The sequence below is a fragment of the Alnus glutinosa genome, chromosome 2 (assembly GCF_958979055.1).
Source record: "Alnus glutinosa chromosome 2, dhAlnGlut1.1, whole genome shotgun sequence".
Lineage (NCBI taxonomy): Eukaryota > Viridiplantae > Streptophyta > Magnoliopsida > Fagales > Betulaceae > Alnus > Alnus glutinosa.
The window spans coordinates 5962665-6034753 of NC_084887.1; the positions used below are offsets into that span (position 1 = coordinate 5962665).

At 37.4% G+C, this 72089-nt stretch overlaps 4 protein-coding genes across 6 annotated transcripts; 1 reads left to right on the forward strand and 3 right to left on the reverse strand.

Moving 5' to 3' along the window:
* Positions 1 to 19402: 19402 nt before the first annotated feature.
* Positions 19403 to 23402, reverse strand: LOC133861730 (G-type lectin S-receptor-like serine/threonine-protein kinase At4g03230). 2 transcript variants are annotated; one of them, XM_062297526.1, is made up of 7 exons: positions 22149 to 23401; positions 21283 to 21447; positions 20848 to 21059; positions 20553 to 20763; positions 20203 to 20440; positions 19958 to 20108; positions 19403 to 19873 (listed from the first exon to the last, which is right to left on the reverse strand). In XM_062297526.1, the coding sequence occupies exons 1-7, from the start codon at positions 23260 to 23262 to the stop codon at positions 19571 to 19573; spliced, it is 2394 nt and encodes a 797-aa protein (XP_062153510.1). In that variant the 5' UTR covers positions 23263 to 23401; the 3' UTR covers positions 19403 to 19570. The 2 variants fall into 2 exon arrangements, with proteins under 2 accessions (XP_062153510.1, XP_062153511.1); XM_062297527.1 differs by having other exon boundaries at positions 19659 to 19800; positions 22149 to 23402.
* A 3128-nt stretch (positions 23403 to 26530) lies between these two features.
* LOC133860232 (probable beta-D-xylosidase 7) lies at positions 26531 to 27278 on the forward strand. Its single transcript, XM_062295874.1, has 3 exons — positions 26531 to 26630; positions 26721 to 26909; positions 26990 to 27278. Exons 1-3 carry the CDS (start codon positions 26531 to 26533, stop codon positions 27190 to 27192), a joined length of 492 nt encoding a protein of 163 aa, XP_062151858.1. The 3' UTR covers positions 27193 to 27278.
* A 7777-nt stretch (positions 27279 to 35055) lies between these two features.
* On the reverse strand, positions 35056 to 43518 carry LOC133860756 (G-type lectin S-receptor-like serine/threonine-protein kinase At4g03230). The gene is made up of 8 exons (XM_062296363.1): positions 42131 to 43518; positions 41210 to 41686; positions 37345 to 37503; positions 37045 to 37256; positions 36746 to 36956; positions 36379 to 36616; positions 36101 to 36251; positions 35056 to 35489 (listed from the first exon to the last, which is right to left on the reverse strand). Exons 1-8 carry the CDS (start codon positions 43437 to 43439, stop codon positions 35187 to 35189), a joined length of 3060 nt encoding a protein of 1019 aa, XP_062152347.1. The 5' UTR covers positions 43440 to 43518; the 3' UTR covers positions 35056 to 35186.
* Positions 43519 to 56369: 12851 nt separating this feature from the next.
* LOC133860755 (G-type lectin S-receptor-like serine/threonine-protein kinase At4g03230) lies at positions 56370 to 61377 on the reverse strand. 2 transcript variants are annotated; one of them, XM_062296361.1, is made up of 8 exons: positions 59954 to 61377; positions 58991 to 59503; positions 58442 to 58600; positions 58142 to 58353; positions 57843 to 58053; positions 57478 to 57715; positions 57200 to 57350; positions 56370 to 56865 (listed from the first exon to the last, which is right to left on the reverse strand). In XM_062296361.1, the coding sequence occupies exons 1-8, from the start codon at positions 61233 to 61235 to the stop codon at positions 56563 to 56565; spliced, it is 3069 nt and encodes a 1022-aa protein (XP_062152345.1). In that variant the 5' UTR covers positions 61236 to 61377; the 3' UTR covers positions 56370 to 56562. The 2 variants fall into 2 exon arrangements, with proteins under 2 accessions (XP_062152345.1, XP_062152346.1); XM_062296362.1 differs by lacking the exons at positions 57200 to 57350; positions 57478 to 57715; positions 57843 to 58053.
* Positions 61378 to 72089: the final 10712 nt, after the last annotated feature.

Consider the following 72089-nt stretch of genomic DNA (forward strand, 5'->3'; position numbering starts at 1 on the left):
CTTGGCATTTACAAATACTTAAAAAAAAAAAATTGTTATATAGTTCTACTCCCTTACTTTGTTCACTCAAAGTTTTTTAACCTTGGTAAACATGTCAAGGGAAGTTTACTATTCAAAGTTCTTAAACCACAAAAATTGTCTTCATCAATTTTACCTTGTAGTAACATAAACCATTATTTACAAAACATCAATTACGCATATTACAAAACACACATAATTGTTCGAATGTTTTATAAAAAATAGAAATCATAACTGTTTGAAACATTTAAACTATTACAAAAGAAAGTGTCTACGAATAACAATAATAGTTTTTAAGAAAAACTATTACAAAGCATAAAAAAACTCCTTACTACCTTGGCTTGATTGATAATTTTTTACTCATAAATGAAGTGTTCAATAAAAAATATATGCATATCTCACTACCCCATATAATAGTATCAACAACCAATAACCAACCAACAACCATATCCAAACACTCCAAATAATTTTTGCACAACCTTATCACTCAATGCAAGCCGCCCGCTTGCTACAATTTACAGTACTTTCACCAATAAGTAAATGACAATAGGATTGAAATAACTTACCATTGATCACTTGAGCCTTTTAGCACCGCAATTTCTAGCTCGACCATCTTTCTCTCTTGGCATCTACAAACACTTAAAAAAAAAAAATTGTTATATAGTTCTACTCCCTTGCTTTGTTCACTCAAAGTTTTTTAACCTTGGTAAACATGTCAAGGGAAGTTCACTATTCAAAGTTCTTAAAACCACAAAAATTCTCTTCATCAATTTTATCTTGTAGTAACACAAACCATCATTTACAAAACATCAATTACGCATATTACAAAACACACATAATTGTTCGAATGTTTTATAAAAAATTGAAATCATAACTGTTTGAAACATTTAAACTATTAGAATAGAAAGTGTCTACGAATAACAATAATAGTTTTTAAGAAAAACTATTACAAAGCATAAAAAAACTCCTTACTACCTTGGCTTGATTGATAATTTTTTACTCATAAATGAAGTGTTCAATAAAAAATATATGCATATCTCACTACCCCATATAACAGTATCAACAACCAACAACCATATCCAAACACTCCAAATAATTTTTGAACAACCTTATCACTCCATGTAAGCCGCCAGCTTGCTACAATTTACAGTACTTTCACCAATAAGTAAATGACAATAGGATTGAAATAACTTACCATTGATCACTTGAGCCTTTTAGCACCGCAATTTCTAGCTCGACCATCTTTCTGTCTTGGCATCTACAAACACTTAAAAAATAAAATTTGTTATATAGTTCTACTCCCTTGCTTTGTTCACTCAAAGTTTTTTAACCTTGGTAAATATGTCAAGGGAAGTTTACTATTCAAAGTTCTTAAAACCAAAAACATTGTCTTTATCAATTTTACCTTATAGTAACACAAACCATCATTTACAAAACATCAATTACGCATATTACAAAAGACACATAATTGTTCGAATGTTTTATAAAAAATAGAAATCATAACTGTTTGAAACATTTAAACTATTACAAAAGAAAGTGTCTACGAATAACAATAATAGTTTTTACGAAAAACTATTACAAAGCATCAAAAAACTCCTTACTGCTTTGGCTTGATTGACCTTAAGTAGATCTCCCTCCATGCCTGATAAGAGTAGAATTCAAATCATTATCAATAATCTTTCTAATAATTACATATCAGATGCGTGTGTATGAAAAAAATGCCATTGAAAAAGTTCTCTAACCCTTGAAATTGTGATAGTAGTTTCTGCATCTCTGCCTGCATCTCTGCACGCATCCTTTCCTGCAATGTGGCCATCTGCTCCTGCGATGCAGCCAACTCTGCACGCATCCATTCCTGCGATGCGGCCATCTGCTCCTGCGATGCGGCCATCTGCTCCTATGATACAGCCATCTGCTCACGCAGGGACTGATAAGATGTCTCGAGCTCTTCCCGTTGCTTCCTGCATTCCTCGTGAACATCAATTTGGCTTGCGGATGTTGCTCGAGAAGATTTTGGCCGAATAGGTTTGACACCTAACCCCATCCCTCGAACATGCCCCGAGCGTGAAACCCCGAGCACTTCCGTGAATGCCTCTTCTTCTGTGCAATCTGTGCTGTCTGAGTGAACTCTTGCTTCCATTTCATTCTGCATAAGCAAAATGAACATTAACTAAATCACTCACACAAACTAAATATTTACATTTGTTGCAAGTAATCGTTTTATAAACTTACATATAAGCTCTCAACAACTTCGTTAACAAAAAACCTGTCCTTCTTTTTGTGCGTATCGCCATAAAATTCGAGAGGTTTGGGCCTGACACCAGTTATTTTTGTCGGCACATAAAATAAATAATTAATGGTAATAAACTAAAATTACTTTGATAAGAAATATGCTTTAAAGTCCTTACCTTCTTGTGAATAACGTTGATGAAGGAGCAGGATCCAGCAGTGTGATTTGTTTTCAATTGGCTTCTATTGGCCGCATTCCGAGCACACTTCTCCTAATAGTGTTCAACCAAAAATCAGAGTCGTCATTATATTACTTGCAGTTATAAACAAACACTATAAATCCTAATTAACCAATGACTTTAAGAATATATATTTACCTTCCATTCTTTCGTTTCAAATGAGTCACAGATCAAAGACCATTGTTCCCGACTAAGATGAGTAGGAACAGTAGCCCTCGCCTTGGCTCTTGCATCAGTCACCGCAGCCGGATCTTCGACATTAATGTCTTTGAAATGAGGCTTGTATTTATGCAAGTGCAGGTTGGAGCGAGTCCTTGAATAGCCTATACTTAGACCAAATTCTAAGCCTTCCACGTGTACTATATTATCATCATCCAACCTAAAGTAACTCTGCGAAATAGTAATTACGCAAACAATAATGGTCAAAACTTTGTGACATTATTTCTACCAATTGGCGTAATACACACAAACAATGGTCTAAACTTTGTATCTTCACATGGTTTTTTAATATTGGCACCATCTCACTTGGGACCTCAGTCCAAGAATCGTGATGCAAGTCGCAATGATCGCTTAGGACCTCACCAATCAACCTCGGGAAAAAACCGGCATTATCGCCGGATGGATATCGCTCCTGACCCTCGAACTCAATATCAATGGGACCATTCTTCGTTAGTTCCTTCAGCCTTTTATTTTTGTTCTTTCCTCTTCCGCGCCTAATAGATGTGGTAGCTGTTACTCGAAACATAAAAATAGTCAGCATTAATGAATTCAACAACAAAAAAAAAATCTTTAATTTCTTTCTAAAAAAAAAAAAAAACTAATGACCATATGTTTACTTACATCCCACCGATGAGTGTGCGGCATCAGACTGTGATGTAAGTGGAGCATATGGCTGCTCCTCGACATAATGGCCCTCCATCGGCGAAGTACGTGCGGCATCTGGCTGCTCCTCGACATGCTGGCCCTCCACCGGTGAAGTAAGTGCGACATCTAGCTGCTCCTCGAGATGATGGTTGTCCACCTGCATTGGGAGGTCCTCCACATGGCCCCTGCCTAGGCCCCGACCACGATTTTGCTTAGTAGATGTTTTTGGTACTCGTTTTCCTTTATTCATGTCTAATTTTCTTGATTGACCTGTACCAAAAAAAAAAAACAAAAACAACAAAATGATCAGTCATACTAGTTGGCAATATGTTTTTTTCAAAAAGAAAATAAAATAAGGAAAGAGAAGTATTTGAATTGACACAGATGATTAACTATTCTACACCTTTACATTAAGGAAATCAAAGTGTAAATACAACTGCATTTGTTTGTAAAATTTAAAAGCATCCAACATTGGCATGTAAATTTCATTCAATCTTTTTTAGTTATTCTATATTTCCATTGGCATTTAATAGAAGTATTTTACACCTTAATGATAAGAAAAGAGAAGTGTAATACATTATATTAACACATGTCATCATCATGTTCTGCATCACTGTCGCTTGAAGATGAATCTTCGTAATCAGAGTCGTCTACATGTTCAGAGTCTGTATCATTGTTGCTAGATAACTCCTCCTCCTCTTCTGAGTTTGTGTCGTATTCTTCAATCAGCGGGTTATTGCCAACGAACAACTTTGGATCAAGGTGCACATATAATTCATCAATAGGTATTGTTGGATCATCTCTACATAATATAGTGGAGTCTTCAACAATGGCAATATTGCCCCCATCACATACACGCTACTGGTATACATCAACGTTCATACCTTGGTCATCATCTCTCTCCACTATTGCTGGAACCTCGTATATGTTTCTATTGGTCAACTTCTGCACCACTTTCCAACTATCACCTAATTTGGGATCATTCAGGTAAAACACTTGCGCAGCTTGAGTTGCTAAAATGAACGGGTCAGACTCGTACCATTTACGAGAAGTATTCACAATCGTAAAGCCGTTGTCCATTTTCATTCCCCTCGTACTCCCAATGTCCCACCAATCACACTCAAACAGGAACACCCGATTTGTGCCAGGATAACGTAACTCAAAAATGTTCCTCAGCTCACCATAGAACTCAATGATCGATTTGTTGTGCTCACCTCGAACAACAACTCCATTGTTCTGGGTAGTACGATTTTGTGCACATTCTTTTGTGTGGAACCTAACCCCATTCACAATACAACCTCTATAAGATCTAACTTGACGCTCAGGCCTGCATGCTAGATCCTATAATGGTTTTAAGACATTTCCTGCATTGCACGCACCACGGTATATATTATCTCTAAACCAACGCTCGAAATTAGCCTCATGCTTCTTCTGAATGTCATGGCAGCCATCTTGTTCAATCAACTGATAGTGTTCACTGCATATATATCCAAAATAAAATGTTAGCCATCATCTTGTGACGTGAGTAAACTTAAAGTAATGATAAGAAATCTCTATCACTACACTTACTCCAAGTATGAATCGGTGTCCTTACAATTGCTCTTCCCGTTGATTCTCATCAAGTGTTACCAATTTTGCTGCACCCAACGGTCGGACTCGTTGACTGAACAAAATCAGCACTTCTCTCGGCACGATTCCATCTTGTCTCAATATCACGAAGATACATTGAGCAAAAGGTCAAACACTCATTAGCGACGTAGCACTCGGCAATTGAACCCTCAGGTCGCGCTTTGTTCCGCACATACCTCTTATATCTACCAAGTGTCCTTTCAATTGGATACATCTAACGGTATTGCACTGGTCCCGCAAGCTCAGCCTCTCGAGGTAAATGAATTGCTACATGGACCATAATATCAAAAAACGCAGGTGGAAATATTTGTTCCAACTTGCACAAGATTATGACAATGTTGTCCTTCATTTGCTTCAAGACATCTACTTTCAATGTCCGTGCACACAACTGCTTAAAAAAAGTACTCAACTCAATAAACGTTGTTTGTATTTCAGGCTTTACATACCCACAGATTGCAACAGGAAGTAAGCGTTGTAAGAAGACATGAGAATCGTGACTTTTCATTCCCGAAAGCTTGCCGGGCAGCTTATTCGCACACCAACCGATGTTAGATGCATACCCGTCTGGAAACTTAACTCCCTTCAACCAATCACACAACCTTTTCTTTTGATCTCTTGTCAAAGTATACTTTGCAAGTGGCATTTTCGCCTTTGCACCATTTCCCTGCAAATGCAATTCCTTATGAATACCCATCTCATGCAAATCTAATCGTGACTTGTATGTGTCCTTTGTCTTCCCCTCAATATTCATCAATGTACCTAATACACTGTCGCATATGTTCTTCTCGATATGCATTACATCTAAATTGTGTCTTAGTTTTAATGTTGACCAATAAGGTAACTCAAAGAAAATACTCTTCTTCGTCCAATTCAACTCATCATTTGGGCGCTTTCTCTTTGTCCCACTTCCTTTTCCAAGCTTCACACCTGTAACGCGATCGAGTTGTCGCAACAGCTCATCTTTTGACAATTCTTTAGGTGCTAATCTATACTCCTCAGTACCATCGAACAATTCTCCTTTTCGGCGCCATATTTGACCCCTAGGAAGCCACCTACGATGACCCATGTAACACGTCTTATTCCCATACTTCAATCTCTTGAATGTTGTATTCTTGTTACACACTGGACATGCAAGCCTTTCCTTGGTAAACCACCCAGACAAGTTTCCATACGCAGGAAAGTCATTTATTGTCCACAATAATGCTGCATGTAATTTAAATGTCTCTTTCGTCGATGCATCGTAAGTGCTTATGCCTTCATCCCACAATTCATGCAAATCATCAATCAACGGCCGCAAATAAACATCAATCTCGTTTCTGGGGGCCATGGGTCCAGGGATAAGTAATGCCAATATCAAATTTGGAGCCTTCATACACATCCACAGAGGTAAATTGTACGGTGCTAATACTACTGGCCATATACTGTATGATGTACTCATATTACCAAATGGGTTGAAACCATCACTTGCTAAACCAAGTCGCACGTTGCGGGAATCACTAGCAAACCAGTCATGTTCCTTATCAAACTCTTTCCATGCAATGGAATCGGCCGGGTGTCTGAGAGTGTTGCCGTCATCTTCTCGTCCATCTTTGTGCCACCTCATTTGTTTGGCTATATCTTTTGATGTGAACAACCGTTGCAACCTCGGTTTTATTGGAAAATACCGCAAGACTTTTTGAGGAATTTTCTTACCACTACCTTTGACAATACTCCATCTTGAAGTGTTGCATTTTGGGCATTTATCTTTATCAGCATGCTCCTTCCAGAATAGTACACAGTCATTCTTGCATGCATGTATCAACTCATAACCAATACCCAAGTCTCGGGTCCACCGTGTTGCTTCTCTGTATGATTGTGGCAAGGTCTCTCCATCTGGAAGGGCCCCCTTTATCAAATCAATCATCATATCGAATGCCTTGTTAGTCATGTTGCAAATCGCCTTTATATGAAGCATCTTCAAAATGAAAGAGATTTTTGAAATTTTCTTATAGCCTGGATAAAGTTCTCTCAGGCCATCTACACATAGTCGGTCAAAAGATGTTCTCGGTAATTGATCGTCGGTTGTGGAACCTTGAGCAGCAGAGGACTCGCCTATGTTAGCATCGTAGAATGTCCCCATACGCACATCACCTAACAATTCTTCAACCTCATCAATCTCATCTATCGTTTCATTCACACCCATAGATTGCGAGTTGCCAATAACATTTACCCTACACGGATCTTCTTCCCCGTGGAATATCCATCGAGTGTAGTTAGTGTCAATTCCATGTACATACAAGTGATGCTCTACCAAGTCAATATGATGAAAATTTTTGTTTCCACATTTACGACATGGACACTTTGTCTCACCATCTACTCCCACACAATTACCCGCCATTCTTATGAATTCTTCAACACCAGCCTGATATCTATCCAAACATCTAGTAGGTTCTTGCATCCAACTCCGATCCATCTTGATGTCTCTATAACTATTTACTCTTTGCCTACATTAACACCCAAGTCACAAGAATACCAACAAGAAATGGTTTAGGAGAATGAAAAAGAGAGAGAGAATGACAACTTATGTCAATATCATTAAAGAGATAATGAAAATGAGTGACAACATTACTATTTGGTCATCTCGACAACGTTCATAGCCCCTAGACTACAAATATACCCCAACACATCACAAGCTAATATACCACGAGAAAGTTGTTTCCATAAATACTATTATACATTCCCAAATAACTTAGAAACAATTGATGATTTCATTAAAAAAAAAAAAAAGGAGGGAAGTAGACAACAAAGCATAAATCATAGTCTATGCTGTTATATATTAGATAACTACAAGCATAATAGAATAGCTACCACGCGCACTCAATAGAAAGAGAAATTAAGAATTACTACTCCATATTGTAAATAAAAAAAATAAAAATAAACAATAATAAGAATAATAATAAAAAAAGAAATAAAAAAATGGACTTGGATCCAGACCAACCAACTTTTTACCATTTAAATCAGCCAATTAATTCCATATAGAATAGTGATTATAATATATAGCAGTTATATTCAAATCAACACTTAGATTTTTTTTTAAACAAGCACTCAGTATCATTTTTAAGCATTACTCACCACATATTTATCCATCTTATTTTTATTTAATTACTTGTTAAAAAGATCCTATAAATAACAGAGAGGCAAACGTTGAACCTAAAAAGATGGTCCTTAATGATTTGATATACCAAATCACGTGTTATATGTTCTCTTAAAGTTATATAGTTATTTTGTAGTTGTTGTCCAAATATTGAAACTTTTGGTCCTCTAGTCCTTAAAGTTCCTATATATGTATAATCATCTCTATTGGTTGTGGTTATATATGTGACACTATCATTTTAGCTATTAAAATGCAAAGTGCCACATGACAATCCACGTGGTACTTATTACACTTATAAGCTAATGTGATAGTTCACGTGAGAGGAAAGTTTATTTTGCTAAAAAGGGTATGCAGTATACCACAGTGCCGAATTATTAACAGATTACACAGTGAGAGAACTTCCCGATGCCAATATGGTAAAGTCTCACCTTGATACACATTTGCTGAAAAGCTTTTGGGCTTACAATTATGACAATTTTTTTCCTTTTAAATTATTATTATCTGCAGAAACCAAAAGATTTATGGTCTAACCATTCTAAGGTAGTTTACCCAAAGCCTCATAGGAAGGACAGTCCCTCTTGGAGAGGTATCCAAAAGGTATTGTTCTTATTATAAATATGTATATAAATGGCAAAAATCTATCTTATTTTATTTTATTTTTCAATGTAGTTCAGCATTCAGTGACCAAACTAGTGGGGAGAGGGGGGGGGGGGGGGGGGGGGGGGGGGGAGCAATTATTAGAGAAGAGGGACTTATCAAAAAAAGCCATTAGATTAACATAATGGGGATTTTATGGCTAATTGTGTGGGATACATGCATTGTTTAGTATGTCAGTTTCCCCCAAACAATTAAACAATGCATGTATCCCACACAATTAGCCATAAAATCCCCATTATGTTTATCTAATGGCTTTTTTTGATAAGGCAATAAAAATTGAGGGATGATTATACATATAATCATCCCAGTTCAATTAAAAATTGTTTTTTATAGGTTTATGGTACTGGTGTTTTAATAGTTTGCACTTGAAAGCAAGCACCTTGATACAGCTGTTAACAAGAATTGAGGGACTTTTTTTTTTCTTTTTTTTTTTTTTTTTTTTTTTTTTTTTTTTTCTGGAGGCCTTTTATGTTTCTAATAAAGTTAGCAGATTTCACTCGATAGCAAGCAACTTGATACAGCTAGCATTAACGAAAACTAAGGCTTTTTTTTTTTTTGTTTCTAACAAAACTATATCGAGGTCTCAATATTTCAGTTTGTTTCGTGAATGCCATAATACAGCGCTAAAACAATCTCATGAACCTGAAGTTCGAAATGTATTGAACCGTGGTGCTTCAACATTTACACTTGCTTACCTTAATTTTCTGATCACTGTTGTGAGTGTCAACAAGCTACGGTTGATGTGACTGCCTTCCTTCAATCTTGTACCGTCCGCATTTGTTTGGGAGGCACGTTCACTTCCAGCAAGGTCCACAAGATTCTGCAAAGTTCCAGAACTCCAATCAACATAATTTAACAATTCTTTACTCTCAAGAAGCCAAAAGAGGGGGAAACAGATACCATACCAAACTTGCTATGAAAGATTTCACACGGCCTGAACTTTCCCGTAGGCTACTCTTTATGGTCTGAAACTAAAAAAGTGAAAATTTCAGCTTTATGCATGAATATGTAACCAATAAATGTATACATCATTAAAAACAAGTACAAGAAGATGATGGATTATATCGGAAACCTAAGAAAGTGAGAAGGATATATCTACACTTGCTAGTTAAAGACATATCTATTAAAGCACACATTGAAGCCGGTGATCCCATGATTCATGGGAAATCTTCTAACAGCAAGATTGATCCCACGATATATGGAAACCTCCTAAACAGCTAGATAGACTTGCAATTTAAATGTATTATGTTTGAATAGAAGATAGACTTGTTGATAAAATAGTTTGTAACTGAAAGTCTTATAAATATACAGGAGCCCACACGTTCAAAGGTGTGGAAGCCAACATCATTTCTCCCCAAAACCACACCTCCTCAGCATATGCAACAAAAAACTCCAATTCACATGATCCTAAGCCTTTTCAATATCCAATTACAAAGCAAACCTAGCTCCCAAGATTTGAACATGCTATCAAGGCATTCATTAGCAAAGAGAACGAAATCTAGATTTTGCCTTCCTCCATTGAATGCATTCTAAGAGTTGCAACTAATCTTCTCCAGAACCATTTTCAACCTGTTGGCAAGTACTTTGACAACAATTTTGTAAACTCTACCCACTAGACTAATAGGGTGAAAATCCTTAATATCAATAGCCCCTGATTTTTTTGAAATGAGAGGGGTGAAAGTTGCATTAAGACTTCTTTCAAACTTGCCCCTAGCATGGAAATCATGAAAAATATTCATTATATCATATTCTAAACATCTCCACAAGCTTTGAAGAACACCATAGAAAAACTGTCACTGCCTGAGACCTTATTACTGTTCAAGGCTTTTACCACCTCAAAAACCTCACCTTCCTCAAATGCTCTCTCCAACCAATTAGCCTCAACCTCACTAATGGATTCAAAAGAAAGGTCATCCAACATAGAATGCCAACTAAACTGTTCAGTATACAAACCAGTTCTTTTGGCAGCCCCATATCTTTCTTTGTACCATTTTAATCTTCACTGAGTGCCTTGAATTTGGAAACCAGTTCTTTTGAGTAATTATGCCAATAGGAAGAAAATCTAAGATTCTATAATAGGATATTCTGTCCTAATACCAAAATAATATAGGACAGATTAGGGAAAATCTGTCTATGTGTGGAGCTCATGTACAACATCATATTGAGATACATCTTACATGATTTTGAAGGTAAACTCATTAAGTCTTGGGTTAAAATAGTCTTTACTGTAGTCGTTGCTTTGGTTATGAGTATTTTTATAAGCTCCTGCAGATATGAAACTTAAAAAAATTATCCTAAATTCTAAACCCTAGACCCCTAATGATTCTCTTAACTCTAAGCTGACCACAATCACAGAGACAAATTCCCCAAATCTGCCATACATTACGTCTCTTCTAAGTATATTATAAGTATACAATTTTTATATCCATCCTATAAACCTTAGAGCAAGGATATGTAGAAAATAGAAAGAACGGAAAAGCATCCATCAAATTTCAGAATTAATTTATTACATTACATCATGAGAAAACATCAGGAAATTGTTGGACAAAAATATGTGGAAAAATGTAGAATTAATACCTTTGCAAAATACTTTCCTGGATGGTGAGCACATTGTAAGATAGTCAAAAGGGCGTACCCAAAGTGCCCAGATGTTTCTTTTTTCACTGCCTGCAATAAGTCAAGTTTGCTTGAGAAATGGATCAAAGGATGTCGAAGGGAAGATGGCTAAACAATGCACTATAGGCATACCTTTTTCAACGTGTTTCCATAAATATCATGGTTGTGAAATTATTTGTTTCTTTAATATCATCCTAGAACAGGACAGAAGAATGCATAACAACCTAGTCTATCTTGATCAAAATTAGAAAAATAAAAGAAGCCTCGTACAGTAAGAAAAGGCTAATTCTAATTCAAATAAACTCACGGGCCAAAACTCCAAGCTGGACACAAATGGAAACCCACAATGATCCAATTCAATTTCAGCACAAACCCAAATCACCCAATGGAGAGAAATTTCTCTAATCCCTAAATGGTAAGAAATTAAAGTAAGAAAAATAAAATCTTTACCCAAAAACTTAAATTGATGATACCAGTGCAGCTGAAGTGCAAATCTTAGACAAATGCGTTGGCTGGAGGCTGCCGGAGAAGCGGTCGACGGAGCTAGCTGGAAACGGCGCCAGAGATCGGAGGTGAGGGGTAGTATGGCAGTTGAGGGGAAAAGAGAGAGCGTGAGAGAGAGACTCGACAGGGACGTGAGGACGAGAGAGAGAGAGAGAGAGAGAGAGAGAGAGAGAGAGAGAGAGAGAGAGAGAGAGAGAGAGAGAGAGAGAGAGAGAGAGAGGTGAGAGTGGATGAGAGATAGAGCTTGAGAGAGGCTTCTAAAAATGTTGAAGAAAGGGGAGAAGATGGAAGTGAAGAAACTGGCCTGGAAGAATTTCGTCCCAAAAAATCCCATAGCGCCAAGACCACCCACCTAAATTTTGGCATCAAAACGCTGTGTTTTACATATTAGTGGCCACTTTTTTATATGGCCGCTAATAATATTTTTACTTTTTTATTTTTTTTTTATTTTTTTATGTTTTCAAAATCTTCAGTTTTTTTTTTTAAAAAAAAACCTTTTTTTTTTTTTTGTTTTTCTTTAATTTTTTTTAATTTGTTTGTATCAAATATATATATATATATTTTTTCGAAAAATTGGTTTTTTTTTTAAAAAAAAAAAAAGTTAATTTTTGGTTTTTCTTTCAACAAAAAAAAAAATCATTCTTTTTTTCGTTTTTTTAAAAAAAAATTTAATAGAAAACTATTTTCTCTTTTTTATTTTTCGTCTAATTTTTTCTTAAAAAAATTATTTTCATAACTAATACACTATGGTCGATCAAATGGTTTATCAATCAAATTAATCGATCAAACCTTCATTGTGTGAAGTCTAATCAGTCGAACTCCATCACGATTGATCAAATGATCTATTGATCCTATTGGTCTATAAAGATAGATCGAATGATCTATCGGTCCTATTGATCGATCACGATCGATCGGATGATCTATCGGTCCTATTGATCGATCACGAAAAAAGTGGCCACATATTATTTTGAAAACATAAAAATAACTAAATATTATTAGAGGCCACATAAGTGGCCGCTAATAATGGATTATTAGCGGCCACTTTTTTGGCCGCTAATAGTTTTATTATTAGTGGCCACTTTTTGGCCGCTAATAGTTTCCCAAAATTTCCCTCAACTCCCCGCCAAGTTATTAGCGGCCACTTAATTGTGGCCGCTAATAATTTACAAAAAACGGCGACTATTAGTGGCCAATTGTGTTTGGCCGCTAATAGTGTATTATTAGCGGCCACCTTTAAATGTAGCCGCTAATAATATGATCATTAGCGGCCACTATGCGTTGGCCGCTAATAATGTGGCCGCTAATGATCAAATTTCTTGTAGTGTCCAATGTGTAAAATGAGTACTTATAACAGATTTTGCCACGCGGACAGTGAGATTAATACCACTGTTTGTGTACTACTCTTGAAGATTAATTAGATCCGAAGTCCAAATCCTGCAGGTGTCGGTTCCAGTAGTAGTATCACTTCTTAGGTTGCTGTTTTGAGCTACCTCATATGAATAAGTCTGGCTCTGGCTGTTGTCAAGGCACTCCTCTCTGCATTCTGTTTCATTTTTTTTCCTTGAAATTATAGTCTGACTTGCCCACTTTCATCATCTTTAAGCTCAAGAACATGTCACTCTTGTCAGATGATGTCAAATTTGTGATTCACCCACCAAAAAAATCTCTAGAATCCCAATGCTCCGGTTAACTAGGCTGGAACTCGGGCAAACATTTGCATACCAACCTATTGGCTCCGTTTGGCAAAGGAAGAGTGGAATGAATCGTGCTGTGTCAGTCTGAGCAGTGAGCTAGGTCTATTCAAGAAAACCAACTCCAACTTTGAATTTAATAATTTCCAATTTTGCCCATAAAAAAGACGGCCACTTTTGTCCTTCCCTCTCTCGCAGCTCTCTCCCTCCATCTTTTTCCTTCATCAGAACTGTCTCTCTCTTCCACGGACTGGTCCGCCTCAGCAGACTTGGAATTGATTATCCTTATTATTTCCAGACTTGCACATAAAAAATGTCCAGTTTAATCTTCGCTCTCTCTCTCTCTCTCTCTCTCTCTCTCTCTCTCTCTCTCTCTCTCTCTCTCTCTCTCTCTCTCTCTCTCTCTCGCTTCTTAGGCACAGCTAACACATTGCACGGACAGCACGGTTCAAAGCAACGGAATCCTCTCTATAGTGTATTCACTGCATCTCTCGCAGGTCTCAGGTTAGTCGACTCTCCCTCTCTCTTTTCGTAATTTTCGCCACAGTAGCACTCTCTCTCTCTCCCACAAGGCCCTGTCTGAAATGGCAGGTAAATCTTGCACCATTCCAACGCAGATCGATTCTCTCAGATCATAGTCGCTCTCAGATCCACTCTTACAAATGCCCTCACCTGTCGCCTCCCGCCTATTAGAAGCCCGTACACTGGAGATTCGGCTGAAGAGTTGGAATGCCTAGGAACTTCCTTCTAAGAGGCATACTTTCAGCAAAAAAATGGGTATCCGGTGCCTATTGGTGGTGGGAATGGGTGAAAAGTGTGCTTAATTTTGTTAGTTGCTGATGAAGATTTTCCAACTGGTCAAAATTCCTAGATTTGTAATGATTGATGTATTTTACTTTAACGCTTCCAGCCTCTTTACTGCTACGTCCACGTCCTGAAAGAAGCAAGCAGAATCTAATCAATCGCTTATTTTACTTTAAATTACCGGTGGCAGGAGGTGGCGCACGACCACCTCCATTGGTTGGGGATTGCCTGGCCAACCCCGAAGGAGTGATTGCCGGTGGGTAGCCACCCCTGCAGTATTAAAAACAAATATTTTTATTTTATTTATTTATATTTTTATATTGTAATGAATTCATGTCGACTTCCTATTAAGTATGACATGACTGATTAACGGAATCTGATAACTTGGTGAATGAAAAACGTGTGCAGGGACTGATTTGTAATTATAGTTTACCACAAAAACTATCTATGAACTTTTTGAACCACATGAACTAATTTATAATTTAGGCCAACCCCAGAGATCAATGGTGCAATTATCGGAGGGTTGGAGGAACTCCCCCTGCTCATTCATCTTAATAGCAGTGCCTTGGCCTTCCTTCTTCTAATGGAAATGAGCGACATATGTCAGTTATAGTTTGGGGTGATGGGGGGTTGAGAAGTTATTTAAATTTTTTAAAAGACGTGCTAACATTAACTTCATATACACCGTTAGATATATCAAAAATCTTGACCTTTCATTTGTTAGGAAACTCAACTAAAAGGATGTGAACTACAAGAAAGCCCATGAAGAAAGTGTGGCCCATGGAAAAAAGACTCGTTGAAATACAAATTATAATTCTACAAAAACAACCATCATTGAGAGTGGAGTCCACGAAAAAGGCCTCGTTTATAATTCTCGCCTTGGGCCCCAAAATATATCGAGCCGGCCTTGGTCTTAGGTATAGTTTCTAGCAGGAAGTAAGATGCGATCATCGATTAATATATCTAAGATCCTTTTCCCCTTTTACTTTCTCCACCATTTTGTTTCTATATCAAATCACCGGCAACTTCAAAGATCAATATAAACAATCAAGTAAATATCCAGGATGCACAACAAAGAACTATAAACAAATGTGCCAAAAGAAATGCTGACAGATTGAAAAAATTATAAAAACAAAATACTCTTCTCAATAGGGATCGGAAAGTAAAACTCACACAAAGCAAGTACTTTGTCCTCAAATAAACAAACTAAAAAACATTAGCAAGTACAAATTAAAGGACATCAACAAAGCAATTGGCACATTACACTTGGGCATCAAAAACCACAGCAACAAATTCAGCAAAACAAGACTAACCCATCCGCCAACCCTTCCAAAGACCACAAGAACCAGATTCAGCATCAAATCCAATTCATATTCACCTAAACTCAATCTTCCCATGGAACAACAACACCCACTATTAAAAATAGAGTAAGAAACATCCAAGTCAAATGGCTCGACGGTGGCGGGCTCGCGTGGTTGATTTCAAGGTGGGGTTGAGGGAGGAGATGGAGAGAGGGAGGGAAAGATTTGGGGAGAAAATGTCTAGGGAAGAAAATGGCTCGGTTCTTTGGATTTCAACGCTGTTTTTCAATTTTTTTTTTTTTTTAAATAAGGGTTGACGTGGCGTGGTACCACGTCAGCAGTGATGGATGAATGCTAGATGAATAGAATTACTCATCTAGGACACATTGTGTACTCTTGTGCTATAGATGTCTTGGCATCTCGAGGTTTATGGTGAAGGTCCTTTCTAAGATCTCCAACGGGGAGTTAAATTTTTTAAAATAGTCAAATTTGATTATTTTTCCCCCTTTTTTTTTTTTTTTTTTTCTAACAGTAAATAATGAATAGGCGACATTTGCCTATTCACTGTTCATATGTTAAGATTTCTTTAATTAATATTTTCTCTCTCCCTCTCCTTCCCTGTCTGTCGCTCTCTTTCTTCAGTACACGCACTCTCTTCCTTCTCTATTTCTTTCCCAATCTCCCGAACCTTCCTCCCCTCCTCTCTTTTCTTCTTAGAGCATTTGTAATGAGCTCCTCAAATAAGCTTTTTCCTCAAATTCTGCCGAGTTTCCTCAAAATTACCTCCGCAGCAAACTCCTCAGTGCTACAGTAGATTTGGTGATTGTCATATCTGCTCATCTGGTCTGGGGAGCCAAGCTTCGCTCGTCTCTTCATATTTTCTATTTCTTTATTCATTCTTCCCGCGATCTTGATCTCCTGAACGCATCTCTTCCTTCTCCTTTTCCTCTTTATTTCCAGTTCTTCCTCCTCCTTTTCTTATTCTTCTTTCCTGTTCTTTTGTTCTTCTCGCCGAGTCCAGATACACAGAGAGAGTAGAGAGACCGAGAGTGAAAGATGAGATCGAGAGAGAGATCAAAGATGAGAAGAGAGATTGAAGAGAGAGAGATCAAGAGACTGAGGAGATCGGGAGAGGGAGTCGCAGATGGAGTCGGACCCGGAACCCAGGGGACCCGATCCTCTATAGGCTGTGGCTAGAACCGAAATTCAGCGAGGCATGGAGAGGTCTGGCGAGCCGTGAAACCAAAGGAGGCCGATCCTCCATGGGTCACCAGAGGCACGATTTTCCGGCGGTTCTAGTGGCAATTCTGGCGAACCCGTGACCCAGTGACCCGTTGACCCGAGACCCAGCAACTTTCAATGGCAAATTTCCTGTGAGCCAACAGCTGAATAACCCTATGATTTAGTTTAATTTGTCAGTTTATTATTGCTGTGGGTTACTCATGATTGGATTATTGTGGGTTGATGTTGATGGATTTTTGTGTTGTTTGGATGTTGTTGGCTGAATGAGTGTTTGGATTATTGTTGATTTTTAGTTGATAAATTGTGTTCTTGTTCGGCCATGTACTCTGTGATTTGGTTTGTTGGGCTGAATTGTTGTTAGAAGCCCTCCATTTTTCTGTTGAAACGATTTCCTATGTTTTGGATTGTCCCCTGTTTTGGTGTTGCTTGTGTACCCGGTTGTGTTTCCTATTTTAGTAGTATGCCTGTTTCGTTTGTTTTGGAATTGGGTGGATTCAATTGATGGTGTGTATTGTTATGGGTAATTACCATGGATGCGGTTCAAGGATTGAAACTGCATATTTGACATTTGCGTTGGTCCATCTCACATTGAATAATGTTGGAAGGTTGGTGAGTGCCTCCATTCAATTCCATTTAAGGTGTTGGTCCATCTGATATTGAATAACGTTGGAAGGTCTTGGTTTTTTACGCATCAATGCTCATTAAGAGCAAAATATTGTTGCAGCATCCAACTACTTCCATTAAGGGGTTGGTTTACATCTGATATTGAACAAAAATTCTGCAGTATCAGTTTTGTACGCATCAATGCTCATTAAGAGCGATTTGTTATAGATGATGTTCATTAATTGGTGGCTTCCATTATCATTCATTCACAAGCTAGATGGGCGTTAGAGTTGTATGAGCATGAGATTTCTAATAAATTTTGGTTTCATGTGTAAGTTAAAAGTAGTTGAAGGTGGTTGTTTTAAAACTAATAAAAAATAGTATTTATTTGAAGTAGAGAATATTTAGGGAGTTTTATATTTGATGCCTTTAAAAAGTGGATCTCCAAAATAACAAAAGAGTATTTTTTCCCCAAAATTTGAGGAAACTTTGAGGAGCTCATTACAAATGCTCTTATATTCTTGGTCTTTCTTTCTCGTCCGAGCCACAGAGAGGGCGAGAGACCGGGAGAGAAACAGGGAGATTCAGGGGACAGAGAGATCAAGAGAGAAACAGTGAGACCCATGAGAGATTTTGAGAGATTGGAGGACTGGGTTGTCGCCGGTAGTGAACCCGTGAACCCAAATGGGCAGAAACCATGAGAGAGGCCAGATTTTCCGATGGGTTTCTGGTGTTCGGTGAATGGGTTATTGAAGAGGCGTTTTCCGGTGGACCTTAAGCGAACGATGAAAAGAGAGGGATTTTTCTCTCACTTTCTCGGCTCTGAACTGTGAGAGAAGGGAAAGGAAGTCGACTATAAAACCGGAGAGTGAGGGGGAGACTGGAGAGTGAGAGAGAAGTGAAAAAAATAAAATAAAAGAAAATGGTTAAAAAATAATATTTTAACAAAATAGAGGGTAAGCTGTTAGAGTTTATATCGAAAGGTTGATAATTAAAAAAATAAAAATAAAAAATTGAATAGTTAAAATAAAAATTATTGCCGGAGATGCTCCAACACATTCCAGTCTTCCCTAGTTTGACATATAAGCAGCACAAATATGGGTTAAAACTCCTAATGATGAAAACTGTCCGATTCGTAAATTGGCATGAGCTGGAGAATGTTTGACGTACCTGTAGCCTGCAGGTAGAATTTGAGTGGAGACTGGAGAGTGTCTTTCAGTAATTGGAAGTGCTTTTACCTATGTCAATGGCCGCTCAAATATTGGCCCATAACAAAGTAACTTTCTTGCTCAATTTGTATTGAGGTAAAGTATATATTTTTTTTTGCTTGTAGTATAATATTTTTAACGAAATAATTTTCAGAAAAAAACAATCTTTTTAAAAGAAATTTTCAGCATTTGACTCGTACGAAAATATTACCAACAACGAAAAACTACTGAAGACGAGATTCCAGCGATGGTGGCTAAAATTCGATAGCACTGTCTAGATTTTGGCCAATTCAAATGGCCAGTTTCATCGCAATCTGGCGGTGGTTGCCGGATTTCGGCGACAGAGGCTAGGCCAAAATCCAGCTAGTACAACCGAATTCCAGCAACCGGATCCCAAAATCTGGGGACCTTCGGTTGTAGATTCGGGCTGTCAAAAACTCCAATGCTCGACAGTGGTGAATTCTCATAAATGTGCATGCAAAAATGAAGAGTTTTAATTCAGAAAACGATTTACAGTTTTTAAAACTATGAATCATTTCCAAAAATAGAAGATGCGTTTTCGGTCAAACTTAAAATGATTTTTACTAACCATCATTTTCGATTGCACCAAACACCAAAAAATACATAAAATATTTTACGCCAAACAAACAAAGCATAAGCAAAGGAATGATGAACCCAACGATCCAAAATATGAGATTTTTCAGGTAAGCACCGTATCTACGAGGAGCTTTACTCTACTAGAATTGATATCAAATGTTTGGTCCACTAGAATTTTTGCAAGTCTGATAGATGACAGACTCGTGATAACTTCCATTGTCATAAGCTGGCATTATCATGTTTCTTCTACAGTACTACTTGTTACTTCCGTATATGTATCAGGTTTGCTAGAAGAAGTAGCTTTGCTAGAAAGGCCTCTCCATGAAACAAATGCCGGCTGTTTTGGAGTTGGAATTGTTGCAACTTCACTGTCAAGCATGGTAATAACATTTGACATGGTGGGTCGGTCTTTTGGGTCTTCTTGTACGCATAAGAGTCCAACATTCACGCACTTCACAAACTGATCTGCATTGCAAATTTCAGGTAGAGTCGGGTCCATTAAATCCAACACCTTCATTTCACCCCATAATCTCCATGCCTATGACATTTTAAAATCAGAGTTTTATATGCAGTATAAAATAACCAAGGAAATTAATGATTGCAAGAAATTAAACACACTTACATAGCCTATAAGGCTCATGGCTAGTTCTGACTCATAAAATCCTGTATTCTTTTTTCCGCTAATAATCTCAAGTAGAACTACACCAAAGCTAAAAACATCGGATTTAATTGAGAAAAGTCCATCTAATGCATACTCCGGAGACATATAACCACTGCATGCATGCCAACATATTTCATCAGTGGATAACACAAGCACTTGTATATTCTTTATGAAAACAGAGTTGGGGGATTAAAATTTGTTCTTACTAAGTTCCAACTACTCTAGTTGTATTTGACCCTGTTTCTTTCCGTCCAATAATCCTTGCCAAGCCAAAGTCAGATATTTTGGGGTTCATCTCCTCATCTAAAAGAATGTTGCTAGTTTTCAAATCTCTATGAATGATCCTCAATCTAGAGTCGTGGTGAAGATAAAGAAGCCCACGAGCAATTCCCAAAATGATGTTGATGCGCATTTCCCAGTCCAAACACATGCTTCGCTTTTGATCTTGCAAGTTTTCCATTTTCCATTCAAAGAACAGTGTCAAGAATAGTAACAAATCAACTTTTACTCAAACAAGATATATACAACAGATTAGGAATTCAGTTTAGAGACCAACCAAATATAAATGAGTCTAAGCTTTTATTGGGCATGTACTCATAGAGTAAAATCTTTTCATCTCCATTTATGCAATATCCCCGAAGTCTAACAAGATTTCTATGTTGAAGTTTTGCAATCAACACCACTTCATTTTTAAATTCTTGTAAGCCTTGTCCTGAGACACTTGAGAGCCTTTTTACTGCAATTTCTTGACTTCCTGAAAATAAGCCCTGTGAAACCATACTCACAATGTTATCAATAACTAGAAACTAGTTTACATGAACACTAACACTAGTTAATGCTATTGAAATTACCTTGTAAACAGGCCCATAGCCCCCCTCTCCGAGCTTGTTTGCATCTGAGAAGCTATCTGTAGCTGCTAAAATGCCTTCCAAATCAAAAAAAGGTACATCTATGCCTCTCTCATCTTCTTCTCTGAACTGACCCGAGCCCATTAAATCTGTCAGATGTCTTTCACTATCTAATGTGCGAAGTACTCGATTTCTTTCATTACTTCTTCTGTTGTCTGAGTTTAGTAGACAACCATATGTATCAATTACACTTGCATGATAATTAATTATATGAAAGAGCTAAGAAATGGCTTCATTTTGATTCAAATGGAAAATACATATTGTGCACAATAGAGTAATTTTGTTAAAATCACCAAATATTCTAAAAGTTTAAGTTGATAGAAATTGATGAATTTAATCATTTCATTTATAATCTAACATTTTTCGAAAAGCAGTTACCTTGTCTCCTGGCTATCTTTCTTCTCCACAAATATATACATACAATTGTTGCACTTGTGAGAACAAACACTTCTATTAGAGAAATCATAACAATTAGAGTCAACGTCGACATCTTTCCTTTTGAATGCTCTTTTGAAGTCTGAGGATAATCACCTGCTACAAGACCTGATTGAAAAATCAAAGTGATAAGTTAAATTATAATGTCTGTTAATGTTAGTACAAGGTAAGCGTGATACCAAAAGCCTGAGCCTGGCAATAAGCTAAAAAGGATTTGAAAGTTCTATAAAAAACCTTGAAATTTCTAATGTACAATTATCACCCCAAAAATGGCCATATATATTCCCTAAACAAAAACACCAGCTGGAGGCCTCTAAAGCCCTAGGTGAGAGAGGGCAGAACATCAGCCTATATATAGAAGGCAAAACCCCTCCATCAGCCAGGCAATGATTCTAAAAAAACCTACTCTCAGGCACTCACACCCATCACTGACCATTGCGCACCACCGCACTACCAAAGGCAATTTCTCACACCCTACGTACTACCACATCCACATTCATACTCTTACTACCTTTAATCTAGATTTACTAGCTTTGCTCTCTATCAATAAAGGATTTTACTATTTTAGGTGTCAGAGTGCATATGGTCTTATGGGATTGGTGGGCTTAGCTTTCTGACGACCTCTCCCTTATTTTATAGATGAACTCCTTCCCAGGACGCGACTTGAGGTCACTCAAGGTGCTTGAACCAACAAATTTAAAAATGGAAAACAAAATATCAATAGGACAGGATCCTCCTAGCTGTCTAATTCTTTCTTCACTAACAGAGCAATCTCAATCTACCATAGGCACATGAAATAGTTTCCTAACCTTTAGTACAATTTGAATTTGAGCCATCCCATTGGAAGCTTCCATTGCAAAGGCACCTCTTCTTTCCATCTGTTCCTCTATTGCAAGTTGAATTTGGCCAGTCCTTGCAGTCTCTGGATGAAGTACAGTTTGGCTCTATTTTCAGCTGAGAGACTGATACTGCAGCTGAGAGACTGATATTGCAGCTGCCGAATTTCCCAAAAGCATTGTAAATGCTACAATTGTCTTCCGGCTCCCTCCATATCATAGACCAATTTCCCTTGTCCGCATCCCATTTCAGATACTGTAATTCCCCATTATAATTCATCACTAACCTTGTGTAATTATAATCCAGCAGCAGTTGTGCTGAGCTTTTTGGCGGAAGTGGGTATTTGGTCTGGTTTAGGCTCTTGCTGAAATTTGATAACAAGTAGGCTATGGCGTAGGGCATTAATTCATCTGTGCTCGAGAACTTGCCTGACATCCAACTTCTCCAATAATCGCCTGTCTGTTTTGAGATAACATAGTGGCCCCCTTCTTCTTCATATTGCTTGAACGTGAACTCCCCAATTCCCGGGTCACCATCACCTATCCATGAAGTCAACATCAGGTTTTCATCCATCTTCATACCTGGAAGAAATGTATGAGTTGGTCTTCGGAAGCTCTCCCACAGACTCGTCGCCAACTGATCATCATCATCGCTTAAGACCAGGTTTCCAGAATCCATGAGCTTCAGAGTTCGATTTGTAGACGAGGATTTATCTGTAGACCAATACTCTTTTCCTGTGGTATCCGATATCTTGAAGTTGCCATCATCTGCAATTCCAAAAGTTCCAGTGGCGTTAACTACTGGGCTGTCTCGGTTGGAAACCCATACAACTGTTTGTTGATCCTGTTTGTACCATATCCCAACGAACCTTTTGTGGTTAGAGGTAAAGAATCCCAGTTTAAAAGTTCCTCCACTGGAGACAAGGGCTGTTCCATTGTCAGTAATCCAGTCGCCCTGCTTCAAAGTATCTCTAGCATAGCAATCCACACGACAGAAACACAACAAGAGGATGTACAAGGAAAAGATGGAAGAAAGCAAGCAACTTGCAGACAATATGCAGTTGATTTTTCTTCTATGGCTTACCATTACGAATAATTTAACTGAAATTTTCTATCATTTCAACCATACTGATTGAGGATGCATGCTATTATCATCTCGTTGCAAAGCATTCTGGTTCTATACCCCCATGCTTTTTAACGACGAAGCTTCCTGATCAACAACTTTCATTATTGTGTGGTCTCCAATTTGTCCATTCCATCTACAATTATGTAATTATATTAATTGATTTTATTATAGTATGAAAAATATTAGAAAATATGGAATATATTTTTAAATGTAAAGTAAAAATAACAAGAAATATAGTACAAATAGTAAATTTAAGAAATAATTTTAAAATAACTTTATCGTTTTAGAAAGTAAATTAAAGAAGGTAATAAATACTGCTATAAAAGAAAAGAAGAAGATAACTCTAAAATAATTAGATACAATTAACAGATCATTAAATATTAATGGTAGATGGAAAAATAAAGAAAGTTACTGTAAAGTGTATTTGGATTTAGAACCTAAAAGTAGTTTCGTTACCTAAATTTAATGTTCATTTTGTTTGGGCATAAAATATTTTTTGAAAAATATTTTATGTATTTTTCAGTGTTTGGTGGAACCGAAAAATGAAGGTCAACGGAAATCATTTTCAGTTTGACCGTAAAAGCCTTTTTAATGGTTTTGAAAACCGTAAATCGTTTTCTAAATTTAAACCATTTATTCTTACAGGCACGTTTGTAGGAATTTGTTATCGCCGGGCATTAGAGTTTGTTGGTAGCCTGAATCTGCTGCCAAAGATCTCCGAATTTTGATATCCGATTACCGAAATTCAACGGCACAAGCTAGATTCCGGCGACATCACTCGAATCCGACAATCGCTGTCAGAATTTGGCAATTTGTGCTAAAATTCGGCGACAACCGGCTATTGTCACTGGATTTAGGTAGACCAAATTCCTGCCAAACGTCTGGCCTGCGTCACGGATTCCGGTGGACCAAAATCCGGCCAAACTGACCAGAATTTGACAATTTGTGCCAGAATCCGACGACGTCTTGCTACCATCGCTGGATTCCGATGGACCATATTCAAGTTAGTTTGGCCGGAATCCGGCCATTTGTGTCAGATTCTGGCCACCTTTGCGGAATTTGGCTAACCCAAATTCCAAGGAAACTGGCTATTGATGTTGGAGTCCGACAACAGTAGTCGGAATTCAGTGAAGTGGTCGGAATCCTGTCGGGTAGTGACGAAATCTCGTCATGGGAAGTTTTTTGCCATTGGTGATTTTTTCGTAAGAGCCAAATGCTAGAAAATATTTTTAGAAAAAATGATTTTCTTAAAAATATTTTCTGACAAAAAACATTTTACTTCGAAACAAACAAAACATAAGAAAAAATAAGTAAATAAATAAATAATTGATGTGAATGTTTAGCACACCTGTGTCAAAGATCTCCCCTCGCTCCTTAAATATTTCCTCCTTCCTTAAATCTCTAGATAATTACTCCTAAAGTTTCTCCTTAAATCCCTAAGTTTTTTCTCTTATTTCTCTATCGAATCTCTTATATCATTATGTCAGCAGAAATTTCGTTTTTGATATTCTCCCATTTTTTAAAGTTCAGTTTCCCATTAATTTTATCTTTTTTATTTTTTTATTTTTTTTTATTTTATGACATGTCTACACAAGAGGGGAGGGGGGATTCGAACTAGTGACTTCCACTTCATGAGGCGTGGTCCCCAGCCGATTGAGCTGTCTCTTGGAGACAATTTTATCAATTGTCATATCTCTCCAAAATCGTGGCATGCATTATCAATTTCAACAGTGTTTTACCCGCGAGTAAATAATAAACATAAACACATACACCTTATTTGATACATATAGGGACGGACTACGTGTGTACGCAGGGGCGGAGCTACTCTTTGGCTTGGGGGGGGGCCTGGGCCCCCAAGCCAAAGGGTTCCCCCGCCCCCAAAAAAAAAAAAAATTAAATTAAATTTTCCCCCTTAATTTTTTATTTTCTTAGTTTTGGCCCCCCAAAGTTTTTTTTCTCAATTTGGCCCCCCCAATGTTTAAAACCTGGCTCCGCCCCTGTGTGTACGTGTACCATAATGTAATATCTTATTCTATATAAAGGATACATAATCAATAGAATAATTTATTTTTGAAGTATCAATTCAAAGTTATTTTTCTTTTTGCTTATTAAGGATTGACAACTAAAGTCTTTCTTTTCTTTATTTGTTATTTATTCTTTTTCATGGTACTCTTTTTAATTTTCAATTTTTAATTTCTACGCTGTTTAAACAATTTTAATTCTACCCGAGATCAATATAATATTGTTATATTCAAATCCCATGGGCTAAAACTTGCAGAATATAACCATATTTAATTTGTTAAGTTCTCACCAAAAACTCCCCAAAATAATAATGACCTACTCTCGCGAACCCAAATTAAAGCTCCAACATTATCTTTTCCATTAATTGCATGCCTCTTGTCTTATTTTATTTTTTATTTGTTTTTTTAACAAAAGTTAATTGGAAACTTTTATTAGGAAAACATCAAAATAGCTAAGGACATGAAAAATCCTTGCCTACAATATCACAAATACAAGTTAGAGTTTCTTCAACCCAAACCTTATCTATGACACACAAAATAGCCTCTTGAGCTATGATATGAGCAGCCGCATTTGCACTCTTCTTGACATGTACGACGCTCAGGGATGGAGCCAAAAGTTCTTATGTGTTGGAGCCAGTGACAAAAAAAAAATTATTAGTAGGGGCCAATAGGCTAAATTTTTAATTTTTTAGCTTATATATATATATATTTTTTTGAGATTATTTTTTTAACCTTGTAATTGTTTTTTTAAGGACATTGGGGGGGGGGGGGCCATGGCCCCTGCCAGCCCCCCTACCCCCTCCCTCCGTCCTTGACGACGCTCCACGATCTTCAAAAGCGCAAACTCTCTTTAATTCCATTCATTATATGTCTAAATTTACTTTAATTATTTTCCTCCGCTTTAATCACTGTAACAATATGCAAGGCATCCCCCTCCTATATAATGTCATTAAAATTCATCTCTCGACATAAATTCACATAACGTCAAGCTGTCAAAGCTTCCGCTACAATTGGTTTGGCTATCGCATTCCTTGTCGAGGTTTTCTTTAGTCTTTTTCTAATGTGGAAAAATAAAACCAAAAGGTGCTTTTCGTTAAATTAATGACAGATTCAGAAGCAATTTCTTGTGGTGTGCAATAAGTAATAGCTAGCGACTATTCAAATGTTTTGTCATCATCTAAAAAAAAGATAAGAGCCTTCTAACTGGAATGACAGACTTTAGAGAACCCCTCCCTTTCCCGTCACCACCAACAACATGTTGTACTCCACTTACTTGTCCTGCACATCAACATGGAGTAGTGCGCCTGGGTCCCACCGCAGAGCCTTTCAGTCCACTTTATCTCCATACCACGTGATGCTCTTTCTGTTGATGTTCCTGCAACGGTCAACGAAAATGAGTTCCAATTTTGCCCCTCATTTCAAGTGTAGCTAAGAAACCAGTTGTTCTGGTTCTTCTTTCTGGTGGTCCGGTTAATATATCTTCAGCCAAGAATGACAAGAACATCGGAAGCTTCTTGTGGGCTGGTTATCCCGGCCAAGCCGGAGGAAGTGCGATTGCAGAAGTTATCTTTGGCGACCACAACCCAGGTAGCTTATAAGAGAAAAGAATGTCTCTGATTATTTCCTTTAACCGCAGCTTTCATGGTGTTCTTCATTTTTGCATGCAGGAGGAAGATTGCCAGTGACTTGGTATCCGCAAGATTTCGTAAAAGTACCAATGACAGACATGAGGATGAGGGCAGAGCCATCATCAGGCTATCCCGGGCGCACGTACCGTTTCTACGAAGGTGAAAAAGTTTTCAAGTTCGGTTACGGCCTCAGCTACTCAAAATATGTTTATGAGCTCCCAGCTGTCACACAAAGCATATGATCCACTTGAATCAATCATTAGCTCGTTTTTGAAGACGAAGATGTTCATGTTTTTGAAATGAGGGGCAAAATTGGAACTCGATTTGAAATGAGGGGCAAAATTGAAATGTCACTATTCTGACGTTTCAATCCCACCTTGGGTGCATCAACATAGCCCAGAGCACTTTTGTCTCGAACACTGCTATTTGGAAATTCTTTTTTTTTTTTTTTTTTTTTTCTTTCTACTTCAATATAATAGAAAGATAAATATTACACGTATATCTCTGATACATTTTTTGTATATCATTTTTTAAATTAATTATTAGATCTGTATGACCCATATGTGGATCCTTGTAGGTCCTACAGATCTAATGGTTGATTTAGAAAAATAATTTACAAAAGATTTACGAGAAATATGCATGCAATATATATCTATTATTATTTACATTTTTTTTTTTTTATGGTTCCGTCATTGCAAATTAGTATATTGCGCTTCTCTTTTTCTAAATTGACTATTGCATTCCCACCTTATATGTTGACCCCATGTAATTTAAAACATTTCTAATAGAATAGTCAAATTTGATTATTATGAGTCATTTTTCTTCTCCAGTAAAATAAGTAAAACAAAATTTTTCCTAGTATGAATAGTAAATAGGTTCTTCTACCTATTTAATATTCACACTACAAAGAATTTTTTACTATTTTCTCTCTCTCTCTCTCTCTCTCTCTCTCTCTCTCTTTATTGAAAAGGGGCTAAAAACGAGCCAAAAACTTAAAAGGGCCCGACTGCGGGCCACGAACAAACACAAAATAAATAAATAAATAAAAATTGATGAGCCCACTTGGACGGTTATCGGTAGGACCTATGGATCTAGAACCGACTAGGGGCCTACTACGGGCCAAAAACAAAAAGAAAATGAGCCCAACTGGGCGGTTATCGGTTCCTAGAATCGAGTAGGGGCCAACTGCAGGCCAAGAAGAAAAAAAAGAGGAGCCTAATTGGGCGGTTATTAGGTTGGGGCACCAATCCTGACATGGCGCGTTGCAAACGTGAAGTGGTCCGTTTGTACTTCACTTTTTTTTTCTTTTGAAACCAACTTAATGGGTTCGAATCTGGTGCATGCAAAGCACTCTAAGCTTGTGAGCTTGGCTAAAGGATATGATCTGGTGTGGGTGAGTACATCAAAAGGAGAATATGACCTCAAGGCTGTGATCTAGTGTGGCGCATATAGGTGAACCTGTGGTTTGTGATCTGATGTAATGGAGATGCAGGTGGAAACACGGGCTGAGATCTGATGTGACGCAAAGAAGCTGGACAGGTGAGCCTTGGCAATGCATTGAAGAGAGTGACAATGACTATGGCTATGCTCTAAGCAGATATAGGACAATCGATGTTAGATCTGTTTGATGGTGTGATTGTCAAGGTGGTTGGAGGACTGTGGTGGCGCGTGGCTAAACTAGCAGAATCTTTGGGCGGGGTGTGACATGGATTATGTTTGTGATTTCGGCAACGATGGACATGTCTACTTCAGATCTATCAATTGGCGCTACTAACAAGGTGATTGGACGACTTTGGATGTGCAAAGTTTCAAATGCAAAAACTCTTAACGGCGCATGGAGGCGTGATTGTACTGTTTAGGCGAGAAAAGATGTCTATGATACCATGTTGAGATTTGTGTATAAATCTAAAACAGAATAAAAGCAAAATAGTAGCGGAAGCATGAGAGAAAAAAGAGAAATAGAATTTACGTGGTTCGGTTTATGACTTACATTCATATGGTAAAACTCAAACGGCTACATTGTGCTCATTAACTTGATTATTTACAATATATAGGTCCCTATTTATAGTTGAATAAGTCGACCTATATAAGTAAACCTAAATTGACTTATACTAGGAAATACAAATCGACCTAGACTAGCAAAAATATAAATCAATAATATTATATCTAGAATATATTCTAACTCTTAATTAAAAAAAAAAAAAAAAAAAAAAAGGTGGCTGCTAGTTGGGCAGCCACCCTTAAATATTGGGGCTGGCATGAGCATTCTCGATGGGCTGGAGTGGCCCGCAGACCACGCCCAACAAGATCTAGAGGTGGCCTGAATCTACTCCCAGCTGATTTAGGGGCGGCCTTCTGGCCATCCCCCGCCACCTTTAGGGTTGGCTGCCCAACATGTAGCCACTCCTTTTTTTTTTTTTTTTCTTTTTTTTTTTTTGGTTTTATATATGTATATTTTTAATTTTTTTTTTTTTTATTAAAGGTAACATGTGTCGTCATTTTATTGCTCCTAACGGAATCTATCAAATGTTTTAATAAAATTTGACTTCACACATAAAGTTATTTTTTTGGCATATACCAAAAATTTTTGAATTGATCACTTTGATATATCATAGAGTGATTTGTAATTTAGACTAACCACATTGCCTGAATTTACATTTATCATTTGGAAAGTTAGAGTAAGCACTTCATTAATCCTGGATGCGCTCAAAAAACGAAAAAAGAAAAAGATGCCCTATAGCAAGTGTGACCAGTAGTTAGCTGGATATAATTCAGAAAGGAGAACATCTAAATTCAGCCAATTATGATGGCTAGCCAGTAGAATCTTGACTCAGAGGAAGATGCCCGGAAAAACCAAGGCAAAACTCACCCAAAAAAAAAAAAAATTGGTTATGAAAAAAAAAAATTGGAAAAAGAAAGAAAGAAGCCATCCACCTGATGTTTCACCGTTAATTTGCAGCCTCACAGATTTTCAGAATAAACTTGGTTTGAGATAGATATCCTGAACGAAGGAAACTGAAATAACTAAAATACTCCATAATTAAAAATAAATAAATAGAAAGTGAAAAAAAAAAATAGAGGTTCAACCGTTCAGTTGCGTTGACTAGGGGTGGGCATGGGATGGGGGGAGGGGGGGCGGTTTTCCCCCCTTTTTGGCTCCGCCCCACACCCGCGAACCACACAAAAAGGGAGAATTCGTGCGGTGCGGGGTGGGGGTGACGCAGGGCGGGGGTGCGGGTTCAACGAGGCGGGATGGATTTGGGCGAAGAAGATGAAGAGACAAAAATGAAGATTAACCAAGGGAATATTTCTCACTGCAAAAAGAGTTGAGAGTTTCAGAAGGACTTTGCACTTCTCAAGGAGGGGTGAGGCCGTGACTCGTGAGGGAGGGAGACTGAAGAAGATGAAAAGAAAATGAAGAGCTGGAAGCCTGTCATAGTGTCATGTGCATTTCAGACATAACTTGAGGGAGATGACAGCATCGGCGAGAGAAGCTAGGGTTATCAAAAAAAAGAAAATGAAAAGAGAGAAGAGAGAGGCGGATAGATGCATCCAGAAGGGCGTACGTGGCGTTTCATTGTGGAGCCAACCTTTAGTTGGGAAACAATTGGCTTCAACTAGATATCACTAGAGATGGCAAAACGGGGCGTTTTGGAGAGGCGGTATGATAAGGGTAAATAAGAAATAATGAGACTGGCCAAAGAGTAAAGAGTAAAAAGTAAAAACATGAAGAGCAGTGCTACGATGTAGCAAAATTTCCGGATGAATTCTGAAAATTTTGCTACACTCAACTATTACCCAAACATGAAATAGCAACCAAACGCACTGCCTGGACTTTGTAGTGTTTTATAGCCGTAAAACATTAGTTCCCATTCAATCCTCATTTGTCATGTGGAGCTCGAGATACTACCCATTGCCCTTGCTTCCGCCACGTGCCTTCTAGATGCTTCCACCATGGTTCTTCAAGCTTCAAAAGCTTCAACACTTCATCTCTTCTTTAGTTCTTTTCCTTTCACTCTCTCAAATCTCTGCATCTTCATCTCTTCGTTATTGTTAAGGTAGAATGAAGAAAGAATGAAGATGAAGCATGACCAAGCTGTGTACATATCTCATAAAGAAGATGAAGATGAAGAAAGTGAAATGAAGACTTAGGGGGTTTTTTTTGTGTTTTTTTTTTTTTTTTTTTTTACCCTGGGGTGCGGGGCGGGTCCCCGGTGTTTTTCAAAACCCAAACCCGTGATCCGCACCGCATCGCATCGCATGGGTTGGACAAAATCCAACCCCTAACCGCATAAAAACCCTTTAAAACCGGAATTTTAGGGGCGGGGCAGGGCAGGGCAGGGAGGGGGATGCAGGGCAATGCGGGTGGGCGAGTTTTTGCTCACCCCTAGTGTTGACCCATGATGCGGCAGTGTGTCTTTGGTGACCAATGATGTAATACCCCGTTTTAAATTAGGATTAAAAATACTTTAATAAAGGCTTAAGAGATAAATAAAAAATAATGTTTAAGGTTGAAATTAGGAAAACCAGAATTCGGGAAACACTTGTTGAGATCTCGTTACTTGCCCGCATTTCCGTTTTCAGCGTTAACGGTAAACGTCTATAAATTAATTTTTATTATTGCATGTGTAATTTACACATCAATAATTTCTTGGTGCTAACTTACATAAACCGATAAATGAAAAATAATTATCGACATTAGTAATAAAACATTGATAATTATCGAAGGATACGTCGAATAAATTTCGGTGTTTAACCACGGTGTCAGTAACTTTTCAGCATTTTAAAATAATCTTACTGGCATTTATTTAAAATAACTTTTCAGCATTTTAAAATAATAAAGTTCACTTAAACGAATAACTTTTACTGGCATTTATTTAAAAATACCAGCAAAATTATTTACATGGTATCCGAGATTTTTATTTTTTTATTTTTTTCTTTTGTTTTCCCCTCTTTATCATTTTGTCTATGATTTTCACATATGTCAGAGTGATGATCCATCTATTTACCAACCACGATTCTTCTCTGATGCTGCTCCAAATTTTTGGACAACAGTGATGAGATAAAGGCGTAACAAGTATAATTTTTTAAAAAAGAACAAAATTTTAATTCACATTTATTTTTCTGATTATTGGCACTAGTAGGCATAGGTCAGAAGAACCTCTCTAAATTTCTATTTTTTCAGACTCTATGATTATTGCAAAAATGTTTTTTTCACTTCGCTTAAGCAAAACAATAACTAGAGGTATTTGTATAATCAATCATTTCGCTGCTTATTTACATTGTTAATTAGCATTTTGATTTATATTGCTAACAAGTTTCACTAATAAAAGATAATATTTAGTTAAAGTAGAAAAATATTTAGAGAGTTTGATATATATTTAGTGAATTTGAAAAGCAGTTAGCTTAAAAAAAATTTAAAAATAAATTTAGAGAAAATTTAATGAGCCCGTTGTGAATTCTGAGCAAACTCAAATTGAAAGGAGTCTGAGCAAACTGGAATTGATCAATATCAATACTATATTCATATCATTCATCTTCTTAAATACATCATTCACAGATTATTCATCATTTACAATACAGATCAGAGGTCGTAAAGCAAAATGAATCTGAAACTCATATTTGCCAACTTTAATATAATTAAACCTGCTTCTTTAAATGTTTTCCGGTGATTAGAGATTGTGAAGTAATTAATTTGCAGTTTTCCATATTCTATCATTCTAGATGCTTCTGAGCAAAAGATATTGTCGTACAATATATTGGCCTATATGGGGTTGATACATTGTATCAGTACTGTTTTCCTTAATAGTGAAAACGACAGTGATATAAAAGTTTGCGATGGTGGTGCTTTGTAATGCAGATTTAGTGGAGGCAAATTTGTGACCAAGTCAAGGTCTTCGAATTTGTCTTCTTATTAGCCAGAGAACAAAAATGTCCATTTTGTCTTTTCCAATGGTCCCCTATTTTGCTAATTTGGAAAAATTAGTGGTAGGAAATTAGAAGATTCTAAGACTCTTTGTCAAACACAAGGTTTCAATTAATTCTTTTGATGATTATTCTTCACGTCTTATTCTCTTTAAATAAACGACACAACCTTAAAAGATTGAACAACAGTTAGATACAATTCCTATTTTGACTCATTCAAACGATAATAAGCATCTACTCTACTAATTAACAATAGGCTCCTACTAACATAATAAAACATAAGAATCACTCACAATGATCATCTTACGTAATAGTCTCACATTGATAGATTCAAACATTTAAATAACTCAAACTAAAGATGAGATAACAATCCACTGCTAATGATAAAGACTCACACAATAAAGTAACTTGGGTGATGACTCGTGCTCGACCATCTCATCACATGCCCCCAGTGGCTTTGCTTTCCACCAGAATTTGAAATGTCAAATGTGGCTTTACCTTTTCGTCTCTTTTGAGAAATATATAATTAAGATTGATTGAGATAGATTTTCCTGTAATAGACCAAGACAGACAATCTGACATGAAAAAACACAATTACCCTGCTGTTTGTTGTATGTTTGCATGAATTTTGATCGAGGAAGACCGTACATATGTCGTCTGGGTGAAAAGTGTGCTTAATTTTAGAAGTTGCAGCTGATGAAGATTTTCCAACTGAGCCAAATTCCTAGAATTGTAAAGATAATTGATATATTTTACAGCTACGTCTAAATCCTGATCAAAGAAGAAAGAAGCTAATCAAATGGTTATAATATTTGAGCTATTAAATCTAGACAAATTAAGCTCAAACTTGATTCAACATTGTAATAGGAACCAGTCCATCTTAATCAGCATTCAACTCAATATATACTCGAACAACTTTGTAAAGTGAGATCCCATTTGAATAATTGATATCGATATATGCAGAACAAGTTGATATGGAAAACGCAATGCTACTTTTTGCCAGAATTTAATGAATTATATGCAATGTGTGAATGCTAGCAGTCACAGCTTCAATATTTGATAGTCTTGTTCACATCCGGTTAACCAAATTAACTTTTTAACTAATTTGATTAGGGTTGTAACAAAAACTCATAGATTTTAGGTGGTTCAGTCTCTGGCCTACATCCTCTCTGGCGTAGATCCACGTACACATCAAAGCCTTTTTGTTAGCGACATCTTTTCTTGATTTATTTGATTATATACAACACTCTACTTCTACTTCTACTTCTACTTCTACATTAGCAACAATAAATTTAATTTTTCACTTTAAAACTATTTTGTCTTAAATACTTGTAACTCTTGTCTCAATGAAACAGACCGCCACAGATGTCTCAATGAACCAGACCACTACATCCGTTGCTCACTTCCAACAACTTGTTTTCCAGTGATCTAAAACACATATTTTGCTACAATCGTAATCTACCTTGGGATTACCACAAGTAACCAAATATTGCTTTATTTTATTGTTCCTCACCTCCACAAGATTAGGCATCTGCAATTCTATAGGCTTTTAAACACGATTTTTACACAATTGACCTTTCAATTTGTAGTCGGAATGGTTTCTCTCCTCTCTTTTTTTTTTTTTGTTAAAAAAGAAAATCAAATTAATTGTACAAGGACTATAATTAAGGCGTTGAATTTTAGATGTCATAGTCATTTTTGTAACAGCAAACTGCAAAAATTGTGGTGGTTCTGTTAATGAATTTTGGCAGTAGTTTTTATTTTTATTTATAAATATTTGAATTAACATAAAAAAGAAAAAAAAGAATGGGTTTGTATTGTTTATTAGTATTTTGGTTTTAAGAATAAAAATAATAATATGAGCGTTGAAAAAAAATATGAGTATTTGCAAAAATATAATTAAAAAAAAAATGATAAGTAATATTTAAAAAATGTAGAAAAAATAATAGAGAAACTGTTGAAATGTGTATTGACAAAGTAGTAACTAAAGTAAGAGAATTGCACTTTTTAGTAATTTCCTGCTTAAAAAAAAAAAATGCAATGTACTAATGAAAGGATTAAATAACAAAAACAATGGAGCCAGATATTTTTTTGATAAGTAACCACCATGACTTAAAAGTAATGCCAGATTCACAGACAATCTAATCAGAAAACAGGGGAGAAAAACAACTACTAGGAGGTTAATTCAAACAGATTTGAAACAAATAAAATTACATTGAATGGATTGTTATTAGCAAAAGAAGTTACATTACTGATGAAGTAGTAGAAACTGGTAAAGACAAAACAGGACTCTTGATGAGAACTTCCATCATCATCGACCTTCTTCAACGGTAGCTGTTAATTCATTAAATGTTTGTGGTCTACTAGAAGAAGAACCTGTGCTAGAAAGGGATCTCCTTACAACAAAGGCTGGTTGTTTAGGAGTTGGGAGAGTCGCAGTTTCATTCCCAAGTATGAAAACTGCATTCGACATAGTGGGACGATCAATGGGGTCTTCTTGTACACATAAAAGTCCAACATTGACACACCTCAAAAAGTCGTTTGTGTTGCAACTTTCACGTAATGTCTGGTCCATTAAATCCAATGCCCTGTCTTCTTTCCACAGTTTCCATGCCTGGGACAGTTTCAAAATCGAAGTTGGTATGAAGCACAGAATGATAGAACAGAAATAGAAATCAGAAATCAAATGTTCCAAAGGAGCGTTGCTGAGTCGCTTTGTCAAAGAAATTATTTGCTCCAACCAATTTTGATTGAATTGTTATGCATTGGATTACAGCAAATACTTCTTCAGGAAACTCCCTCATTGTTTCTATTCTAGCAAGAGAGAGAAACTCGAATATTAAGAGAGACAGAAGAAGAGAGATTTTTGTGTGTTAAATTGTGCCAAGTGCCAAGTGTGCCACTAGCACCTTGTCCACTAGCACGCACACGCACGCGTTCGGTGCTTCTCACTATAACAGAGTATGCATACAAGTGCATACATCCAAGTATTGTTTGCTTTAAAGCAATAATTTTGTGAGTTAGCCTTATAAATGCATATTTTAATTTCTCTGTTTCTTCTTCCAAGGCTCTTTATATATATATATATATATGGTTTGAGAATGTTTTAAAAAGAGCCTTGGAAGAAGAAACAGAGAAATATATATGTATATATATATATATATATATATATAATAAATTGATTTTAAAAACTCTTTAACATATAAAACACTTCAACGCACTTACATAGCCTAGAAGACTCAAAGACCTTTTTGACAGGAAAAATCCTGTGTTCCTTTTTCCACTGATAATCTCAAGTAAAACCACACCAAAACTGAAGACATCAGACTTGAATGAGAAAAACCCATCCAATGCATATTCAGGAGACATGTAGCCGCTGCATCACCACAATTTTTCAATTAGATAGTAAATGAGGGAATGAATGTGGGGGAAGTGAAAAATGTGATACAAAAGTCTAAGCAATCAAAGTGCTTTGGAGATTAACCATCCACAATGAAACTTACTAAGTCCCTACTACCCTGGTCGTGGTTCCCTCAGTTTGTTTGCCTTCAAAGATCCTTGCCAAGCCGAAGTCAGAAATTTTGGGGTTCATCTCCTCATCCAGCAAAATATTACTTGTCTTCAAATCTCTATGAATGATCCTCAGCCTAGAATCTTGGTGAAGATAAAGCAGCCCTCGAGCGATTCCCAAAATGATGTCAAAGCGTATCTCCCAGTTCAATAACACACATAGTGTTTGATCTTATATATCATTTTCAGTTCCAGAAAAAAGTTAGTGACCATCTTCGGCAACTTTTTATTGGTATTTGGTAATATTTCATATATTTATGCAGTGAAAAATTTAAAAGATTTATAGGTTGGGAGGCTAACCAAATAAGAAGGAGTCTAAGCTTCTGTTGGGCATATATTCATAGAGTAACATCTTTTCATTTCTGTCAATGCAATAGCCCAAAAGTCTAACAAGATTCCTATGCTGAAGTTTGGCAATCAACATAACCTCATTCTTAAATTCTTCTAAGCCTTGTCCTGAACCTTGTGATAGCCTCTTTATAGCAATAAGTTGTCCTCCTGGAAACTTACCCTGAGTGTTGTTCCATACCCATTATCCTTGTTTAACCATAAAATTGTTGAAGATAAATTTCATGATTATTGAGAAAAGGGTTTTTTACCTTGTAAACAGGCCCAAACCCCCCTTGTCCAAGCTTGTTTGCTTCTGAGAAGTTGTCTGTAGCAACTAGTATGGTTGCCAAAGCAAAAAATGGTACATCTATGTCTTTCTTATCATTTTCTCTGAACTCACCTGAATCTATAAAATCTTTGACACGTCTCTCAGTGTCGTACAAGTGCAATGCGATGCTTCCCTGATTGCTTCCCATGTTATCTGATTTCGAAAGAAAATTTAAAATCAGCCGTTTGTCAATCTAATGGAAGAAAGACAAAATACATTCTTATTTTGACAATAATGCTACCTTGTCTATTGGCCACTAGTCTTCTTTTCAAATAGTGACCAGAAAAAATTATACATAAGATGACAATTATAGTTGCAAGAATCCCCACGAAAATACGATATGATAGCTGGTTATTCTTCTTCTGTGAAGACCCTTCATAAGGCCCAGAGGAACTAGAGACTGCAATGAAGCAGAGCAATATGTAAGTAGTAACTCATTTCATACACACACAAAAACAGAGTAGCTGGTATTACCAAGAAGGGTAATGATAATTGTATTGAGAGCTCTGTAAATTTAAGGTGGTACTCCAAAACATGGACAACCACCAATACCTTTTTCTACTTGAACATGGATCCATGTTTGAAATCATTGGCAAATGTTAAAGTAATTTTAAGATTTTATGATCCAAAACAAGCAGGAAAAAGCATAATACATCTGTTCTGACCACCAAACTTTTCCATCTGCAAAAAAGACCGGAGCTCTAATACCAATTTGTTGTGACTGCTTAGATCAGAAGCCACCAAAAATTGGTAACAAGGTACTTTTTCGATTCAAATTTTGCATCCGCACCTGAAGTGCAGCTGACATTAATGGGATTCCATCTGTAGGGTCTATTGCAAAGGCCCTTACTATGTCCATCTTCCCTGACTCTGCAAGTCGTATGTTCATGTGAAATGACTTCCCTCTGCAGCGGATCCTTCTACTGGTATTGCTATCTCCATCCCATCAGGTATTTACTCTTCCCCTTCTACTGATAGTCCTGCTACCTTGCAACCCTCCTCTCCTTCCTTTACTATTCCTCCGGACTCTGTGCGTACCACCCCACGGACTTCTTCTACTCCCCATTTAGACACTCCCTTACCTCCTCCTTTGACCCCTATACCTCCTCTTGCTCCTGAACCAGCAACCTCTGTGTCCCCTACCGGTCTTGACATGTCTCCAACTTCTGCACTTGACATGTCTCCCACTTTATCACAGTCCCTTGACATGTCTCCTGCTACTGTCCAGCCCCCTCCTCGCATGGTTACTAGATCCCAAACAAACTCTCTTCACCCCAAACCCTTCCCTGACTACAAACTATACTCCTCCACCAAATATCATCTCCTGTCTCTCACATCCATCACTCTTCCTGTAGAATCTAGAACCTATCACCAAGCAGTGAAGGACCCCTGTTGGCTTGATGCTATGAAAGCCGAATTCCATGCCTTAATGTCTAACCATACCTGGACATTATGTCCTAGGCCTGTCAATAAGAAGGTTATTCAAAATAAATGGGTTTTTAAACTGAAACAGAAAGCTGATGGCACAATAGACAGGTACAAGGCCAGGCTTGTTGCTATGGGGTTTGATCAAGAGGAAGGGGTGGACTTTCATGAGACCTTTAGTCCTGTCATCAAACCAGCCACTATTCGGTTAGTATTGGCTCTTGCTATGCATTTCAATTGGATCATAAGGCAGCTAGATATTTCCAATATTTTTCTCCACGGCTACCTAGAGGAAGAGGTTCTAATGGTGCAGCCTAAAGGGTTTGAGGACCCTCACTTCCCTGAACATGTTTGCCTTCTACATAAATCAATTTATGGTTTGAAGCAAGCCCCCCCAAGCATGGTTTATGCGCCTATCTCAAGCACTACTTGAACTCGGCTTCTCCAGCTCTACTGTGGACACTTCTCTATTCTTCTGTCATTACCAGTCAGTGCATATTTTTGTTCTAATTTATGTGGATGACATACTTGAATCCGGCAATTCTCCCTCTGCTGTTTCAGGACTCATTGGCCACTTGCAACGTGATTTTGTAGTCAAAGACTTGGGGGCTTTGTCCTACTTTCTAGGCATTCAAGCAACACGCCTGCCTCATGATCTCTTTCTCACCCAAAGTAAGTATGTCACTGACCTCCTTTGCAGGACTCACATGGAAGGTGCTAAGCCTGCCTTCACACCCTGTACCAATGTTGGGAAACTCTCCTGGTTTGATGGAAATCCTCTAGAAGATCTTGGAGCATACCAACACAATGTAAGGGCTTTGCAGTACTGCACCCTTACTCGTCCTGACATAGATTTCAATGTCAACCAATTATGCCAATTTCTTCACTCCCCACCACATTGCACATGGTGGCTGCTAAACGGGTCCTCCGCTACTTGAAAGGAACAATTGACTTTGGCCTACGCTACTCTCGTGGCTCCTTACAGCTCAATGGCTACTATGACTCGGATTGGGCAGGGAGCTCGGATGACAGGAAATCCACTACAAGCTACGGCATCTACCTTTGTCCTTGCCTTATCTCTTGGGCAGCCAAGAAGTAATCTGTAGTGGCCAAATCTAGCACTGAAGCTGAATATCACTCCATGGCACTTGCTGTTGCTGAATTGTATTGGCTTCGGATGCTTTTTCAAGAACTTTGTGTGCCTATACTAAAACCTCCCTGCCTATGGATTGATAACCTTGGAGCTCTCTCCCTCTCCTCTAATCTTGTGTTTCATGCACGCACGAAACACATAGAGGTTGATTATCACTTCATTCGGGAAAAGATCTTTAACAAAGACCTCCTTGCCCGCTACATTTCTACGCACTTTCAACCCTCGGACATCTTTACCAAAGGACTGCCCAAAGCCCGGTTTCTCCTTCTTCGTGGCAAGTTGATGGTTGCTTCTCTCCCCATCAACTTGAGAGGGGATGTTAAGGAAATGATCTCCACCTCATCACTCCAGGAAACCAGCCGAGAAAATCCTGCAGCAGCAGAAAGACACCACCACCTCATGCAGCAAATCATGCTACATGTAAGGCAATAAAAGCACCAGCCAACTAATGCACCATGCAAGCTAAGGAAAGTCCACGTAGCATCAAGTGCATAAGGAAAGCAGACAAGGGCAGACTGTCTTTCAAGGCAACTCAGCGATCACTGTTTGACAGCATTGGAGATTCACTCCAATATAGACAAATGCTGATTTTGTGTATTGTCATTAATATGTAATTTCCTTTTCTTCTCTTTTTTCCTTTTCTCCTCTATTACTGACTCTATATATATTGAGATTTACATCTCATTGTAATCAACTATACAAAGTGCAATACAATCACTTTATACTTTCAAACTGCTAAGGCTGATTGTATTTACAGTAAAGATTGTAACAGATTTACAAACAGAGTTGCACTTGAACTCAAAAACTTATCTTAGATAGCTATGCACATGAATATAACGTATCTAAACCGATGGTGATATGCATGAGCATTCAATATCAGTTGGGAGTCTATCTAGTGTTGATTGAATTCAAATGTTGTAGATGAGAGTTATCCTTTACACTCCTTAGTCCAATAACAAGTTGGTTTTTAATGCTGAATTTCACTTTGGAAATGTTTTGCATGTATTTGATCAGGTATGGCAATTTGGAGTTCAATTGTCTGGAGGGGAAAAGCAAAGGATTGCCATAGCACCATTAATCATTGTGAGATCAAGCTGGCAAAGCGCATAGCCTATCCAATCAGCTCAGTATTTTCCATCGATCTCACACACACATGCCAAATGCACCCATACGATTACCATAATGACGAAAAGTTGAAAAACAATGATTATCCTCTAGCTTCCCAATGGCGTTTACTACAAATGACTGCACCTGAGTGGAAACGATCGAGCTCTACTCAGATGTTTAGGGGCTGCTTGCTATAGAACTATTCACCCAATTCATGCCTAATGCTTGGAACAGTTATCTCAGTTTACTTCATAAATGACAATTCTTCCATCAAATCAGAAATCAGACTCTATTACTGCATCTTCTTAAGCCTAATAGTTCTCAGCTTCATGGCCATTCTCTTACAACATTAGAATTTTGCAATTATCGGAGAAAGTTTAACGAAGAGGATGCAAGAAAAGATGCTTGGGAAATTGCTAACCTTTAGTACAATTTAAATTGGAGCCATCCCATTGGAAGTTTCCAGTGCAAAGGCACCTCCTCTTTCCATCGCTTGCTACATTGCAAGTTGAACTTGGCCAGTCCTTGCAGTCTCTAGATGAATTACAGCTTGGTTCCTTTGGGGGCGCCCAGCTAATCTTTACTTCAGCTTCAACTATAACGCTGTCAGTGTCAGAATGAGTGATTAACCAATCGCCCTCATTAAACGGCAATGACAAATTGAGTGTCCGAGTTCCTCCTGAATTTTTATCATATTTGACATAGCTGACAAATGTTCGTGCACTTGGATCGATACTTGTGACTCGATAGGTGCCTTTGGGTGCCATGAAGCTAACCTGGCCTGAGGAGGTGTTGCAGTAGAACTTGAAGTACATTGGGTCACCGCAATTTGGACTAGTGCTCAGCGGGTAGGGGATTAGGTTTGTGCCACAAGCCTCACAATTCCTAACAGTCGATTCTGCAAAGGTAAAAAATTTGGTAGAGTAATTAAGTACTAAAAGATGAGCTTTAGGCCTTGTAGTATTATGAAGCTATCTAGCATTATAACATGGTAACAAGCTGCTTGACATGTCAAGTACTTCTGTAAATACCCTGGCAGCCCACAGGTGACAAGTGATCATGTACATACATGGTTAATTTTTCAAATTGTCTAACAAAATTAAACAAAACTATGGATTTTGAGGGTAATATAATGTCATAATCAAGCATAAAAAGAAAGATTAATGCTATGATTTTAAAAATCCATACCAGCAGAGGTGGTTTCTCACTTCCTTTTTGACATCAATGATGATTTTTTAATTTCCAAAAAATTACCTTTACTAAATTAGCCAGATCGGTATATATGGATGCAATTCAGCAAACTGAATTAATCCCAGCATATTCCAATGTATAAAAGGAGTACCTATAACAGATTTTGCTACGCGGACAGAGAGGTTACGACCATCTTTTGTGTACTCCTCTTGAAGATTAGTTAGATCCCCAGTCCAAATCCAACAGATGTTGGTCTGATACACGGTCCCTGGTCCAAATCCACTATTATATGAATAAGCCTGGCACTCGCTGTTGCCAAGGCAGCACTCGTTTCTACATTCTGTTTCATTTTTTACCATGAAACTAGAGTCTGGCATGCCAATTTTCATCATCTTTAAGCTCAAAAACAAGTCACTCTTGTCAGATGATGTCGAATTTCTGGTACACCCATCAAAAAATTCTTGAGAATCCCACCGTTTCGGGTAACTAGGATGGAACCCGGGCAAACATTTGCATTTCACCCTATTGTTAATATTGCAGCTACCGAAATTCCCACAAGCATTGTAAATGCTACATTCGTCTTCCGGCTCCCTCCATTTCAAAGACCAATATTTTCCGTTGTCCACATCCCAGTACTGCAATTGCCCTGTATAATTCATCACTAACCTTGTGTAATTACTGAAACGTATAAAATTTTCAGATTTTGATAAAAATCTGAATATGTAAGAGGGAATTTCATTTGAACCGTAGATGCTGTCAGAAATCGAAATTTTCCAATAAATGAGTGTCTTTTCTGTGATAACGTAGTGACGTCCCTGTCCTTCTTGATTTTGCTTAAACGTGAACTTCCCACTTCCCGGGTCATGACCATCACCTGCCCACGAAATTAACGTCAGGTTTTCATCCATCTTCATACCTGGAAGAAATGTATCAGTTGGATTTTGAAAGCTCTCCCACAGAGTCGTCGCATACTGTTCATCCCTTAAGACCAGGTTTCCAGAATCCATGAGCTTTGCAGTTCGATTTGCAGACGAAGAAATCTCAACACTTGTATTCCAATAAACGTCTCCAGGAGTATTATCCCATACCTTAAGGTTTCCATCTTCCGCAATTCCAAAAGAAACTCCCGTGGAACCGTCAAGTACTGGATTGTCTCTGTTGGCAACCCATACAAATGTTTTTTGATCCCATTCGTGATACCATATCCCGACATAGCTTTTGTTGCTAGCGCTTCCCGTAGCGTTAAAGAATCCCAGTTCAAACCGTCCCCCACTGGAGACAAGCGTTTCTCCATGCTTTAAAGTAATCTGCTCGCCATGCTTTAAAGTATCTTTGGAACCCACACCGTGTGTTCTCTTTGGACAGGAACACAACAAGAGTACGCAGAAGAAGAAGATGGAAGACAGCAAGCAATTACTTGCAGACAATACGCAGTTGATGTTTCTTTTTTGGCTTACCATTACGACTAAGCATACAGCTGGTATTGGTAACTAATTTAATTGAAATTTTCTATCATTTCAAGCATACGGAAGATTCTTATCATCTCGTTGCTTGGTTCTATATACCCCTCACGATTTCCTGGTCCGAAAATGATGTTATTGCTTTTTAACTATTTTCCATTTGTTTGGACATAAAACATTTTCCGTCATAAAATATTTTTAAAAAATATTTTTTTATAGTTGTAGCATACAAAAAATCACAAATATTTTTTATATTTTCATTCAATCGTATTAACTTATAAAACTCAATTTTTATTCAAAACATTAAAAAATTAATATAAAAATAATTAAAAAAATTAACCTAATAATTTGAGTTCCTAAAGTGGTGTTGTGGAAGCATATTGGTAGTCCGGTGGTAACTCGATTGTGTTCTGGCGATGGCCTGGCACTGACTTGGTGTTGGTCTAGTAGTAGCTCGGTAGTAGTTTGGGTTGACCCGGTGCTAGCTTGGTGGTGGTCCGGCAATAGCCTGGTGCGAGCTTGACGGTGGTCCGGTGATTTGAGAATGAAAAACTTAAACTCAAAAAATGATTTACGAAATTTAAAAATGTAAATCATTTTTAAAAACTAAAAGAGCCTTTTTTTTGCCAAACCCAAAATATCTCTAGCATAGCAATCCCCATGACAGGAACGCAACAAGAGCATGTACAAGGAAAAGATGGAAGACAGCAAGCAACTTGCAGACAATATACAGTTGAATTTTCTTCTATGGCTTACCATTACGAATAATTGAACTGAAATTTTCTATCATTTCAACCATACTGATTGAGGATGCTATTATCATCTCGTTGCAAAACATTCTGGTTCTATACCCCATGCTTTTTAACGACGAAGCTTCCTGATCAACAACTTTCATTATTGTGTGGTCTCCAATTTGTCCATTCCATCTACAATTATGTAATTATATTAATTGATTTTATTATATTATGAAAAATATTAGAAAATATAGAATATATTTTTAAATGTAAAGTAAAAATAACAAAAAATATAGTACAAATAGTAAATTTAAGAAATAATTTTAAAATAACTTTATCGTTCTAGAAAGTAAATTAAAGAAGGTAAAAAATACTGCTATAAAAGAAAAGCAGAAGATAACTTTAAAATAATTATATACAATTAACAAATCATTAAATATTAATGGTAGATGAAAAAATAAATAAAGTTATTGTAAAGTGTATTTGGTTTTAGAACCAAAAAGTAGTTTTGTTACCTAAATTTAATGCTCTGATTGTTTTGGAGTACGTAAAATAATTTCTAGAAATATGTTTTGTATTTTTTCATTGTTTAGTGCAACAAAAAATAATGGTCAACGAAAATTATGTTCAATTTGACTATAGAAGCCTATTTAATTTATGGTTTTTCTAAATTTAAACTCTTCATTTTTCTACGGACGTTTGTTAGAATAGGCCACAGCCGGGCATTGGAGTTTCTTGGGAGCCCGAATCTACCGTCAAAGGTTCCCGAATTATGGTATCCAATTGTTGAAATCTAGCGGCACTGGCTGGATTCCAGCAACATCACCGGAATCTGGCAATTTGTGCTTGAATCCGGCGACATCTTGCCAAATTAGCCGAAATTTAATCAATACGGCCGGAATCCGACTGTACTGTGCCAGATTCCAATCAGTTTGGCTACAATTTGGCAATTTGTGCTGAATCCGGCGACGTCCTGCCACCGTCACCGCAGGGATCTAGCCATTGCCGCCAGATTCCAGTCCCCATCACCAAATTTTGGCAATAGTAACTGGAATTCAGTAAAAGTGACCGAAATCTTGCCGGCCAGTGACAGAATCTCGTCACCGGTTGTTTTTTACCGTTAGTGATTTTTTCGTAATAGCCAAACGTTGAAAAATATTTTTAGAAAAAAATAATTTCCTTGAAAATATATTCGGACGAAAAACATTTTACGTCAAAATAAATGGAGCATAAAAAAAAATAAAAAATAAAAAAATGATGTGAATGTTTAGCACGCCGGTTGTCAAAGATATCCTCTCGCTCCTTAAATATTTCCTGCATATTCCTTAAATCTCTTGATAATTACTCCTAAAGTTTCTCCTTAAATTCCTAAAGCATTCTCTTATTTCTCAATCAAATCTCTTATATCATTATATCAGCAGAAATTTCGTTATTGATATTCCCCCATTTTTTTGAAATTCAGTTTCCCATTAATTTTATCAATTGTTATATCTCTCCAAAATCGTGGCATGCATTATCAAATATCAATTTCGACAGTGTTTTACCCGCGAGTAAATAATAAACATAAACGCACCTTACTTGATACATATAGGGTTTTCTTTAGTCTTTTTCTAATGGGGAAAAATAAAACCAAAACGTGCTTTTCGTTAAATTAATGACAGATTCAAAAGCAATTTCTTGTGGTGTGCAATAAGTCATAGCTAGCGACTATTCAAACGTTTTGTCATCATCTAAAAACAAAAAGAAGTTTTGTCATCGTCTAGGGTTTCCAAGTGTGAAAAGAGCCTTCTAACTGGAATGACAGGCTTTAGAGACCCCCTCCCTTTCCCGTCGCCACCAACAACACGTTATATTGGCTCCACTTTGACTTGTCTTGCACTGTTGCACATCAACATGGACTATTAATGTCACTATTCTGACGTTTCAATTCCACCTTGGGTACAGCAGAGGCCCAGAGCATTTTTGTCTCAAACACTGCGTTTTGGAAATGTATTTTTTCCTCTCTACTTGAATATAATTAACAGAGATATGTTACATTCACGTCTCTAGTATATTTTTTTTATATATTATTTTTTTAAATTAACTATTAAATTTATATGATAAATAATTCTATTAGAATATTAAGTGTCCATAAAAAAATTATGTGACTTTAAAAATCACTATTGGGCATATGATTGATCAAATGATGATTTTGATCAAATGGTAATTTTAAAAGCCACCTCATTTTTTAATAAACACTTAATTGACACTTAATATACTAATAGAATTACTTATGTATGACCTACATGTGAATCCTTGTAGGTCCTATAGATCTAATGGTTAATTTAAAAAAATAATGTACAAAAGGTGTATAAGAGATATGCTTGTAATATATCTCTATTATTATTTACATTTTTTTTTATGGTTCCGTTATTGAAAATTAATATATTACGCTTCTCTTTTTCAAAATTGACTATTGCATTACCACCATATATGTTGACGGCATTTAATTTAAAACATCTCTAACAAAATAGTTAAATTTGATTATTATGGGTCATTTTTTGCTCTCCAGTAGAATAGGCAAAACAAATTTTTCCTTCTAGTATGAATAATAAATAGGTAGAAGAACCTATTTACTATTCACACTACAATGAGTTTTTTACTATTTTTTTCTCTCTCTCTCTCTCTCTCTCTCTTTTTGTTTGAAAAAGTGGCTAACAACGAGCCAAAAATTGATAAGGGCCCAATTGCAGGCCATGAATAAACACAAAATAAATAAGTAAATAAATAAAAATTGATAAGCCCACTTGGGGGTCTATCGGTAGGAGTTGTTGGCCTAAAACCGACTAGGGGCCTACTGTGGGCGACGAAGAAAAAAAAAAAAAAAAGCTGAATTGAGTGGTTATCGATAGGCGTTGTGAGCCTAGAATCGAGTAGAGGCCGACTGCAGGCCAAGAAGAAAAAAAGATAAGCCCAATTCGGTGGTTATCAGGTTGGTGCACCTAGGGCTGACAATTTTAACACAACCTGACAACTCGACACAAAATTAGCAGGTTTAAGTCTACCTTAAACATGTTTGTGTCATAAAACGGGTCGACTTGTTTATCTTAGTCTGGCGGGTCAGGTCACAGGTCACCCCTGCCAGACACGATTATTTATTTATTTTTATTATTAAAAAAAAAAAGGAAATGGGATTAGATTTAGATTATTATGTAATTTAGGTTATGGTCAAAAAGCCCTAACTTCTTTAGTCTTCTTTTCTTTCTCCTTCAAGCTTCAGCGCCGTGCCGTGCCGCCGCCGCACCCTCTTCTTCTTCCATTTTCTTCTTCTTCCTCCCGCTCGATGCAGCGACGCTCTCTCTCTCTACTCTTCTTCAGCGTCGCCCCTTCTTCTTCAGTTCTCGATGAATGGCAGCGGGGGCATGGGGGAGTTTGGACAGGGATTGGGGTTGGGGAGCTCGCAGTTCGGGGACATTAGCGGTGCGAATCGAGATGTTTCGAGGAGTGATCCAATGAGTTTGGACCTAAGAGCAAATCACGGCGATGGTGGTAGAGGTGGTGCTAATGGCGATAGTGCGAGGAAGTGACGTGATTTGGATGATGAGTCCGCCAAGGGCATCTCCACCAACAATATTGGCAGTGGCAATGGGGCGGTATGTGTTTGAAATTCATCAAATTTTCTTTATTAGCTTTCTTGGCTTTGCTAAATCTATGGACAAATCTAGAATTGATTGAATGAATTGAGAAATGGGTATCCGAGTGAAATAACTTGTAAATCATGTTTTAGTTACTAATTTGATGGTTTGTAATCTGTATGTATAATACCATATCGAGTTCAGAGAATAAAAAACCAAGTGTTTGCGGATGTTTAGCTTAGATTATTAGGTTAGGGTCAAATGGGTTGTCTCAGGTCATGTTGACCCGATACGACCCATTATGCGGGTTTCACGGGTTGTGTTGAGTGAACTGTGAAATTGTTGTGTCATGTTGTGTCTGGAACCTTGACCTGTTAACATAAACAAGTCGTGTTTGGTTCTAACTTAAACGGGTTGTGGGTCTCCACAAGTTGTGTCGGGTACCTATTTTGCCAGCCCTAGGCGCACCAATCCTGACATGGCACGTTGCGAGCGTGAAGTGGTCCGTTTGGACGACTCTTTTTTTTTTTTTATTTCTTTTCTTTGGAACCAACTTGATGGCTTTGGATATGGTGCATGCAGAAGCACTCTAAGCTTGTGAGCTTAGCTAAAGGATATGATCTGGTGTGGGTGAGTACATCAAAAGGAGAATAGGACCTCAAACCTATGATCTAATGTGGCGTATATAGGTGAACCCGCGTTTTGTGATCCGGTTTAATGGAGGTACAGGTGGAATCGCGGGCTAGGATCTGATGTGATGCACAAAAGCTAGACAGGTGAGCCTTGGTGTGTGGAAGACATGCATAGTAAACAGAGATGGTGTGTGGAGGCACGTGGCAGCTCCACGAGGCGTGTGGTTGTAGCGGTCCGATAGATCAACAGTTTACGATCTTGGATCCATGGTTTTCTTCCTCAGACAGCTGGTGGAGGCAACGCGTGATTCCTGCCAGAGTCGCATGGAGCGGCTATCAAAATCTACCCGTAGCTCGTGAGAGCTAGTTGAGGCTCTAATGGCGGTGAAATTGGCAGATCTAGGACAATCGGCAGTAGATCCATTTGATGGCGTGATTGTCGATGTGGTTGGATGACTGTAGCAGCGTGTAATTGAATGTGCAGAATTTTTGGGCGGTGTGTTGAAGAGCATGACAATGACTATGGCTAATCTCTAGGCAGATATGGGACGATCAGCTTCAGATCTTTCTGATGATGTGATTGTCGAGGTGGTTGGAGGACTGCTGTGGCGCATGGCTAAACGGGGTAGAATCTTTGGGTGGGACGTAACATGGATTATGTCCGTGATTTCGACGGCAATGGACACATCTACTTTAGATCTATCGATTGGCGTTGCTAGCAAGGTGATTAATTGGACGACTTTGGAGATGCAGAGTTTCAAAGGTAGAAGCTTTTGATAGCGCATGGAAGTGTGACTGTACTGTTTAGGCGAAGGAAAGATGACTATGATACCATTGAGATTTGTGTATAAATTTAAAATAGAATAAAAGCGAAATAGTAGCGGAAGCAAGGGAGAAAAAAGAGAAAGAGAATTTATGTGGTTGGATCCATGACTTACATTTAAAGAATAAAACTCAAACGGTTACATTATGCTCATTAACTTGATTGTTTACAATACATATGTCTCTATTTATAGTTGAATAAGTCGACATATATAAGTAAACCTAAATCGACTTATATTAAGAAATACAAATCAATCTAAATTAGGAAATATAAATCAATAATATTATATTCAAAATATATTAAGAATATATTCTAACTCTTTATTTTTTAAGTTGGGCAACCATCCCTAGATCTTATTGGGGCTGGCATGCAACATTCTTGATGGGCTAGGGTGGCCCGCAGGCCATGCCCAGCAAGATCTAGGGGTGGCCCGAAGCCACTCCCACCTGATTTAGGGGTGGCCTTCCACCCCCTCGCCACCTCTGGGGTTGGCTGCCTAACAAGTAACCACAAATTTTTATTTTTTATTTTTTTCTTTTTATTTTTTTAAAAAAATATAGTTTTTTTTTCTTTTGTTTTATATATGTGTAGTTTTAATATATTTTATTTTTATTAAGAGCGACTCGTGTCGTCATTTTATTAACTCTTCGATTGCACCTAACGAAATCCATAAAATGTTTTAATAAAATTTGAGTCCACATAAAAAGTTAGTGTGACCAGTAGTCAGGTGGATTTAATTCAGAAAGAAGAACATCTAAATTCAGCCAATTATGATGGCTAGCCAGTAGAATCTTGACTCAGAGGAAGATGCCCGGAAAAACCAAGGCAAAACTCACCAAAAAAAAAAAAAAAATGGAAAAAGAAAGAAAGAAGCCATCCACCATATGTTTCACCGTTAATTTGCAGCCTCACAGTTTTTCAGAATGAACTTAGTTTGAGGAGCAATGCTACACATCATTTCCTTATTCTCTTTTTGTCCCCTTAAAATTGATGTGGCTCTAAAAATCACCATTGAATTTTTGATATATCATTCTTGGATTTTAATCCAATGGTAATTTTAAGAGCTACATCAATTTTAGGGGACAAAAGGAGGACAAGGGGATGATGTGTAGCATTACTCTAGTTTGAGATACATATCCTGAACCAAGGAAACGGAAATAACTAAAATACCCCCTAATTAAAAAAATCAATAGAAAGTGAAAAACGAAAAGAAAAAAAGGTTCAATTGTGTTGACCAACGCAGCGGTGTGTCTTTAGTGACCAATAATTTAATACTCCGTTCTAAATTAGGATTAAAAACAAGTTAATAAAGGCTTAAGAGATAAATAAAAAAAGAATATTTAAGGTTGAAATTAGGAAGACCAGAATTGGGAAAACACTTGCTGAAATCTCGTTACTTACCCGCATTTCCGTTTTCAGCGTTAACGGTAAATGCCTAGAAATTAATTTCCATTATTGCGTGTGTAATTTACACATTAATAATTTCTTGGTGTTAATTTGCATAAACCAATAAATGTAAAATAGTTATCAACATTAGTAATAAAACGTTGATAATTATCGAAGGATACGTCGAATAATTTTCGGTGTTTAACCACAATGCCAGTAACTTTTCAGCATTTTATAATAATGCTGATAATTAGTTTACTTAAACGAATAACTTTTACAAGTATTTATTTTAAAATGCCGGCAAAATTTTAATAAACGACGTTGTTTTATCCCTTTGCCCTAATAATCTCGAAGGTGCTCACTTCTCTCATTTTTACTCTACCCATATATGTTCTCTCTCTCTCTCTCTCTCTCTCATCCAACTCCCCCTCACTCTCACTCTTAATCCCTAATAAGCCTTGAGAAGAGACAATAAGTGTTCGGTGAGTTAATACTAGCTAGGATCCATGTTCATGTTGAAGAAGAACAATCAGGCTTGGCTAATGGGTGAATTCAAGCAAGCCAAGTAGATCCTAACTTTTGATATTGGTCACGGGCTTGAGATTATGACGAGTATAAACAAGTCGAGCTCATACATGCACTACTCGTTTGAGCTCGACTCGTTTATACCTAGGATTTTGATTTTTTTTTTTTTTTTTTTAAAAAAAATCGTCAGGATGTGTTGGATGTTTAGAGTTTATATCGAGTTTGAATTTTATGTAACCAAAAAAAAAAAAAAAGTAAAAGTTTGTGTACTTTCACATAACTGAATCCTGAATTTACATATGAATTTGTATTAAAAAAAAAAAAAGCAAGACCTTGACTTGAAGAGTGTGCCAAAAAAAAAGATTATTCTATGCGGTGGCGGAGCCACAGCCTTAGGGGCTCCCCATCAAAGCCCCAAGGTTTTCTCAAAAAAAAAAATTAAAATTAAAATTAAAAAAAAAATTAAAATTAAAAATTAAAAATTAAAATTTTAACCCTAAATTTTTTTTATTCTTTTAGATTTGCCCCCCAATTTTCCCCCCCCAAGTTGAAAGGCCAACTCCACCCCTGTCTGCAAGGAGTAATTCTAAACATCATACCCATGTCCCTCTCGTGTCCCTCTAAAAATGATGTGGCTTTTAAAATCACCATGTGATCAAAATTCAATTTTGATCAATCACAAGCTCAATGGTGATTTTAAAAGCCACCTCATTTTTAGAGGGACACAAGAAGGACATGGGTATGACATATAGCACATGGGTATGACATGTAGCATTACTCGTCTGCAAGATAATTAATTAAGGAGATGTGTTTGATGTCATTCTCTTACACATCTCTTTTGCAAAACCAACATTACATTTGTAGAAATCACATGTGGTTTCATAGATTTAATAGTGAATTTGCATATCTCTTATATATTGAAACAAAAGTTACTAGAACTCAAGACAAGAGTTACCAGAACTCAAATGAAAAGAGTTATAAGAACCCAAAAGACAAGAGTTATAAGAACTCAAATGACAAAAGTTATAAAATAGCTGTTGTTAATCTAAAAATAGAAAAGAAATGTAAGATTCTTTCACCATAAATAGAGTCTTGTATAAAATCAAATGATCAAGAAAAAATGTAGCCGAAAATTTTAAATTATCTACATAATATCATAGCTATATTATATTGGTTTTGTTTTAGCAAAATCAAGGGTTGTTGTGGAAGACTTCTCTAACGTCACCTGCAGATCATTATCTTCTTTCAAGGCCAGACAACATCAATTTAATCTCCATTTGCTCAATATCGCCCTTATTCAATTTTTGTAACCATCCCGGTATTTTTTTTTAGGGAGATTTACTTAAATTTAGTAGATATGAAGAATTAATTTTTTAGAAAAGATCAAAATTTTAATTCACATTCATTTTTCTGACCGATGCTTACTAGTGCCAATAGGTCAGAAGAATTTCTGTTTTTTTAAGACTCTTGGATTATTGTAGAAAAAGCTTTTTCATTTCGCTGGAGTAAAACAATGGCTAAAGGTATTTATAAAATCAATCGTTCCGTTGCTTATTTACATAGTTAATTAGCTATATTGCTAAAAAGTTTCACTAATAAAAAATTATATTTAGTTGAAGTAGAAAAATATTTAGAGAGTTTGATATTTAGTGAATTTGAAAAACAATTAGCTTAGAAATCTTTTAAAGTTAAATTTAGAGAAAATTTGAAAAGTCAATTGTGAATGCAAACTCAAATTGAAAGGAGTCTGAGAAACTGGAATTGTTCAATATGAATACTATATTCATATCCATTCATCTTCTTAAATGCATCATTCACAGATTGTTCATCATTTACAATACATATCAGAGGTAGTAAAGCAAAATGAACCTGAAACTAATATTTGCCAACTTTAATATAATTAAACTTGCTTCTTTAAATGTTTTCCGGTGATTAGAGATTGTGAAGTAAGTAATTTGCAGTTTTCCATATTCTATCATTCTAGATGCTTCTGAGCAAAATATATTGTTGTACAATATTATTGGCCTACATACTTACAAAATATATATATATAGTATTGGCCTATATGGTGTTGATACATTGTATCAGTACTGTTTTCCTTAATAGTGAAAACGACAGTGATATAAAAGTTTGCGATGGGGGTGCTTTGTAATGCAGATTTAGTGGAGGCAAATTTGTGACCAAGTCAAGGTCTTCGAATTTATCTTCTTATTAGCCAGAGAACAAACATGTCCATTTTGTCTTTTCCAATGGTCCCCTATTTTGCTAATTTGGAAAAATTAGTGGTAGGAAATTAGAAGATTCTAAGACTCTTTGTCAAACACAAAGTTTGAATTAATTCTTTTGATGATTATTCTTCACGTCTTATTCTCTTTAAATAAACGACACAACCTTAAAAGATTGAACAACAGTTCGGTACAATTCCTATTTTGACTCATTCAAATGATAATAAGCATCTATTCTACTAATTAACAATAGACTCCTACTAACATAATAAAACATAAGAATCACTCACGGTGATCATCTTACGTAATAGTCTCACAATGATAGATTCAAACATTTAAATAACTCAAAGTAAAGATGAGATAACAATCCACTGCTAATGATAAAGACTCACACAATAAAGTAATGTAAAAGACTCTTAACAACTTGGGTGATGACTCGTGCTCGACCATCTCATCACATGCTCCCAGTGGCTTTGCTTTCCACCAGAATTTGAAATGTCAAATGTGGCTTCACCTTTTTGTCTCTTTTGAGAAAGATATAATTAAGATTGATTGAGACAGGTTTTCCTGTAATAGTCCAAGACAGACAATTTGACATGAAAAAACACAATTACCCTGCTGTTTGTTGTATGTTTGCATGAATTTTGTTCGAGGAAGACCGTACATATGTCGTCTGGGTGAAAAGTGTGCTTAATTTTAGAAGTTGCAGCTGATGAAGATTTTCCAACTGAGCCAAATTCCTAGAATTGTAAAGATAATTGATATATCTTACTTTTAAGGCCTCAAGCCTGCTTACAGCTACGTCTAAATCCTGATCAAAGAAAAAAGAAGCTAATCAAATGGTTACTTGAGCTAGTAAATCTAGACAAATTAAGTTCAGAGTTGATTCAACATTGTAATAGGAACCGGTCCATCTTAATCAGCATTCAATTAGTCTTGTTCACATCCGGTTAACCAAATTAACTTTTTAACTAATTTTATTAGCATTGTAACAAAAAGTCATAGATTTTAAGTGGTTCGGTCTCTGGCCTACATCTACCCGTCAAAGTCTTTTTGTTGGCTACATCTTGCCTTTATTCATTTGATAATATACAACACTCTATTTGTAAAGAAAAAGTCTGAACTTAAGTTACAAGTCTTTTCTACTTCTACATTAACAACAATAAATATAATTTATCATCTTGTAACTCTTGTGTCTTGAGTACTTGTAACTTTTGTCTCAATGAAAGAGACCACTACATCCGCTTTTCACTTCCAACAACTTGTTTTCTGCTAATCTAAAACACATATTTTGCTGCAATGGTAATCTACCTTGGGATTACCACAACAAGTAGAGGTGGGCAAAAACCCACCCACCTCCCCCCAGCCTCACCCTATCCCACTTCGAAATCAACAGTTTTGAAAGTTTATTATGCGGATATGGGTTGGATTTTGTCCAACTCGTGCAGGGTAAGACGGGTTGCAGGTTGGAGTTTTAAAAATCCCTGAGAACCCGCCCCTACAAGAAGGAAAATAAAAAAATAAAAAAATAAAATAAAATAATAGTAATAATTATTAGAATAACCATAATAATGTAACCCTAACTAAAGGCGCCACATCATTTTTTCCTCTTATCTTATTTTCTACTTTCTAGAGTCTTTGACTCTTCACTTCATTCTCTAACCCTAGCGCCGCTCTTCAGCCTCTTCCACTAAGCCTCTTCAATCTTCATCTTCTAGACTCATCTCTTCCTTTTTAAAGTAGTTTACGTCTGGCGAGACTGAGACATACCTATCTCACCATTTCTTTACTTGACATTTTTAATTCCAGATGTGTTTCACGCTCTCATTCTCTCCCTCTTCGTGCGATTTGGTGTTGATTTGTGTTTTGTTTGATCGGGTGAGATCTGGGTTTTTGGGACAGCAAAGTCTCTCTTGAGCATCAAAGGCTCTCTCTCTCTCTCTCTCTCTCTCTCTCTCTCTCTCTCTCTCTCTGCGCTTAATTTCGGGATATTTTGGACGAAAGAGCTGGATAGCGTGCTGGGGAGTGGCGCACCGGTTGTCCTACACTTCTGGGCCTCGTGGTGCGAGGCTTCCAAGCACATGGACCAGGTCTTCTACCACGTCTCCACCGATTTCCCTCACGCCCACTTCCTCCGGGTCCGCTTCTTTCTTTCACTTGGCTTTCAATATGTTTCTCTGTGATATTTCTAGTCGTTCAAAAAAACCCGCCCCGCCCAACTCGCACCCCCCGGGCCGGCGCGTACCCGCCCCGCACGGTGTCACATTTTACTGTGCGGTTTGCGGGTTGAAAATTATCAACCCGCAACTGTGCGGGGCGGGGGCATAAAGGGCGAAAATCCGCCCCGCCCCGCCCCGCGCACACCCCTAACCACAAGTAGCAAAATATTGCTTTATTTTATTGTTCATCACCTCCACAAGATTAGGCATCTGCAATTCTATAGGCTTTTAAACACGATTTTTACACAATTGACCTTTAAATTTGTAGTCGGAATGGTTTCTCTCCTTCTTTTTTTTTTTCTTTTTTTGTTAAAAATGAAAATCAAATTAATTGTACAAGGACTATAATTAAGGCGTTGAATTTTGGATGTCATAGTCATTTTTGTAAAAGCAAACTGCAAAAATTGTGGTGGTTCTGTTAATGAATTTTGGCAGTAGTTTTTATTTTTATTTATAAATATTTAAATTAACATAAAAGAGAAAGAAAAATGGGTTTGTATTGTTTATTAGTATTTTGGTTTTAAGAATAAAAATAATAATATGAGCGTTGAAAAAAAAAATATGACCTTTAGAGAATATGAGTATTTGCAAAAATATAATAATAAAAAAAAAGGAAAAAAAAGAAAAAAGAAAAAAAAAAGGAATGATAAGTAATATGTAAAAAATTTAGAAAAAATAATAGAGACACTGTTGAAATGTGTATTGACAAAGTAGTAACTGAAGTAAGAGAATTGCACTTTTTAGTAATTTCTTGCTTATAAAAAATAATGCATGTACTAATGAAAGGATTAAATAACAAACACAATGGAGCCAGATTCACAGACATTCTAATCAGAAAACAGGGGAGAAAAACAACTACTAGGAGGTTAATTCAAACAGATGGGAAACAAATAAAAGAAGTTCCACTGATGAAGTAGTAGAAACTGGTGGAGAGAAAACAGGACTCATGATGAGAACTTCCATCATCATCGACCTTCTTCAATGGTAGCTGTTAATTCATTAAATGTTCGTGGTTTACTAGAAGAAGAACCTGTGCTAGAAAGGGATCTCCTTACAACAAAGGCTGGTTGTTTAGGAGTTGGGAGAGTTGCAGTTTCATTCCCAAGCATGAAAACTGCATTCAACATAGTGGGACGATCACTGGGGTCTTCTTGTACACATAAAAGTCCAACATTGACACACCTCAAAAATTCGTTTGTGTTGCAACTCTCAAGTATTGTCTGGTCCATTAAATCCAATGCCCTGTCTTCTTTCCACAATTTCCATGCCTGGGACAGTTTCAAAATCGAAATTGGTATGAAGCACAGAATGACAGAAGAATAACTATCTATAAAATAAGAACATATAAGTGCATACACCCAAGTATTGTTTGTTTTAAATCAATAGTTTGGTGTGAGTTAGCGTTATAAGTGCATACACCCAAGTATTGTTTGCTTTAAATAAATAGTTTGGTGTGAGTTAGCGTTATAAGTGCATACTTTAATTTCTCTGTTTCTTCTTTCAAGGCTCTTTTTTAAAACATTCTCAAACCATATATATATATATATATAATAAATTGATTTTGAAAACTCTTTAACATATAAAACACTTCAACGCACTTACATAGCCTAGAAGACTCAAAGACCTTTCTGACTGGAAAAATCCTGTGTTCCTTTTCCCACTGATAATTTCAAGTACAACCACACCAAAGCTGAAGACATCAGATTTGAATGAGAAAAACCCATCCAATGCATATTCAGGAGACATGTAGCCGCTGCATGACCGCAATTTTTCAAATAGTTAGTGAATGAGGGAATGAAGGTGGGGGAAGTGAAAAATGTCATACAAAAGTCTAAACAATCAGAGTGCTTTAGAGATTAACCATCCACAATGAAACTTACTAAGTCCCTACTACCCTGGTCGTGGTTCCCTCAGTTTGTTTGCCTCCAAAGATCCTTGCCAAGCCGAAGTCAGAAATCTTGGGGTTCATCTCCTCATCCAGCAGAATGTTACCTGTCTTCAAATCTCTATGAATGATCCTCAGCCTAGAATCTTGGTGAAGATAAAGCAGCCCTCGAGCGATTCCCAAAATGATGTCAAAGCGTATCTCCCAGTTTAGTAACACACATAGTGTTCGATCTTATATATCATTTTCAGTTCCAGAAAAAAGTTAGTGACCATCTTCGGCTGCTTTTTATTGGTATTTGGTAATATTTCATATATTTATACAATGAAAAATTTAAAAGATTTAGGTTGGGAGGCTAACCAAATAAGAAGGAGTCTAGGCTTCTGTTGGGCATATATTCATAGAGTAACATCTTTTCATCTCTGTCAATGCAATAGCCCAAAAGTCTAACAAGATTCCTATGCTGAAGTTTGGCAATCAACATAACCTCATTCTTAAATTCTTCTAAGCCTTGTCCTGAACCTTGTGACAGCCTTTTTATAGCAATAAGTTGTCCTCCTGGAAACTTACCCTGAGTGTTGTTTCATACCCATTATCCTTGTTTAACCATAAAATTGTTTAAGATGAATTTCATGATTATTGAGAAAAGGGTTTTTTACCTTGTAAACAGGCCCAAACCCTCCTTGTCCAAGCTTGTTTGCCTCTGAGAAGTTGTCTGTAGCAACTAGTATGGTTGCCAAAGCAAAAAATGGTACATCTATGCCTTTCTTATCATCTTCTCTAAACTCACCTGAATTTATAAAATCTTTGACACGTCTCTCAATGTCGTACAAGTACAATGCGATGCTTCCCTGATTGCTTCCCCTGTTATCTGATTTCAAAAGAAAATTTAAAATCAGCCGCTTGTCAATCTAATGGAAGAAAGACAAAATACATTGTTATTTTGACAATAATGCTACCTTGTCTATTGGCCACTCGTCTTCTTTTCAAATAGTGTCCTGAAAAAATTATACATAAGATGACAATTATAGTTGCAAGAATCCCCACGAAAATACGATATGATAGCTGCTTATTCTTCTTCTGTGAAGACCCTTCATCAGGTCCAGAGGAACTAGGGACTGCAATGAAGCAGAACAATATGTAAGTAGTAACTCATTTCATACACACACAAAAACAGAGTAGCTGATATTACCAAGAAGGGTAATGACAATTGTATTGAGAGCTCTGTAAATTTAAGGTGGTACTCCAAAACATGGACAACGACCAATACCTTTTTCTACTTGAACATGGATCCATGTTTGAAATCATTGGCAAATGTTAAAGTAATTTTAAGAGTTTATGATCCAAAACAAGCAGAAAGCATAATACAACTGTTCTGAGCACCAAACTTTTCCATCTGCAAAAAAGACCGGAGCTCTAATACCAATTTGTTGTGACTGCTTGGATCAGAAAAGGCCACCAAAAACTGGTAACAAGGTACTTTTTCTATTCAAATTTTGCATCCTCACCTGAAGTGCAGTTGACATTAACGGGATCCCATCTGTAGGGTCCACTGCAACGGCAGTTACCATGTCCATCTTTCCTGTCCCTGCAAGTCGTATGTTCCCAATCGGTGCAGAGTTCCAACGAACTGCATTTTGGCTCCGATGGTTGTTCCCATCCAATTTCTATTTCTCTTATCACGCTATCTTCAAAAGGAGGATCTGAAATGGAGTTACTCGACTCATTGCACCCACTGCTCACTTTAAACCGCAAGGAATGGTTGAGCTGCAGAATTTTGCCCGCTGAATCAGTAGCTGATGAACAGTTAAGTGCATCTTTGACTTGGATGGCAAATGTAAGTCTTTCTTGATTGATCCTGGTGACACTGTAGTTGACATTGGGTGTAATAAAGCTTAGGGTGCCATTTTCCATGTTGCAGTCAAAGCTGAAGTACGAGGGATCACCACAGTTTAGTGCAGTGCTTAATGGATATGGAATGTAGTTAGTCCCACATGGCTTGCAAGTTCTTTTTCTCGATCCTGCAAGTGTAGATGTCTTAGGTGTCAACAGTACTCATCATCTGTCAGGCAGACATCACTACCTCATAGGAGATTGTACAGAAAAAAATTCAAAGGACATCACTACCTTTGCCTAATTAAACTCTAGTTAGAAGCAAAACTAATAATTTTTTACACAACCCGTAAATTCGACAAGAACACAATACAAAACTATAGGGTTTGGGTTTGGGTTTAGGTTTGAGTTTAAATTTTTAAAATAGCCAATAGTTCAATATGACATTAAAGCAAAAGTATTCGCTTCTGATTAGGTTTTTATCATTCACTTTTCATTTCATTTAAATATTTTGGGCTTTATTTATTAAGTTTAAGGTTGCGCCCGAACATAAAGAGAAAAATTAAAAATTAATTAAACAATTAAATTCGCAAATTACTATAAGCAATTGGCGATTTAACACAGACACGAAGGAGTACCTATATAAGAAGCTGCCACCCGGACAGAGAGGTCACGGCCACCAGTGAAATTCTCCCAGAGATTATCAAGATCCCCCCAAGTATAGCTTTTACCTTGACTATCATATCGCTGTCTTGTGTTTTCAGTATATGAATAAGCTTGGCAGTTGCAGTTGAGAAGACATCCATTTGCACAATCTGATTCATTACGAACGTGAAATATATCCTTCGGCTTTCCCACTTTCATCATCTTCAGGCTCAGGAAGTCGTCACTTTCAACATTCTCGTCGCATATGGATGAAACTCTTTCGCACCCATCTGAAAAATCCCTGGAATTCCATTTGTTTGGAGATTTTGGCCGAAACCCAGGGAGACACTTGCAGAGCGACTTCGTCCTACTATTGCAGCTACCAAAATTTCCACAAGCATTGTACACACTGCATCTGTTTCTTGGCTCCCACCAATGCAAATCCCACTGATCCTTATCTAAAAGCGACCACTCTGTCGTGCCGTTTACCGCAATATAATACTGTATCTTCCCCGAGTGATCCATAACCAGCCTCATATCCTGCTTTTCGGAAGGGAAATCTCCTGAAAATACCAAAGCGAGTAGTTCATCGTCATTGGAGGCAATGAAATCGCCCGAGACCTTGCTTTGCCAGAATAGGATTGACCCTTCTTTCCGGATTGAATAATGGTTTTGTCCATCTTGGTCTTGCTGGAACGTGAAATACCCCGGACTCGGATCGTCAATACTTTTCCATGAAGTCAACGCCCTGTTTGTATCCATCTTCATACCGGGAAGAAATGTGTCAGTCGGATTTTCAAAGCTTTGCCAGATCTGTATCACTGTATTGTTAATTCCATTTTCTTCCAATAGAACCAGGTTCCCAGAATCCAGGAGCTTCAACATCCTGTTGGTATATGACGAATTTCTAGCTTGAACGGTCGACGACGACGTCGACCAGTAACTCTTGTTATTTCCATCTAAGACCACGGCGTTGCCATCTTTTCCAATGGCAAAAACCCCATCGGAACCGCCAAGCGGACTCTGGCGATTAGCAACCCATACAACAGTTCTTGGATTGGACTTGTAGTACCATATCCCAACGTATCTTCTGCTTCCATCATTTGGAGTAAAGATTCCTAGCTCGAATCTTCCTCCAGCAGAAACAAGTGTTTCTTTTGGGAACTCAGTAATGGAACTGTTCCATGTTATGTTATCTCTTGCAGAGCAAAGAAATGGAAAACATAACAAGAAGAAGCAGAAGATTGTAGTCAGCATGGCGTTTACAGTAAACATCCTAGCTAGCTCGAAGACTCCATTACCACGAGCTTGCTGCCTGAATCAGCAGTCAGAACATAGTAATTAGCACAACAAAATAGAGGGCGAGCACATTTAGCAGTGGCAAAATGGGCAATATAATTGAGGCCATTAAAATCAATCTCAAAATATTTTCCTTCAATATTAATGCAACATACATATATATATATATACACACACATGCGACAAATTTAGGTAGGACTATTTTTATATTTAAATAATTTTAATTTTAAATCATTCTGCTTTTGCCTTTATTTTTTTTTTTTTTTTGCTAACTTGCAAAAAACATCTTTGTTAGGAGATATATAATTTCAAAAAATGTTATATTTTGTGTTGAATTACATATAATTATTTTTATGTAAAATTTAATTTGCGTAAAACAAAATTAACTTTATTCTAAAAAAACATTTTAATAAATGAACTTAGTCAATATTTTGGTTTTAAGTTCATGTGAAATTATGACAAGTTAGTAACTGTTTCAAAGGTGCTATTAATGTAGCTGTCCATTTTTCTTTATTTTCTTTCTTAATATCTTCGAATTCAATTATTTGTACTTATTTTTTACTGTAAGTGAAGGCTTAATTAAAAAGCATTGACTACAATTTTTTGTCATAATATTATTTATTTACCATAATAGGTACCTTAATTAAAGAGTGACTAATTTTTTTTTGTCATAAATAGGGCTTTATTTTTTTATTTATAAAAAAAAAATCTTAATTATAATACTTTTTTATTTGACCCATACAATGTCGTCATCCTTGCATTTTGAGGCTCAGTTTAATTATTGGCCTAAATTGTCAGGGAGTATTTGGTGGCCGTAGGCAACGGTCAAAGGTCCTTCGAATTTGTCCACTTCTTCTCCTTCCAAGAAGGAACGTCTAAAAGGGACTCCGTGGCTTTCCAAAATCCACGTGAATAGCGACAACTGCACGCAGATATTCCACCCACAGCTAGAGTAAATTAATGGTAGAAGACTAAAGACGACCTTTCAAAATCTGCATGCATTTTTTTGGGTGCCATAGATGCTAACCGCATTAGAATTTTTTATAATTATTTATTTGAATTTGAAAGAATTTGAGTAGGTAATTATGAAAGATTATATACTTATGAGACTTACTTAATCGTAGAAGTGACTCGACAATTCAATTTTTATTTGGTCAAGTGGATCTCATAGATGTTCTCTCATAATCACTTATCCGAATTCTCTCAAATTATGACAAATAATTATAGAAGCTCCCGATCCATTACTAGCCTCACATGCATGAGATGTACATCTACATTAGAGTAAATGAAATCCACAATTTAATGGTACGTACGTACATTGAAGGGTAAAGATGTACATCAATATTTGTGTTTTTGCCACGCTAGCTCACTTTTCAACGTGCATAAGAAACCAAGAGAAATACTACTTAGTAAATTGTTATACGATTATCATACAATTGGAATGATGTTACAGTAAAAATCACTCATTGATTTTTTTTTTCTTTTCTTTTTACAAGCTAGCCCTTTGCTTATTATCCGAAGGCTGATTTTCATTGTCACGTCATCCTTATCGTATAGCAATCGAATAACAATCTACTAAATAGTATTCCTCGAGAAGCCAAATATATATGAAAGTGGTGACTAGGTTTACAGTAACCATAATTTGGTTGCCACTAGTTCTTAAGGTTGCATCTTGCAGTATATAAGTACTCAAAGACTCAGTTACCACGGGATTGTGGACTCAAGTACGTACGAGTTCCTTCAATGGCCAACTAGCCCTGCCAGTTGACCTGGTCGTATTTTAATGTTCATGCATGGCCATTGTTAGAAGTTAGAACATTCAGCATATGGCAAAATGGGCAATTGAGAGGCCAACGTGAATTATTGAAATTTCTCGGTCAGTTATAAGCAAAGGTCAAGGTCGTCGAAGCAAAGACAAAATGGAAAGAGAGGCTCAAAACTGAAAATAGATAATCACACACATTTACGCGGTTTGAATCATGACGCCCTTCTAGATCGTCCATGACATAAACCACTTGAGGGCCATATCTTTTTTTAAAAATGCTCATATCTTTTTCAAAAATGCTACCACGTATAATTTAGGAAAAAATATACTTTATCCTTTTAATGTTTCGCTTTTTTTTCAATCTTATCTTTAAAGTGAAAAAATTTGCAATAAACCACAATCAAGTTTTAACAATTTTTATTGTTGCCCATTTTTAATTTTGCCTCCAAAGTGAAAAAAATTTACTTTGGATGCAAGATTGAAAAAGATGTGAAATATTAAAGGGGTAAAGTTCTTTTTTTTTTTTTTTTTTATTTATTTATTTATTTATTTATTTATGTGAAATAATTTATGTATAGCTAACTTCTGCACTAACACGATAGTGCAACGTGGCACTATCATTTCAGCTCAAAAAATATTTTCCCTCCTTTCTCTCTTCTTTCTTATATCGTCTATGAGGGCCGACCACCCCCTTGAGGATAACCGGGGTGTTTGGCCACCCCACCAAACCTATGAGACAAGACTTTGGATCATCACGTCAGGCCAAAAAAACGTTGGATCCCACCTCCCCTTCTTTGTTGTTACTAAGGGTTAGCCACACCACTCACCATTCAAGAGTTGTCATATCACCTGGAGCCATCGGAGGTGGCCACAACTTATAACTCTCTCAGAATTAATTAATTAAAATAGTTAACGCGAAGAGTCACTAACAATGCTTCTCAAATTAACTAGTAATTAACTAAGAATACTACCCTATAACACCTATCAAAATGTATAAAATAGTGGAATGCGACAAAATATGATCTGATCTACAATTAATACCTCAATAACATTTCTTACATAATTACAAATCGAAATCCTTAAAGATAGCAACAGCTAACTGTCACAAAATAACGTCATTGAGATACATCAATACTGAAAAATATAGTAAAACTGCCAAAGGGCTCTTGCTCCATATCCTAAGCCTAATGAACAAACTCTAACCTCTAACATGCACTAGTACCTTCTAAGCTGTAAAACAAATAAATGTTTTACAGGTATAAAGGATGTAACTGTGTAAGTCTACGACTCTTAGTAAGTAAATTATCATGGAACTAACCTCATGCAATGAGCCTAATTTAGTTAAACAAAATAATGTCTATAGAATGTCATGGGTTACATGAATTCATTTTGGATGTTGTCTCTACAATTATGCCAACAAGAAAAATAATGCATATATGAAATCATTAAGGCGTAACCCTAGAGACAATATTTTTCAATTTGGAAACAGAAGACATGCTAATGAGAAGATTAGTTTATTGTATTATATAATAGAGATCATAACCATCATCCATATGGTTTATCCGTACATAGTTTATGATAATATATAGTAGTGATCATAACTGTCTTCCATATGGTCTATATGACTACATATCATCTCCATCTTTTAGGAAATCAGATTTGATTGTAATCAAAACTGACTTGATATTATATTCACCAACCCAAATTCTCTTATAAATATGAGTCATTTGTAATGTAAATCAATCGAGCAATAAGAGTGAAAATGTAGCCCTATTGAGCTCTTTCCTAGTGATAAACGTATGAGTCTAACACCGAACCACTCATAAATCATTGTTTTTATTTTTTTAGTACATTTCATTTCATTACAAGTTTCTTCACAAACGAATAGGAAAAAGAATGTTAAACATTTTTTTTTTTTTATTAATTCTAGACATATGTACTTAACAATCTTCCTCTCACCTATGAATCTATTACCACATTGTTACACTTCCCCTCGAACAAAAGCTATGTCAATTTTATGAGCCATATCTAGGATTACTTGTGAGCAAATGTGGGTTTTATCTATGTCATGCAGCTTTAATTTGTTCTCGCTCCAAGGGTGAAAATGACTTATTAGTATCCTTGCATTCACGGCCTCCCTGTTCCAGAAGGCGTTTCTCTGGAAAAATGGCCTGCTATATGTGACTTATTCGAATCCAAGTACTAGGTGGTAAATATATCTTTTTACCCTGAATAGTCAATTAACATTGATAAGATTTGCATACAATTGTAAGAAATGTAATGAATATTTTATTTTTGGTTAAAATTTTAAAGGAGGTGTCTACCCAAAATAAGGTAAATAGAAGCACCATGGTAACAAATCATACTACCGGCACCTGTTCATTTGTCAATGTTATTTACAAAAAGGTAAGGATTTTATAGTAATGTTATTAAATGTAACTATTAATTATGTGTAGGCAAAGACTACTTCTCAAAGGACCAAACCTATTGCAATTTATAAGGACACTAACACAAGAAAGAATGGGACTTTTGTGAACCCAGAGGTTGAGAAGCTATATGTAAGTAAATAAAATGCTTATTCATGATAAATATGTGTAATTAACATGCAAGAGTTATTTTGTTAAGGTTTATATGGCTTGTTCAGAATGAAATGGAGGCAATGACAAACTCTGACAACTTGAATTCCACCGAAGAAGAAATAGTATCACAGGTACTAGGGGGGCATCACTCAGGACATGTTCGAGGAATTGGGGGGCAATGAGTGCAAGATCAAACAGCAAAGAGACTAAGAAAAAATATTTCTAAGCTGGAGTCATCACAAGCTACTATGCAAGCATCGTATGCTACTCTGCAGGCATCGCATGCTACTATGCAGGTACAGTTTGATAGTATACTTCTACATACTTGAGGGTTAGAGAATCTTGCCTATCCCATTTTTTTTTCACAAACAAATATCAAATAATTGTTAGAAAGATCATTGATTTTTGATATCAATTCTATTCTTCCTAGGCATAGAGAGAGCTCTAATGGAGGTCAATCGAATGAAAGCAACATTTGAGAGCGCTTTGATTGTATTTTGTTTAAGACTTTGTTTAAGCTTTGGTTTGTATTAGAGGGTAAGAACTTTGGACAATTTTCTGTTTAAGAACTTTGAGTTAGTAAACCTGCTCCCTTGACATGTTTATCAAGATTAAGTAACTTTGTATAAACAACACAAGGGAGTAACATTATATAACACTTTCATTTTTAAGTGTATGTAGGATGTAAAGAGAGAAAGATATGCAAGAAATTGTGGCGCTAAAGGACTCAAGTGATGGTAAGTTACTCAAGCCACAATTAATGTTGTCTCGTATATAAGTAAGATTTAGCTGCAAATTTTGTTTGCCATTTCAATTTTGTTAGTTTATTGGCTACATTCTGTTGACAAAATCACTACCATATGAGAATTACGTGATGAAATGTTGGTGTCATGGTGTTCATAGAAATTAGCTTGTGTAGCAAGTATGAACTCAACCTATGAATTATAGGTTGCCGAAATTGCTATAGACATCATGAGAGGATTTCATTTGTTGGGCAACTTGCTATGTTTGTTATTGATTTTATGCTCTGTTTGTTTTGGCATAAAATATTTTTCGGCATTTTTCGGTATTTAGTGGGGGCGAAAATAATGGTTAACGGAAATTATTTTCAATTTGACTATAAAATCTACTTTAATTTTTGAAAAACGATTTACGGTTTTGAAAACCGTAAATCGTTTTCTGGATTTAAACTCTTCATTTTTGCATGCATGTTTGTGGGACGCCACCGCCGATGTAACTACCCACCTTTTACAAAAAAAGTGTAAATGAAAATTTTCAATTTTTGTACGTGCCGTTATGACATCATCAATGACGTCAACAAAGTATAAAATTAGCAGTGGAATATATTTAATTGTCTACTAGGTTAAAACATAGCCAACGCATTAGAGCTTCTAATAAAAATACCTCATATTATAAAAGCAAGTGTAATTAGGTCATTACATATAAGATAGTACTTGTACCACACGGGACACGAATAAAAAACAACCAAATCAACAAGAGTATTATTATTACAATACAATTGAAATGTAAACATAATATCCGTCATAATAACATAATGGGCTACTACATAGCAGTTCATAAAACTGGAGACATCACAGTCTCAAAACCTACTATTAAGATCTGTCTAGCTATCAATAAATGCAAATTCAAACAACATACTAAAGCGCAAAACGCCATTGCAACAAACATATGAGACTCGAATCACATCTCGGTAAAAACCAAGATGATTCGAGTCAGAGAAGTCCCTCATGCCTCGAGTAAATCGGGATGATGGACAAGTACATATGAGACTCGAATCACATCTTGGTAAAAACCAAGATGATTTGAGTCGGAGAAGTCCCTCATGCCTCGAGTAAATTGGCATGATGGACAAGTACATATGAAACTTGAATCATATCTTGATAGAAACCAAGATGATTCGAGTTGGCGAATTCCCTCATGCTTCAAGTAAATCGGCATGATAAGCACGTAAATCTGAGACCTGAAATCATATCCCGGAAAAAACCGAAATGATTCAAGTCAGAAAATTACTTTATTCCTCGAGTTAATCGGCATGATAAATCAGGTACTAAAGAAGGAAAAGTCTAAAAGCCCCGTTAACAAAGCAAAATCCAAGGTTGAATCCTACTTAGAAATTTTCTTAACAATTTTTACTATTTCAAACAATACATTTGATCTTTGGTAAAAACCGGCTTTCAAATACATTACTAACTTTTACACTTAGCCAAATTTCGATAAGTATAAAAGTTGGGGGGTACTATGTACTCAAAAATACTCGATCGGTAAAAGTGCTTGGCAAATGCTCGGTAAAAGTGCAAAATGCCGAAAACAACCACAAGACGAACGTCCATGAAATCCATCTACTTCAACTCAGCAAAGTTCGGGGAAGGTGTCGAAGGGTTAAGTACAAAGTCCTTGAGAGAGCCAAAACCCCAGCTAAAACCATTAACCCAGGTTTGGTCTCAGACTTTGGTGAAGGCCAGAATCTGGCTATGATACCAATCGGCCTTCGACTTATAGTGTGCTGCCTTCGACTTATAATGCTTGGACTTCTTCCAATGCTCCCGGCACTTGGACTCATCCTTCAGCAGATCTGCCTAAGCAGCCTGCTTGCCGGACTCAGCCTCTTTCAGCTTCTCTTCCGCTGCTCGTTGAGACTCCTTGGCAACCTTCTGAGCTTCTTCGGCGGCCCTCTTCTCCTCTGCTGCTACGCTTTATTCAGCTTGCAACAGAGTATTACTGGACGATGTGGCAGAGTACTTCACCTCGACATTGTTGAAGAGTGCCTTAAACTCCGACAACTCACAAGCCCTCGCATCCAACACGACATTAAGTCCACGACCGGTTTCCTCGGCCACATCCCGCCTCAGCTCAACGTCAACAATCGACTCGTCATATTTGGCCAACTCCAGCTCCCGCTCAGCAAGGAGCTTGCTCAACCTGGCGACTTCGGACCCCAGGGACTATCGTCGACCAATCTCAAACTCGAGCTCAGAAACCCGTTGCCTAAGCCCTGCCACAACTGAAACTTGATCCTGGTAGAATTCCCTATGCTGGTCAGAGAGAGCAAGGGTGTCCACTAGTTGCTGCCGAACAAAGCAAAGACTTAGAAAATTTCTTGAAAACGAAAACAAAAGAAAGGGTCAAAAGAAACTCACCATGGTCTGCAGCTGAACCAAAGCTTCGATCATTTCATTGGATGGAATACACCCGGCTGTACTCTTTCCAAGATAGTCGGTAGGAATGAAGGCTCGAATTGCATTCATAATTGGCCTGACCAAACGCTCTTCCACAAAGGCCTCCTCGTATTCCCAAGCCGGCCTGAAGAACGTAATGGAATCAGGAAGAGACCCGCTGCTTGGCCCAATTGTGTCCACTCTAGGGCCAACGAAGGGCCTGCTGCTCAAACCGGCCATGTCAGCTCCGAGGCTGACAAAGGGTCTACTGCTTGGCCCGGCTATATCAATAGTGGGGCTAACTAAAGGCCTACTGCTCGGCTAGGCAGCTTCGCCACTCGCCCCAACTCGGGCATCTGGGGACCTTGCGACCTCACCGTAATTAGTGGCAGCATCTAACGAGGACTCCTCTGAAGTCTCAACCTCGACTACGACGTGAACAACGGGCGTCTCTGGCCGATCTAATTCAATCACTGGGATTGAAGTCAATGCAGCCGCAACCCCGACGGTTGGTAGGATAGCCCCGTCCTTGTCCGAAGCCTTTACCTCCGCCTCATCTTCATCACGGAGCTTCAAAACTCCACCGATTTTGCGAGCCTGAGGCACAGCCTCCTCAGTAGCATTCAGAGTTGGTTGGACCTCGGGAATAACTACCGATAGGGGCTGGGCACAAATTGGAGTATCTTGGACCGTTGACCCTAAAACGATGGATTTGAGATACAACCGAGCGGCCTCTATCCTTGATTTCTTCTAGGCCGGCATTTCTTCAAATTTTTTAGGCGACCGAGGCCTCTTCTCGATAGCCTTCGACTGGGCGGCCTCCTTTTGAGCGGTGTTTGCCTTGGCTGCTTCCTTGTGGGTGGATTTCGCCTTAGCAGCCTCCTTCTCGACAGCCTTCGACTTGGCTGCCTCCTCCTCGGCAGCCTTCAACTTTGCTGCCTCCTTCTCGGCAGCCTTCTCTTCCGCAACCTTCTTCATCTTCGCCTCCTGCTCGATCCCAATTCGCTGGGCATCAGCCTGGAGCTTCTTTACGATCTTAAGAGCTTCCTTTGGCTCCTTATACTTTTATGGCCCCTCCTAAACCTTTTATTTACCCTTTTGGGTAGCAACCTCAGAGCCCTCATTCGGCTTTTGGGACTTGTTCTTCCTCACTTTCAAGTAAGGGACATCTAAGATCGGGATGTTATACCCGAGAATATTCCACATACTCTCGTTCGTCACAAGCTTGTCGAAGTCCAGCTTGTCTTGATTCTCCTCAATCTTGGAGAAGGTAATCATGGCATCGATGTTGTCAACTTTCTCGTCAGAAAGTTCTGGGGCCTCGGCTAATTCTACTTTCATATGGGCTCATTCCCAAAGCACCCTCTGGTCCTTGAGAAAGAATGATGACTCAGCCCTTTCCTACTGGCCGGAGACTCTGAAGACTTGCTGCTTCCACTCTTTGTTGTTAGAGTAGGTCCCAACAAGTTGAATAAAGGCTGGTTTCTTCCGGACAGTGACTTCCACAGTGCCATCCCGCTTCAAAGAAACGCGGTACACTGTGAGGAGGAACTCAGCAATGGACATCCTCTTTTGAAGCTCGAGCCTCCATGCGATGAAGGAGGCGAATAGGTACTTCTATCCATTCAGCTTGATTTGAGAGGGAGCCACCCCCAAATCCACCACAAGTTCCTGAACTATCGCCGAGAATGGGAACCGGAAGCTAGCAATCAGCATCCGTTCGAGAATAGCCACGTGGCCGCCCACAATAGAGAGATCGTCGAGTTCTTGGAAATGAAGGTTTATCGAGGCCGGGATGCTATAGCTTCAGCGGAGACGATCTTCATTAAAGGCCGGGACCAATGTCTTGTACTTGTTCTCGTGGGAACAAGATTTGGAGCACCACCACCAACATGATCACCATCAGAATTGGAACCGGATGCCATTGAAAGTTCTTGAAGGAAGTCAGTAAAATGTCTTGAAGGAAGTCGGTAAAAATCCTCGAAGGAAGTCTGTAGAACGCTTGAAGTGGCTTGGAAGGAAAGTTTGCCGGAAAATGTAAGAAATCGCCGGAAAACTCAAAGCGTTTGAAAAAACTCGAGAGTGTGAAAAGTGAAAGTGAAAAAGTAAAATGTAAAAGGGGGCTTTATATAGGCCTTCTTTCGGACACCGAAAATTCGCACATTAAACGCGCCGAGTCGAAGGGACGGTAACCGTCAAGTGGACAACTTGCCTAAAGAGATAAGCCATACGCGCATCTTCACGCGTGAGTCGGTTATCAAGACCAAAAGTGGCTGGGCGTAACCACACACGCCATATCAGAAGTCGGATCGACCTGACAGCGCCGTATCAAAATTCGAACCGACCTGACAGCAGCATCCCGAATCTCATCATAACCAAAATAATCATTTCGAACTTTTCTACTTCCAATGACGTTTGAATTTCAAATTTTTGAAAAATTTGAACTTCAAATTTCTTGATATTCTCCAAAGGAACGGACAGACATGTTTCAAATTAACGAAATATCCAGTAAGCTGGCATAACCGAAGTTTAACTCGGAAGATATTGACCTTGGCAGAATTGTACAATAAATTCCTTTCACCGAAACCACCTCGGACAAAAAAATGAGGGGGGGGGGGGGGGGGAACTGTTGGGAACATATCCCGACCTTACCGAATGGGCCGAGATTCATATCAACCAAGCCTAGCAGCAAACTACCGAAATCAGATCCATTGGGCTCGTCAATGGCAAAGCCCAATGGGTTCATGATAATGTTCTACCGAGTCCATCTCATCTAGAGTCGGTAAAACCCTGATTCCTCGATTATTGTGGCGTAGACCCCACGATCCAGGGTCGGTTATTTAACCAACCCAGCGATTATCACTGAAGGTGACCCCACAATCTAGAACCGGTTAAAGACCGACTCCACGATCATCGTGCCCCATGTACCACGATCCCACGATCTGGATTGTCGACTAATCCTCCAAGCCCGACACGTGGCCCAATGAAAAAATGGAACCACTCTCAACACTCCACCTATAAATACCTCACAAATACGCAGGTATAAGGGAGATTGCTCTCTGCGATTACAAAAAGATATACACTTGAGATAATACTAACTTAAGCTCGGAGTGGAATTGTCGGGTTCTCCCGACGCAATTTCCTATTTTACAGGTTAAAAGGCTCTCTCAGGTCGACAAGCCACCAAACCGGAATCTGTTCTAACAATATATATATATATATATATATATATATATATATATATATATATATATATAGAGAGAGAGAGAGAGAGAGAGAGAGAGAGAGAGAGAGAGAGAGAGAGAGAGAG

Coding starts and splice junctions, on each gene's coding strand:
- LOC133861730 (XM_062297526.1), bottom strand. CDS start 23,262: ATGGTAAGCCATAGAAGAAAAATCAACTGCATATTGTCTGCAAGTTGC. Junction 21,060..21,282: donor AAAGATAGCCAGGAGACAAG/GTAACTGCTTTT, acceptor TACTAAACTCAG/ACAACAGAAGAAGTAATGAA. Junction 20,764..20,847: donor GCTATGGGCCTGTTTACAAG/GTAATTTCAATA, acceptor ATGGTTTCACAG/GGCTTATTTTCAGGAAGTCA.
- LOC133860232 (XM_062295874.1), top strand. CDS start 26,531: ATGACAGACTTTAGAGAACCCCTCCCTTTCCCGTCACCACCAACAACA. Junction 26,631..26,720: donor ACATGGAGTAGTGCGCCTGG/GTCCCACCGCAG, acceptor AACGAAAATGAG/TTCCAATTTTGCCCCTCATT. Junction 26,910..26,989: donor CTTTGGCGACCACAACCCAG/GTAGCTTATAAG, acceptor TTTTGCATGCAG/GAGGAAGATTGCCAGTGACT.
- LOC133860756 (XM_062296363.1), bottom strand. CDS start 43,439: ATGGTAAGCCAAAAAAGAAACATCAACTGCGTATTGTCTGCAAGTAAT. Junction 36,957..37,044: donor GGTTTGGGCCTGTTTACAAG/GTAAAAAACCCT, acceptor AACAACACTCAG/GGTAAGTTTCCAGGAGGACA. Junction 35,490..36,100: donor CTTTGAGTCTTCTAGGCTAT/GTAAGTGCGTTG, acceptor AAACTGTCCCAG/GCATGGAAACTGTGGAAAGA.
- LOC133860755 (XM_062296361.1), bottom strand. CDS start 61,235: ATGTTTACTGTAAACGCCATGCTGACTACAATCTTCTGCTTCTTCTTG. Junction 57,716..57,842: donor CCTAGACTCCTTCTTATTTG/GTTAGCCTCCCA, acceptor ATGATATATAAG/ATCGAACACTATGTGTGTTA. Junction 56,866..57,199: donor CTTTGAGTCTTCTAGGCTAT/GTAAGTGCGTTG, acceptor AAACTGTCCCAG/GCATGGAAATTGTGGAAAGA.